Consider the following 59,770-nt stretch of genomic DNA (forward strand, 5'->3'; position numbering starts at 1 on the left):
AGAAGTGGAAGCAAGCATTAAGGTGAGTAAACCTCACGTTTGGTCTAGTTACCTTGGCGGTAACTAGACGTGTGAACTTACATTTAATATATTTTCTTCTTGTTGTGTGATTGAATATAAATGTGTATATATTTGGTGATTTATATATGTATATCTAAATGGTAATATGATATGCATATATTTATCACTAAGTATATAAAACTACTATATTTGTGAAATATATTGTGTATTTTTAGTTGGTTTTCATTGAACTATGGAGGATGGGACCGAGGGGGAATAAAATGTACCTCTCGGTAAATTGGAGGTTTTTGGATGGAATATTTGTATAGTCGAAGTGCTTATATGTTGTGTGACCGGAATGGAAGAAAATGTACATTTTGGTATGATTATTGCGTGTGTAGCTTTGTGGGTTGTGGTGTTGACTTTGTGGCGGCCTTTTTAGGCAAAAGACTTGTGTGAGTTGTTATGCCTTAGTGGCGGCCAGTTTGGCGAAAGAAAATTAATACATATGATTTAGCCTTAGCGGCGGCCCAAGTGGCAAAATGTATTTCAATATTCTTCCTGTGTGGCGGCCTTAGTGGCGTAGGCATATGTCATAACCACTCCTTGGCCGGTTGTGGGGATGATCATCTAGAGCTCTAGTATTACTGTCAATCTTCTGGGTGCGACTTGAGGGTCGCATTAACCCAGAATGTTCTGCATGTGTTGCGATGTGATTGTGAGTTGTGATTATGCTTGTGTGGCAATATGTGGCATTGGTTGCGAGTTGACGTTGTTAGTATGTGATGATAATGTTGTTTTATATATATTTCGGAGTTTAGAAATATGTTACATTGTCCTTTAGTATTTCTTTTAGTTTACTCATACCAGCTTTGTAGCTGCCTAGGTTTGTGTTAACAATCCTGGTGTACCATTATTGGTGTAGGGGTAGTACTGCAGGTACTTCGTAGTAGTAGAGGAGGAAGGAGTGAGCAGTGTTCATTTTCCTATTTTGGTGAGGACTTGTGAGAGTTGACTACTGTACAACTTACAAGTGTATTTACGTTTTGTTACAGTTTGAAAACTAAGTGTTTTGTTAAACTTGGATAAGATATTCAGCTGCTGGAACGTAATTTTCATTTATTGAAGTTATATCAGAGTGCTAGCATCCACAAATTCGAAATTTTACTATTCTGAATTTATGGATGTTACAAAACTAGACTCTTAGAGCTTTCCATCCATAAATGGAAAAAAAATCTCGCTCACCGTGAGCTGTCTTGGGGAGTCCGTAGAAGTTGGATCACATGTACTGACAGAATTCCTGATTCTTTTAGAATTTGACTTCTTGGCGGGCCAATTGATTATCCATCATAATTCATGAGCTTGAACAAGTTCCTAGTGTAGCAAGAATTCCTAGCATCATAAGAAAACAACTCCTCATTCAACTCGAATTCATTACTTTTATTCATTTACCTTCTTTCTCCATCATTGTGCATCCATGACACCTATAACAAAAAACTAAGTAAATACTAATATAATTAAAAGAAAAACATAGCAAAAGTAGGGTAGGTTATTCTCTATTTTCATAGACAAATTTATGTTGATCAGTCACATTTTCCTCTTTTTGGCGTGTAATAGAATCTTCTTGGTTTATACCATTTTATCTAAGGAAGAAAATACCTTTGAGCTGTGACCATCCATGGGAATCGCTAGCAGACTTACAATACTATTTTACCACGAGTCATTAACTAAAAATGGGTTAATTTAGTTTTAGATGTCTATGAAAAGTGTGGTAAATGGTAACAGAAACAGGTTGTCATTGCCATCGTACAATAATACATCTAAATGTAGGGAATCAATTTAAATTTTGTCTTAAAATAGCGATGGGTACATAATGCCAAGATTTATGTCAATTCTTGATTCCGTTTGTTTATGGTAGTTTTTTCACCTCTCCTTCCAGGATTACATGGGACGTCGGGAGGAGGTAAGCGTAATTATCTTCTTCTATTCTAGTTATCGATGTTCAAACGCATATTCCATTGCTTCACGGCCTTTACCTCGTTGTTGTTTTAGATTAATAAGGAGGCATCAGATTTGTCTCTTCATGAATATGCACCATGTTATACCAGACGAGGATTAACGCAATTTATGAGTTTTTGTATTCAGTCTTCTTCGGCGTAGGTCTAGATGTATTTTCTTTTACAGGTTCAAATCAAGCAAGCTTGCTTTCCCCTTAATTATATTTGCGAATAATAAGGGTTGATTATGTTCATATTAATTTTGTAGGGAAATGGAAATGGTTGGAAGTCAGTACCTCAGTTTGGAGGATGGGAACAAAGCGCCACAGTAGAGCCTACCAGCTATACTATGGTGTTTAATAATGCTCGTGCTAATCGGAAGCAGAATAAGACTGACTTGACGGAGTTTAAGCGCAATAGCCTTGGAAATGAACATGAACTGATGGCTACTCAAAGCCATCGTGATCGTCATCATCATTCTGATGATTCTGTTACGGTAACGCTGCTCCATCTATATAGCAAACTTCTTTTTTCACATATAATGAATCTACATTTCTCATTAACCAAATATTAACTCCACTTAATTCTTTCTTTCTTTTTGTCTCTCTTTTCATGCAGAAGAAAAAGTCTTGGAATCCATTTCATTATATTTTGTCTCTCTTTTCATGCAGAGGAAAAGGACAATTCTAACTTATATAAATTGTCGTATCAGGCCTTGATTTCCTGATAAATTTAGACATTTGTAACCTATTATTAACATGTAATCTCATAGATGAGACCTATTACGTACTCATTAATGAAAAAATAATCAAGAGGTTCTGTAAATTGTGTCCACTAGCTATGGTTCTTGACCTAATAAATGGACAAACTAAGTTACAAATGGCTAATTAATTTGATGTGGAAATGCACTATCGTATTTGAAGTTACGGAAAAAAGTTAGCAAAGTGCACGTTTCTTTTGTTACAGGGAAAATTTTGATAATGGTACATGAAATTAGTTAATTAGGTCCAGTTTGAATTTTTGTACACCATGTTACAAAACACATACTTAAGTGCACTACATTCCATTAGCAACCTAACATATATGCACAGGGTTATGACACTGTTAATTTCAATGTAATTATTCATGTTTTAAAGGGTAAATTATTAATAGGAAGTACAACTTCCCTGCACCAATGCATATCTGAATGGAAGCACACTCATGTTCAAACACATCAACAACACACTTACCACAGTCAATATCTCCCCCTCGTCATCCTAATCGTGATCCACATCGAGTCCTCTGGCACCATCGCCACGAATCCACTATCTCAAAGGTGTCGTCCGCGTGCCCTTGCAAAAAATGCCCACCCATCTAGTCAAGTGAGACTGTAGCGTTGGCGACAATATTGTTGTCTAGGCAGATGCCGTTGAGCAGGGGCGGAAGTAAGTGGCGGGCTGGTAGGGCTATAGATCATCCAAAATTTTGGCTAAAATATCCCCAACTATATGTATATCATCTATACCAGCCCTGCAGCCTAGATAAAAAAAAAAGTTATCCCTAACCTCAACTCTTATTCCGTCGACTTCCTCAGTTCCTCTCTTCTAGCTAATCTTCTTCGCTTGTTGATCCAAGGAAGACTAAGTAGCAAGGAGAGTGTCAAAAGACAAGACTGAAGCACTGAGCCCTTATTGATAGCTTCGACACTCTCCATAACTCCAAAGGTGAATTCAAAAGGCTTCAATCTTTTCCATTTCCTTGATTTGAGATTCGGATTTTCGATGTGGGTTTTGAATTTTGTCTGATGTGGGTAGTGGACAGTGGGTGTGTGAGTTTTAGGCTATTATCTAATTATTATCTTGATTCTCGAACAATTTCTCATAGCTCACCTTTGAGGAAGTTTGAAATCGAGTACCACGCCATGCTTGCCATGAGACGACCCGTCCCAAAAATTAACCTAATTATGCGTTAAAACTAAAATTAAAACCAGCAACCGAAATCTAATCTAATTTAATTATAGCTGCACCCAAACCTTGTTTGGGCTGCCTACGTACCCTCTACGAGGGATCAAGCCATTTGTAGTTCAAATTAGTAAGGTAAACACCATTTTGGTCGAGGAAATAAACCGAGAATCTCATTCTCGACCAAGTCAACCACCAACACATCTAGTAAGTCTGATTAAATAATCCTTATATCCTAGGACGAAAACAAGATCAATCCAACGGGTGGATTTTCACGATTTACAAACCCAATAACGTGTATTTTCAACAAATCCTAACGATCCTTAACTTCATCGATCCAATCTCACAATGTAATCACGAATTCCCTACACCAAGAGGGTTATTTTGAACCCTACACTCGGCCGGATTCCGGATTCCGTTACCGGCGACCTCCAATCATCACCAAATTTCATCAACACAATCTATACGACATTTCTAACAACTTTCTAGTTCACAACAAAGTCCAAATCCAAGCCTAAACAGTCCGATTAACGAAGAACACAAAATTGGCACTATTCACAAACCCTAGAATTGAAATTCGTCGATTCGAGTACTTACACTTCGATTCTGCTCAATTTCTTTGGAAAGGTTGTCGACGAGGCTGAGACAAGCAAAACTCCTCAAGAATTTCAGGCCATGGCGGCCGGAGGAGGGAGTTCCGACGAAAAACAGGTTCAGCGGTGGCGGGACTTTCGGGCGGCATTGCTCCTTCACGGCGGTGAGACAGGAACTGCCACAAACCCAGATTGATGGAGGGTTGAACTAGCTTTCGAACGGGACCGTGCGCCACCCTAGATCGGTCGGACGGCGGCGGAAATGATAGAGGTAGGCGACGGGGTCCAGTGGGGTATTACAATATCTTTGTCTTAGAGGAAGTTATGACAGAAACATTACTCGGAGGTCCAGTGGGCTCGGTAGAAATATTTCAGCCATTAATTTGCTTTTGATACAAGGGTGGTGAGTGAAAGTTGGGGCCTTGTTTTTCTATATATAGAGGCACGAATCTACATTAGAATGATCATCAACCTTGCGCCAAGTATAGCCAAAGCTCTGCCCAATCACATCCTCAAAGACCAATAACCCTAGAATCTGATTCAGTCATCCTCTATCATTGTTTTGATTCACTCATCCATCCTTGAAGATTTCGTGTACCTTCTTGTGAAGATTTAGAGGAATAACTTAAAGTGTATACGATGAACTTCATGTTATGATGCCCTGAAGGTAATTAGTTGCTTGTTTCTTTGTTATATTCACTGATCATTCCCTTAGGTTGATATGTATGTCCAGACGCTTAGCATGACTATTCTAAGTTTCGGTTTGGACTTGTGCTATGAACATGTTACTCGGCAATTCTTGTTAAGGTTAGTGTGTTAGATTTCTTGTAAGGGACAGAGCTAAACTTGAATGTGTTAAGTGTCAATGTGAACATGATAACCTTGTTAGAAAGACCTACAGCTTGAATATGATTGAGATTGGAATTCGTTGCTTCTGCTCATATATGATTTGTTTGGTGATTGCTTGTGTGTTGGTTGGTTGATCAGATTTATATAGTAGCTTAGGTTTTTATATTTCTGTTCATATCTGAAATCGAAACTTTCAAACCTTTCGTGAATTCGTGATTAAATGTTTGTGATTCAGTCCCTGGTTGGATTCCTGGTTTGTAACGATACTCTCTTGCTTTATACTACTAACGATGCTTACATGGTTAATATTAATGTCGAGTAATCGAATTGATCAATGTTCTATTTGTTACCGAATAATTTTATGACATACATTCCCCTGGCTAACTTTGACATTTATTATAAATAGTGAAAACAATGGTGAAGACTCCACCCTTATTACAAATATGAAATAATTCAGTTTGATCCCACACGATGAGCGTGAATCTTATTTGAGGGAGTGGAAAGTGAAAATTTATTTTTTGTGGGTTTGCACTACTTCATATGATTAGTGCAACCTCCAAAAATAAAAGATAGATGAGACAGCTTCATACATTTTATGTTGCCTTTAATTTCAGTCACTGATCAACCATTTATCACAGGCATAGATTGGCATATAAGAAAGTCAATTTACAAACCTCATCAATTGTAGCAAGAATAAATGTGGTATCATTGTTAACTGGGGATTGGGGTACTAGTCATATGAAGCTAACAACTAACAAAATTACACATATTTACCAATTTACAATTTTGCAAAGTAGAATGGATTTATATAGAATTGACATCAATAACTCAAACAAACAACGTAACAACTAATGATAAATGAATGGAAGATGTAGAGATATAATTAACTACACATTAACACATAATTAACACTTCGGATATCTAAAATTCAATCATATCATATAAGCAACCAACCAAGAACATAGTTCATCTCATAATCCTAATTGAGAACATAGTAACATATCTCACATATAATCTATTGTTGCCCCTAATTAAAAGGACACCCGTCCATGCAAATCATGACCTCTCAGGTCATACCTGGATCCATAAGAGGTCCCACCACCCTACGATCCAGTGAAAAGGTGTCACCATATACAAATACGGTAATATGTATCGAAATATGTACCACCTCCATTTCCCCACACCATAGATAGGCTAAAACTCGAAATACCTCTCGAGTCAATGCGAACATTTTCTCCTAAGAGTTCTCAGCTCAAAATTCAATTTCAAAAAATTAACGTCGTCCCATCGATCCATTGGTGAAGTATAACATTCAACCAATATGACCACTGTCAAAAACAGATTTACTAAAATAGCCTACATCTATGTCGAGTCGTGCGGGGGCTACTATCAAAAGAGGCATACCGAAATTTCGGCATAGTCTCCCATGAAAATAACGTGCCGCACATGCACAAAACAACACTTCTAATAATCACAAAACCACCCCAACACCTGGAGCCATCTGCTCCTCTAATCAAAACGGCCTCCACAACATTTAAACAAATTCAAACATCAACAATAAAAATTCTCAACCTATAACATTCATAAAGACGTCTGTGACGCCATGCTTGCCATGAGACGACCCGTCCCAAAAATTAACCTAATTATGCGTTAAAACCAAAATTAAAACCAGCAACCGAAATCTAATCTAATTTAATTGTGGCTGCACCCAAACTTTGTTTGGGTTACCTACGTACCCTCTACGAGGAATCAAACCATTCGTAGTTCAACTTAGTAAGGTAAACACCATTTTGGTCGAGGAAATAAACCGAGAATCTCATTCTCGACCAAGTCAACCACCAACACATCAAGTAAGTCTGATTAAATAATCCTTATATCCTAGGACGAAAACAGGATCAATCCAACGGGTGGATTTTCACGATTTACAAACCCAATAACGTATATTTTCAACATATCCTAACGATCCCTAACTTCATCGATCCAATTTCACAATGTAATCACGAATTCCTTACACCAAGAGGGTTATTTTGAACCCTACACTCGGCCGGATTCCGGCGCCACGCGCCGCCGCTACTGGCGACCTCCAATAATCACCAAATTTCATCAACACAATCTATATGACATTTGTAACAACTTTCTAGTTCCCAACAAAGTCGAAATCCAAGCCTAAACAGTCGGATTAACGAAGAACACAAAATCGGCACTATTCACAAACCTTAGAAATGAAATTCGTCGATTCGAGTACTTACACTTCGATTCGGCTCAATTTCTTTGGAGAGGTTGTCGATGAGGCTGAGACAAGCAAAACCCCTCAATAATTTCAGGCCATGGCGGTCGGAGGAGGGAGTTCTGACGAAAAACAGGTTCGGCGGTGGCGGGACTTTCGGGCGGCATCGCTCCTTCACGGCGGCGAGACAAGAGATGCCACCAACCCATATTGATGGAGGGTTGAACTAGCTTTCGAACGGGACCGGTGCGCCACCCTAGATTGGTCGGACAGCGGCGAAAACGACGGAGGTAGGCGACGGGGTCGGGGGGGAGCTCGGGATGAATAGTACCCGCCCGATTTTTCAAATTTTTCAATTTTCTCCCTTTTCTTCAATTTAACCCCCTATTTATACTAAATTCCAAAAATGCTCAAATATATTTTTGATTCATAACTTTCCCGTACGAACTCCGATTTAGGCGTGTCGCGTGTCCAGAAATTTGTATCGACGAGCTCTACGACTTTAGTGAAGGAAAGTTTCCCGAAACATTTACGCATCGAAAAGTCAACTTTTAGAGTCGTCACACGTAGTACGACTCTCGTTCCGAGTAAAAAATAAAACTATACGCAACGAATCGTAAAAGTTTCGGGTGGTAAGATGCCAAGGTTGAAGTTCATCTCTAGTCTGTTGCAATATGTTGCTGTGGAAGCAACCCCATTGGTGGAAGCTGGCTGCTCCACTTTAGTTTTTATCAGAAACAAAAACTCATCCATCCATCCATCTTTGATGTTATTCATAGACACGCACATCAGGCCTGATAGGAGCACTTTGTGCTACGTTCTTAATATGTTTTTACCTCCATTTGTACTTTGCCTAGCCCTTATTGTTGTAATATCGAGTCATTGAGTCACAATAGGAGTCTAGAACGGTTATGGATGTGTATTTGTGCTTAAACGAGTTAAAAACGAAGAATTGGTCTAGAGTCCTAGTTTGAGTAGGAATCCTTATAGGACTAGGAAACCTAGTTGGATTAGGAGTCTTAATTTTTCTACGTTTTGGTCGAATTGGCGATATCTTGAGAGTCCTGTTTGCATTAGGAATCCTTGTTAGACTAGGAAACATACCATTTTGGAAAATCATACTTGAACTCAAACTCTTATTACGAAACTTTCCTAAATGAACTTTCTTGTTCTAGTAACTTACTTATTCTAGTAAGTTTCCTTTTGCAAATTAGAAACTTTCCTAATTAATCTAGTTGAGCTCATCTATTACATGTGTCTTTTTAAGACAACAAATGTCTAGATTAGGACATGATTTTCGAAATACATTATCTCTTACTATTGATTTTCTTTTCTTATTTTCAGATTTAAGAGATAATTGGAATGGAAAAGGAATCCATGCCGTTCAAGAGTAGAATGGATGAGATAATGCACGAATTAGAGAAAAAAAAGGAGTCCGTGCCGTGCTAATTCATTCAGGATTTAAGGGAGATTAATTTCAGAATTTTGGAGATAATATCTAGAGAAAAATAAGGAGTTTCAGTCGTGCTATCCTTCCATCCAATCAAAGAGAGCCGTGCCTTATCTATTCAGCTTGTGAAGGAAGCTTTGCCGTGCCTATGGATCAGCTTAAGGGATAAGTGTCGTGCCTATCATTCAGCAAAATACAAGGAGTCCAACCGTGTAGCCCATGAGAGAAAGAAGGAGATAAGAGCTTGTTTTACAAGGAAAACAAGGAGAACCATTCGATCCAATTAAAGAGGGAAATCCCAGCCGTGCATACATGGATCAGCTCATCAAAAACCCTAGTAGCCTCTCCTCCTCCTTCCTCTATATAAGGCACGGCCACCCTTTACAAATGGCATCTCCATTCTTTCACAAACAAGCCGAAATTCTGCCCAAATACAACCAGAAAATTTAAGCCAAAAACCTCCATCCATCTCCACCAGCCGTGCTCCCCCTCTTGCCTCTCCAAATCCGAATTCATCTTGCTCCATCCTTCAAGGTTTCTAATGTGTGATTCATCCATGGCTTGTAATTTTTATTTAGGTTTTCTGAAATTTTCGAATTTATTGTATGAATTCTTGAATATTATTTTCGGTTTTATATATGAAGAACATAAATTCAGACTTATTTGATTTTATGTTTTGATTGTATAAACTCATTAAAGATGTATGAATCCGTGTATAATAGCTATGGGCAGTAGGGTTTCGAAATTAATTTAGATTTTATTTCAATTAATTCCTTGAATTCGTACATCTAAATCAATGCTTGAGGAAGCCAAGGCCATGGTTCTCCTATGGTTGCGATTTAATTCACCAAAGTGTTCTTTGATTGAATATGCGCTTCGTGTTTCAATTCTTGATACTTGTTTAAGGTTGTGAATATTATTTTCGGTTTTATATATGAAGAACATAAATTCAGACTTATTTGATTTTATGTTTTGATTGTATAAACTCATTAAAGATGTATGAATCCGTGTATAATAGCTATGGGCAGTAGGGTTTCGAAATTAATTTAGATTTTATTTCAATTAATTCCTTGAATTCGTACATCTAAATCAATGCTTGAGGAAGCCAAGGCCATGGTTCTCCTATGGTTGCGATTTAATTCACCAAAGTGTTCTTTGATTGAATATGCGCTTCGTGTTTCAATTCTTGATACTTGTTTAAGGTTGTGATAGTTCTAGGAATTTGCATGCTTAATCAAGATAAGTGACGCCATGCTTGCTTACATGTTTCCAATTTGACTTATTGTGCTTATGTGCTACTTTGTTGTTTAACTAGTACGCTCCGTTATGTTGAAAAATTAGCATATGTTTAGGATTGAGCGCTTCGTTGATTCTAAATAACTAAGAAGTCTTAACGATTAGATGAACCGCTTCGGACTCTAATTAGAATTGGAATTGAAATGGACTTACAAATAATCGAATAATTCGCTGCCTATATGTTGTTCTATACGTGTCATACATGTTTCTTGAGTAGAATTTGTGTTTTGGTTATGTGATGAGTGATAGATCAATTGTATATAAGTAATTTAGGATTTATTTGAAGTTGTAGATTTAGAATCCAAATCAAATCCCCCAATAACATGATAAGTGTTGAGGCCATTTTGATTCCCCGGACGGAACGATCCCTGCTTATTCTATACTAACGATGATGTTTTTCAGGGAATTTTATAGACGTTCTAACAAAACGATCCATCAAGGCCTCAAAGTTCTCCCATCTGCAATTTGCTCATTATTTTATTCACCATTATTATCCCATCTACATTGTCAATCCTAAAGATTCAAACTTTGCCTCAAAGTTATCTTCTTGATTTGCATTTTGTGATCTATATGACTTGTTAGAACCTCCCAGGAAATGACATAACCCTTCCGAGTGTTCTTATTATTAAACAAGAGCCATAGCAAATCAAAACGTAATTGTTAAACTTGTAAAGACCAGAGCTTTGGTAGTTCTATGATGACATGTTGGTCCATATTAGGTTAGTATGCAACTATGTGCTAGTAGCTTAGCTTCACTTGCGTTTTTAGGGGGATAGTTTTTTGAAGTTGATGTCTTTTTATTGAACTCATCTAGAGGGTTTTACTTGTTCAATCTAGAATAATGTCCTAATTGTACACTGTTACGAGCCGAATCTTTTACGATTCGTGGCAAGAATAGTTTAATCTTTTACTCGGAATGAGAGTCGTATTAAGTGTGATGACTCTAAAAGTTGACTTTTTGATGCGTAAGTTTTCCGAGAAAACTTCCTTCACGAAAGTCGTAGAGCTTGTCGATACGAATTCATGGACATGCGGCACGCCTAAATCGGAGTTCGTATGAAGAAGTTACGAATCAAAATGTATTTGGGCCATTTTTTGGAATTTATTATAAATAGGGGTCGAAATTGGGAAAAATCAAAAATCCGAAAAATTCGAATTTCTCCCGCCACTGTTCATCACCAACCCCGAGACTTCACCGGGGCCGTTCTCCACTGTCCGGCCACCGATCGGGGCGCCACCGGTCCCGTTCGAACCGCCTCGCCATTCTCCGTCGATTGGTACCGGCCCCGACGCCTGCCGACCACCGTGCATGGCGCAGCAACGCCCGAAATATCCGGCCGAAGTCAACGCCGCCGTGCGGTCGTTTTCCGGCGACTCCGGAGCTCGGGGTTAGCATCGTTCGACTTGGTTTTCCGTTCTGGGCAGGAATCGACCGGAGTTGGGCGACGAATCGGGCTAGATCGTGATTTTGGAATCGGGGCACTGTTCTGACCTTCATCGGCGTTTTCCGGCCACTTCTCGGCTGATCTGGACTTCGACACCGTGGTGAAAAAGGTATGGTTTCTTGTGATCTACAACTTTGATGTTGGAGTCGAGTCGTTTTGGTGAGGTCGGAGAGGGGTGGCGCGAGGGGCCCACACGCAGCCACTGTGGCGGCGCGTGCGGCGGCGCGTGGTGACATTGTTAAGGCAGTGGGTTGCTCCTTTGTGTAGTATTCGTCGATACAAACTTATCGACATATTAATCGATGAATTTGGTTGTCGTATGTTATTGATAATTTAGATTATCGTATAAAGATTATTCTGATTGTTGTGATTATGGTATACTTGGTGTATGATGATTATGATGATGGTTGTGTTGATATGTGTTGGTTGAGAAAGGTTTACGATATTATTGGTGCAAGGGTGTATGGGCTTAGAAATGCCGGAAGGGGTGATTTCGTAAATTCGGTGTGTTGGGTGTCCATAGTAATTTTAGTTAAATATTAAGGGAACTACAAATGGTTGATCCCTCGAAAAAGGGTACGTAGGCAGCCCAAACGAGGTTTGGGTGCAGCCACAATTATTTTAGATTAGATATCGGGTTACGTTTGCAAGTATCCAATTTTGAGGCTAGGTTCTTGGCTACGAGTGGACGTTAATTTAAATATATGCATGGATGAATATTTATTTATGTGATTTCGGGCGTTATATGATTTAATTGATGTACAATGATAGTTGGTTGACTTGGATATATATATGAGATATATATGTTTTTAACGCCTTATTTGATTTAATCGAAAAGTGTGGATTTTTATCCGGGAACGGGGTTCTCGGGATTTGTGATATTTATATTCATATTGAGATTTATACGTACGGTTGGGAACCGTACTTGTTCTAATTATTCTTATCCGGTATCCTCTCCTCTAACTTGTTAAGTTAAAGGGGGCACGATCAACGTATAAGAATGATTTTCTATCCTATTCTGGTATCCTCTCCTTTAATCTTATTAAGGAGGCACGATCAACGGAATTATATTCCATTCTATCCGGTATCCTCTCCTTAGCAACATCAAAAAGGGGGCATGATCAACAAATATGAATGATACCAATTTGTGTCACTGTGTTGGTAGACTGTATTACTTTTCCGCCTGGAGGGCGATGCCGCCCGAGGGGCGAGTTTATGTGATATCACTATTCCGCCTGGAGGGCGATGCCGCCCTGGGGGCGAGGTTACTTGTTAGTACTTTTCCGCCTGAGGGCGATGCCGCCCGAGGGGCGAGGTTACTTGATAGTACTATTCCGCCTGAGGGCGATGCCGCCCGAGGGGCGAGGTTACGTGATATCACTTTTCCGCCAGGAGGGCGATGCCGCCCAAGGGCGTGGTTACATGATATCGTTTTTCCACCTGGAGGGCGATGCCGCCTGAGAGGCGAGGATATATAGCCGGCTAGGATAGGATGATTCAATACCCTCTCCGTGAACGTGACGTGACGGTATTGTAAACTTGAGATTTGATAGGTATATATATATTTTGGCCGGGGGCCTATGGTACGATATTGCTATATTGTTGCGACTAGCGGGGCTAGTCAGCTTCTAGTTATTTTTAATTATTTAGGTAGACTAGCGGGGCTAGTCGGGTCTCTAGAATGATCAGATAGTATTAGTTTGACTAGCGGGGCTAGTCCAGCTTTATTTATAAGTTATTAGTTTGACTAGCGGGGCTAGTCTATTTTTATAATTGCTGTATGATTATTCGAGATTGGGAAATCCCCAAAATTGATTAGATAGTTCCGGGATTTTAGTAATTATTTCGGGAATTATATATTACGTTAAATAACGACTTTGGTACTCGTAACGTGTGTTGGGAGGTTGTGGTAAGAGGAGCGGAAAGCTCCAGGGATCGATCGAGGTTTGTGTCCTAATGTCTCATAGCGAAATAGACATCTTTATGAATGCTTTAGGTTGAGAATGTTTTTTGTTGATTCTTAAATGTGTTTAAATGTTGTGGAGGCCGTTTTGACCGGAGTAGCAGATGGCTCCGGGAGTTCAGGGTGGTTTTGAGATATTGAAGTGTCATTTTCGTGCAGGTAGGATTGGCTACTTTAAGGGGAGACTACTTTAAGGTAAATCTCCTTTGATAGTGGTCCCCGCATGATCTGCCTCGAAAGTATGGTACATTTTGGGGCTGGTCGTGTCAGTTGGTATCAGAGCATTAGGTCCTCAGACCAGTGTCAAGGTTATGGTCTATTTGACCATGCCTTCGGTACCTTGATTTCGCATCCTGCTTCACGGGTTGTGAAGGTATGTTGTTGCATGCACTTTGTTGATATGTATCGATGGGATGCCATTGATTACTAAAAGTGGAGTTATGAGTTGAGAACTCGAAATCTTTGGTAACGTTTCTTTTATTGCCCAATAAATACTCGGGTTAAGAAATGGAAAGCCAAATCCTTTTGTCGCATCGGTGATGGTGAAATGAGGGAAAGTTGCTTGAAGTTAATGAAGTGGAGATCCTACTTTAAGCAGGATTAAAGGGCTAAGTTTAGGCGTTATGGGGGTCGTTTGCGTTTATTTGAAATTTGGGTGTCGAATGTCGGCTTTCGGTTTGACTCCCGAATTGACGTCTGGACGGAGTGAGTTGCGAATAATCTCCTGGTGAGCTTGTATTCCTAACATTTTAGCGGGGTTGGGCAAGCGGTGTCTATTGACAGAGATGCATTCGGGAGTGTACGTCGAAGGGGGTAGTGTAATTGATGTTAAAGTGGAGTTTAGAACGGACCTGTTGACATTTGTTTAGTTCTGGAGATACTAATTCCATTTCTATGTGTTGTTCTCCTCAGGTGAGGAAGTTGAAGTCGTGTATCATGTTACACGGGTATTGATCTCCCTTGAGAATGTACGTGCGTTCTTCATTTGGAGCTAAGGCGAGATGATTATAGTAGTTTTGACTTCGCAGCGACTTGTGAAGAATGTAATTCGGGATGTAATTGGTTTTCCAAATGTTTGGCAGAGATACTTGGAGATGTCGAAATCGCCCCAAGCTACATTTTTGCGCATTGATCAAGGAATTTCGGTTTGTCTCCTTTGATGGTTGCCCCGCACGACTCGATATAGATATAGGCAAATTTTAGTAAATCTCTTTTGACAATGGTCCTATTGGTTGAATGTTATACTTCACCGATGGATCGACGTGACGCCATTAATTATTTGAAATTGAATTATGAGCTGAGAGCTCTTAGGAGAAAATATTTGCATTGACTCGAGGGGTATTTCGAGTTCTAGCTTGTCATTTGTGTGTGGTAATGGAGGTGGTACATATTTCGATATGTATTATCATATCCATATTTGGTAATCCTTTTCACTGGATCGTAGGGTGGTGGGACCACTTATGGATCCAGGTGTGATTTGAGAGGTTATGGCTCGTATGGACGAGTGTCCTTTTATTTAGGGGTTGAGAGATCTTAAGAAATAGACGATGGGTTAGTTCACATTTGATTATCCCTCGTGAGACGAGATGATTAGGATGACTTTCCTTTTGTATGGTCGTTACAGAAGGTTTACGTAAGGAGAATTATTAAAGGATTTTTGACAAGGTTGAAGCTAAAAGACAGGGAATTCAGGACTTTCAACGCTCTATATACAGAAGGCTATTAATGTGGGATGTTCGAAGGTAGTACAGTAATTGTGGTACTCTGATCCTTGAGTTTCCGAAGACTTGCCCTAGGAGTGACTATGAGTTGTGTCTGCGGTTATGGAAGAACGCAGTTGGGCAAGTAGAGTGAGGGGGAGGATCGAGAATATCAAACATCCACATTTGAATGGAGAGCGAGTGTATATGGAAGCGTTGTCTGCCTTCCAAGAGTGATGAAATGATGCGGTGAGCATAATTTAGAAAGTGGGGTGCAATTTTCCCTAAATCGTATTGCAGAACCAGTAGTAAAAGCAGACAATATAAATGTAAGACGCATTTCCCTGCCTGATACGATTGAAACTTGTGCATACGAGTGTTCGCTCAAGTAGCTATCGTTATGAGTAGCATTTCTAGATTTCTAATAATAATTATTGGTTTTGTCAAACGGTTGGACAAATCCAAGAAAAAGGATTTGCACTTTTCCAGCGGCATTGGCCGAGGGGAGTAGTATCATTAGTACTTTTCCGCCTGAGGGCGATGCCGTCCGAGGGGCGAGGTTACTTGATAGTACTATTCCGCCTGATGGCGATGCCGCCCGAGGGGCGAGGTTACGTGATATCACTTTTCCGCCGGGAGGGCGATGCCGCCCGAGGGGCGAGGTTACATGATATCGTTTTTCCACCTGGAGGGTGATGCCGCCTGAGAGGCGAGGATATATAGCCGGCTAGGATAGGATGATTCAATACCCTCTCCGTGAACGTGACGTGACGGTATTGTAAACTTGAGATTTGATAGGTATATATATATTTTGGCCGGGGGCCTATGGTACGATATTGCTATATTATTGCGACTAGCGGGGCTAGTCAGCTTCTAGTTATTTTTAATTATTTATGTAGACTAGCGGGGCTAGTCGGGTCTCTAGAATGATCGGATAGTATTAGTTTGACTAGCGGGGCTAGTCCAGCTTTATATATAAGTTACTAGTTTGACTAGCGGGGCTAGTCTATTTTTATAATTGCTGTATGATTATTCGAGATTGGGAAATCCCCTAAATTGATTAGATAGTTCCGGGATTTTAGTAATTATTTCGGGAATTATATATTACGTTAAATAACGACTTTGGTAGTCGTAACGTGGGTTGGGAGGTTGTGGTAAGAGGAGCGGAAAGCTCCAGGGATCGATCGAGGTTTGTGTCCTAATGTCTCATAGCGAAATAGACATCTTTATGAATGCTTTAGGTTGAGAATGTTTTTTGTTGATGCTTGAATGTGTTTAAATGTTGTGGAGGCCGTTTTGACTGGATGAGCAGATGGCTCCGGGAGTTCAGGGCGGTTTTGAGATATTGAAGTGTTATTTTCGTGCAGGTAGGGTTGGCTACTTTCAGGAGAGACTATGCCGAAATTTTGGTAAATCTCCTTTGATAGTGGTCCCCACACGATCTGCCTCGCAAGTAGGGTACATTTTGGGGCGGGTCATGTCATACACGGCAAAGCTTCTGCACAATATATGGTTGAAAGTTATATGGCAACAGTTCACACTAGAATTTGTTCTATTAGGCTTCAGTTGATTGCAGTTTAGTACTGGACTACTGGTTTAACGAGTGTACATGCACAAGAGTCTTAAGAGCATTGCTATAGTTTCTTAGTCTCCTTTTACCTAATGATTTTTGTAGTTATATTTTGTGATGCGAATCTATGATGATAAGCATTCGGTAAATTATTAATACTTGATGTGTATAATATATCATTTTCTTTGTTGAGATGATGATTTGAACTTATGATCTCCATTTTCATAAGTCATCACTTCAATTGAGACTCGTGAGTTACTTACTTCACACTAATGTTTTGCAGTCATTTTTGAACATTTTATTTAGAGGTTTACAAGTTTTACTCAGGTCTAATGTCATGTAATCATTATGAACACTTTATTTAACATTACAACTTGGACTCTCAGAAGTTTCCTGCAATAACTCTATTAACTTTATAGTTTGATTGTTGCCATTTTTAATTTTTAAATAGTAAAAACGTGAGGATTGGCCTCCAATTGGGTTTCAAACCTCAAACAAAAATTTGTATGCATGTGAAAAGTAGCCCTACCCATTTTGAATTCCTGGTTACGCCCCTGCCATTGAGTACAATAGTAGGGGTGATTTCCATTTCTTCAACGATTCCGGTGGAGAGGGAGCGGATTGTGTTGTGGGGAAGGGACCAGAGATGGTGAGAGTGTAGGGTTTGGAGAGGGAGGGTTGCAGGTGAATTTGGGTTGGATGTTGGGGGAAATGGTGAAGAAATAGGCTAGGGTTGCTACTATAGGAGCAGAGGAAGTTTTGGGAGTGACTTCCTTCAGTAATATAAGTTTAGAGACTTGGAGTTGTGTATGATCGTGAAACACCCCGACCTAAAATTTACCTAATTACACCTTAAAATCCGATTTATATCAACAAAAATCAATAAAATAACTGTGGCTGCACCCGAATCTTGGTTGGGCTGTCTACGTACCCTTTAAAAAAAGGGGATCAAGCCATTCGTAGTTCAACTCAATAAGGTATAGCACAAATTTGATCGAAGAATTTAGTCAAGAATCATTCTCGGGTAATTAAATAACCAACTCATCTGGTAAATCGGATTAATTAATCCTTGCTCTCTAAGACGAAAACATAAATATTCCAATGGTTGAATTTTCATGATTTACAATCCGAAAGTCTGTATTTTCAATAAATCCTAACGATTCTTAACTTCATCGATTCGATCTCATAATCTACTCTTGAATTCCCTACACCGAGAGGGTTAATTTGAACCCCAAGACTAGCCGGATTCCAGCACCCTCTAATCATCACCAAATTCCATCAACACAATCTACTCGACATTTCTAACAACTTTCCAGTTCACAACAAAGTCTAAATCCAAGTCTAAACAGTCCAATTTATGAAAAACAGGAAACCGGCACTATTCACAAACCCTAGAGTTTGAATTCGTCGATTCTCTTACCTCGATGCGTGTTGGCTCGATTCCTTTAGAGGGTCTGTTGCTGGAGATGAGACATTCAAAATCCCTCAAGAAACTCGAGCTATGGCGGCCAGAGGAGGGAGTCCCGATCAAAAGTGTATATGTCGGTAGTGGAGCTTCTCGGCGTCGATTCTCCCAATCGGCTGAGCTAGGGGCTGCGACACTGGTCCCAAATGAAAGACGACCCTCCAAGCTCCAAGAAGCAACCGGTGCGGCGACCCAATTCGGCCGGGCGGCGGAGATCGGCAACGGAGACCAAATCTGGGCTCATGAGGTGAACAGTGCCTGACAGGTTTCTATTTCTCCTCCCCCCCCCCCCCCGATTTTCCGATTTTTACCCCTATTTATACTATTTTTCAAAAATACCCCATACTCTTTTTGACTCATAACTTCCTGATACGAATTTTGATTTTGGCGTACCGCCTGTCCACGAAATCTACAACTTCCGTGAATGAAGTTTTCCCAAAAAACTTACGTATTGAAAGGTCAATATTTAAAGTCTCTGCACTTAACAACGCTACACGGGTAAAAGGATCGAGGCGTGACAGATCGGGATTAGTAGCTTGAAAGAGAGATTGGGTGGAATGGGTGGGTTCTCATGAGGCCATAAGAGAGAGAAAGATGGGTTCAAAGAGAGAGAAAAAATAGTAAAATATTTGAAGAAACAAAATTAGCCCTCAAGTCAGGTTAGTTGGTATTGAAACTAACGGTGGTGTCATTGACAACGTGTCTAGATATTGGGTTGATTGTCATATTTCATGTACTAAAATGCTGGATTTTGAACTTGATGTATATAAATTATTAGTAACATTTAGTTGATGTACCATTTGTAAAAAACATTCCTTTGTTATAATATAACAATACGTGGGATGAATATAGCACGAAAGTCAGTTGTAGTAATGACATCACATTCCGCACATATATGGCAAAACGTGAATTACCCAAAAAAATTATCATAATTTTGGCAGATTTACACTATTCATCGGAATTTCATTTCTTTAATGCTACAAGAAAACATCAGTTGTTGACCATATTATGATATTCACATCCCAAAATGCAGTTATTTTTTAATAATTGTTTTATGTTCCATGATATTATGATTATGTCCCTATGTGTCAAGTTACAAAGAAGAAAACTTTAGGTACAATGTTAAAGCATTGGCAAATGCTTCTCCTTAGGAAATTCTGAACCTTAATAGTAGTTTAAATCGACCAAATCCTCTTCCACACTCTTTTTCTATGACCCACAACAACTGAATAAAATAGAGGAGACATAGATAAATAAAGTTTGAAGAACTAACGTGGAGGCCGAATGAGGCTGAAGGAATCAAGCCAAAGTTTGAAGAACACAAAATCACACAGAAAAACCACAGGTCAACAACCACTATTCTGGAAGCTGTAACATAATTAAATACAACCTGATTCAAGATTGACCTAAATTCCAAATAAGATGAAAGATTACAACATGAAATCAAATCCAATTCAAATGGAGACCAAACTGAATCCCTAAAATTAAACCAACAAAAGAAAAAACATTAACCTCAAGACCTCAAATTGAAGGGCGATTTCTCATAAACCAAACAGGAGAATATCATATAATGAAATGAAACAGGGGCCCAACTTCAATCTGCTACTCAATTTTCTGTAATTTGAAAAATGACCACAGCTGGAGCACTAAAACAAAAGCAAGCGAAGCTGAATTGAAACCTCCCATTTCCATCTAAACAATCAAAACAGGCAATCTCGTTCACACGGTCAATAGCTGACCATGAAATTCATGTTCAAACATCATTGAATGTAAATCCAATGGTGAAGAGAATCTCTTTAAAATTGAGTTATTTTGTTTTCAATCCTTAGATTTACATCTAATGGTGATTGAGCATAAATTCTAAATGACCGTGTGAACGGAATTGTCAAAACAGGTGTCCAACAAAGAACCCAACCACACATGCAGCCACACAAACACAACCCAGAAACCCAACCAACCCAACCCGACCCGGTGGCATTTTTGAACAATACTACTACATCTTCCGGATGAATAACCTTTAGTAAATAAATCTGAGTTCATTCAATCAGCAGTTCATCCAATAAGCAAGTTTCAGAATTCAAATTTAAAAAACACAATTAATCACTAAGAAATCGATTCGCCTGAGGCCACCCCTAAATTCGTGAATGGTAGTATCAAATATACATGAAAAAGAGCCGCAGCTTGAGCAGGAACTGTTGGTATATAGTGAATGTTTCTCTATTAACTCACAATATTTTTTTCTGAGTGCATCTTATTTATGAAGACATGGAGGATATATATATAAACTGGACTATCATTTACATTTCCGCCTTGAATACAAGATCACAAGGGTATATGACTGGAACATGTAATCTAAGTGGTGGTTGTCAAACGCTTTACAGGAGCCTTGAGAGAAGATAGGTACTTCGCATCGGCCTTATCTATTCCGTTGAAAAGATAACTGAAAGGAGGCATCTCTATGTACTTGCCGGATCCAGGAACAACCTTGAGTTCGTCATTCTGCCAAACAACTCTTCCACCAGATATAGTGACTTCAACTTTTCCCTGATAAAATGTAGCATGAAGTAAATTGAATGCATTTAGAAAGTTATACAGATGTACAACATACACATTAGTTCTAAAACTAATGCTGAGGTATATTTTGACATGTAGATAGACATATGATTGAGGGGACAAAACTGATAGTAGGAAACATATAGTTAAACAGTAGTGATCCGATTACCTTCCCTTTCCATCCCTCATAGACATTGGTATCAGATCTAGAGTGGTGGGACTTTGCACTTATTTCAAAGCTCGAGTTTGGATTTAATATAATTATATCTGCATCTGATCCAGCACGAATTGCTCCTTTCCTCGGATATATATTGAAAATTCTAGCACTGAGAGTATAGTGGACATGAAATCAATTTGCCATACTTTGGGCCGCATGACATTTATATAATCAAGTGCAAGTCCCCGATTTTCTCTTAAGTTTCAGATATAAGCAAAGGAAAGAGAGATACCATTCAGCACTTGTCAACCGCACATAGTCAGTGACAGAAATTTGACCAGATTCCTACAAGTAACACAGCAAAGGAGTGATTTAATTCAAAGAACAAGAAAATCTCATTTCGGACTGCTCATTTTGAAGGATGTGCATGCAGTAACTATTTAGTAGCTTACCACCATTGTATCCCATAGGACATGCATCCTCTCCTCAATACCTAATTATCAGTTTATTTGATTAGCAGGAAAAAAAAGTTGGCATGTATACAAAGCAGACCATATAATATATATATCAATAATATCAAAGATTATTTCTCCACCTACCATTAACACCATTTGGAATTTTTTGGAAATCATCAATTCCAAAAGCTTTCTGTGTAGAATTGAAGGTACAATGATCGGTTCCTACCAGCTGCCGAATACAAAAACTCTTGTAAAGAACAAACATATATTCGTAAAGCAAAAATGTTCAATATTAGACTGCGGCATACGAATTATTGATAGTAAATATTGTAGAGGAAGCTGCATATTACCAAGAGTATGTTTAAAGAATTAGGGCAGAATATCAAGATTCGAGTTTTAGAAAGTCCTATGATTTTTTCCTTATTGGGATTCGCTTTATTACCAAGGAATATTTGCTCCATTATTAGGGAATCTTAAAAAAAAAAAAAAAAAAACTTGATCCTAATAGTTCTAGCGTCTTAACCTCTATATATAGGCCTTTGTAGTCTTTTGCTAGCAGTTTTGAATTAATTACAATTTGAGAACTTTGCTATCCTTCCAGGTTTTTGTGATGCCGCCCACCTTTGTGTTGATGCTTAAAACCTCTGGGTGTTATGCCTAGAAACCCTACTGTTTTTAATTCCCCTTTCTTTAAAAATGCTTAAACAAACCCTAGGGCAGGTGCGTCCTGCATCAAGTATTGATTAGCTGTCTGGTTTGGAGTAATGTTCAGGGAAGTGTACATAATCTGGTCATTTCTTCTTTCTATCATTTTCAAACTTGGGTACACTAACCATAGGGTCTGAAAAAGATAGCTCTCAGATAACTTTATGTATAAGAGAGACACCTGCAAAATTCCCATTGAAAGAGCTTTTTGGAGGGCTTTATCGTGTCCTGCGGCCCTGATTGGGGGACTCATTACATACCTAAAAGCTAAACACAATGAGTTCTTTATGCTTAACATGTGATTCACTGACATAAGTTACACCAAAAATTAAAAAGAAATGCAACTCCTTACTTGGCAGCAGTGATGAAGTCGGGATCCCAAAGCCAAGACTCATTCAGCACTAACCCAGAGACTACTGGCTCGCCAATGACCTTTAGCCCTGTAATTCAAAAGAGTCAATCATTGATATTGATAGATCATAGAAAGGAACATATATGGTGTGGAAAATTTGTTTGGTGTTGAAAACTTTGTTTATACATAGGAGACTGAATGCCACATAATGAGATACTGAGAACAAAAAAACCAAGAAGGCAAGAACTGTAAATAACTGCAATATGCAGTTCATTATTTATTCTCTGTTTTCATGTGTTCCTTTCCAGCTTCCTTCATTTTTAAGCTTCTTGGTCTCTCCAAGTTCCAGAAAGAGGCATAAAAGGATTGACAAATCTCTGTTGATGCAGGATTACCTAGATCAAAACAGTTACTAAATAACCTAAAGACAACCAACTAGATACAAATATCAATATAATCACTAAAACACCCACAAGATCTATGTTGATGCCCTAAATCATTAATCCTGTATTAGGTATCAAGATTCTCTGGCATGATGTTATGTACAGTACCTCTCATCACTCACTAATTTCGACAGGTGAAGAAGAAAAAACAAAGGATAAAGAATGGCGTAAGTTCAAGAAACTGATACCTGTTTGCTGCTAGATTACAAAGATAATCAACTCAATTGGTCAACACACAGTGAAACATTTAGAAAGAAACGAGGCATAGAAATGCCACTGGTTGCATACCATTACCAAGTGAAGAAGCGTTTTCAGGTTAACCAATGCAGCATAGAAGTCAAACATTAAAAATGATATATTAGTTAGGGAACTTTTCCTAAAACCCAATAGGATGAAACTTCTTCTGGTCAATGAAATAATGATCTGAAAAAAGATTTAAAAAAATAATAATAATAATTCAAAGCTTTGACCAATATAGCAAGAATAACACTAAACCTGATTTCCGAGCTTTAGAAATTTCTTCCATGGCATCAATGCTCATCACATGAACTACATAAAGAGGGGTATTCACAAAAGTAGCTAATCGAATAGCTCGAGCAGTGGCCTCACCTTCCAGCTGCATGTTGTTGATATCATACATTGAGTCTATATGATCAAATAGAAAATGGGAAACAAATATTTAAGACTGGCAGAAATCCAAAAATAAAATTTGAAAATAAAATTCCATCAAAAAAATTTAAAAATTGCAATCATTACACAACTCTGAGGAATTGCATGTTTGTTGTCATGTAGGCCTATGATGCATGGATATGGCAGAAATTTTAAAATGCTGTATCGTTTCCATACCCGATACAGATACGCGCTGGATACGTATCCAAACCTATTTTGACATATGTTTGACTTCAGATACGCGTTTGACCAAATGGACACTTCAAGGATACCTTTTTGGATACATTTTAGGGCCATTTTTATCTTTCTTCATCAATTAAAGATAAAACCATATTTTTTTCATTCCTTTTTTGGGTAACTTCTTGCTTATTATAGTAAAGCTTATATCAACAATTTAATCAACCTCTTTTCCATTATTTTTATATATGCAAATTTATTCCAATAGTTTCAATAATGTTTATATTTTTTTATATATATTATAGTATATTAATTTTAATAATTAAAAACGTATCCCGTATCATGTTTTTCTTGAAAATTCACGTATCACGTATCCCCGTATCACATATCACACACCACGTATCCATACCCGTGCATCATAGATATAGGCATTACCAAACGTTTTGGACAAATATCTAAGACCCTACATGCTATAAAAATGACGAAAATTTACCAAAAAGATAATTTTTACAGAATTATTACCCAATAAAGTACTTTTCCTGTACTACATAGAATGTTGTAATTACTGAACTTAACACTAATGCACCAAACAATTATTCTTACAGCTCTTGAGATTGCATTTAAACTAAGGGACAATGTAACAGTTACTGCACTGCAGTAAAACTTTTCTGAAAATAATGGGACTGCAGAAAAGCACAGAAAAAGAAAAAGAACAAGTACTGACCATTCAATTGGATTTCATGGGGGACAACAAAAAATAAATCCTAAAAGTTGGTCTTGCTGGATATAAAAGAGCATACATACATTAATATTTCTTCCAGACAAGGAAATACTTTTTTTCTGGACAAACATTTGACGCATTTAGTTCGCTTTCAGATATAATAAGACAAGGCATTTGCTTCATTAGAAAGCTAGAAAGAACAGCCTCACCGTTGTTTGGAATCTTTGGATTACTACAATGTCTCTCTGCTCTTACTTTACCTATCAATTAAAATTTGCTACTAAAATCTGATGACAGAAGAACATTGATCCATTTACAGAAGAACATTGATACATTAAAATGGTGAGTAACAACATTGTTTGATGAAAATGATGATAATGTGTTTATTAAAGTGATGCAACAGAAAGCAGTAATTAGTACAGCAAAAGTCTCTTCCGGAAGGGAGAGAATGCAAACTTGTAGTGACTAACTGATACTGGAATTTCAAAAATCTGGCCATTTTTGGAGATCAGAAAAATATAATACCCATCTGGAGTAAAGTAGTAAGAAACAAAAACATTTAATGTGACTCAATTACATTTGCAAAAAAAAAAATATATATATATATATAGTCCTTTGCTAAGGAGGTCCTTATTCATTCTTACGGTGCGGATTTCCTTATTAGTCCAACTTTTTGATCGAATGTTAACATCTCCAACTAAATAATAATAATAAACATAATATATATATATACAATCCCCTTCTAAAGTGGAGCCCCATTTTAAAATTAAAGTGCAAATGTCCTTATTTAACTAGTTTTTTTAATCAATTTTTCACATCTCCACCATTCCGAAATTAGATATGTATGTATAGATCATCCATACAAAATTTCACGCAATTTGGTGAACGTTAAGGTATCGAAACACTACTAAATCTATGAACCAACCGAATCTGTCCAACTAGAACCATTCTTGTAAATCATAATTTTGAAAGCTCAAACGGTCAGTAAATTGAATGAAATTTTGTATGGATGATCTACACATACAAATCTAACTTCTGAATGGTGGAGATATGAAAAGTGATTAAAAAAACTAGTCAAATAAGGATCTCCGCACTTTAATTTCAAAGTGGGACTCCACTCTGGAAGGGGATTATATATATATATATATATATATATATATATATATATATTACCTCTGGGGGTCTTGAAAGAGGATGTCCCTCTGGACCAGTAATACCAAGTTCCTTCATTCTTTTCTGTCCTTCATGTACAGCATCTCCATTTTCTGCATGCACCATAGCTAAAGCACCAAGAGACTTGCACTTTTTGAATCCTTGTAGTAGAAGTTCATCGTTGATCATAAGAGACCCCTTATACGCCAGGAAAAATTTGAAAGAGTTTATACCTGAATAATGACTCAAAATATTATATAATAGTCAATAGCTAGGCTGATAGTATAACAACACCTAAAACTGATAAAAATTAAACCTGAAAAGACAGATAACAAACCTTTTTCTTTAACCATCATTTCCATTTCCTGTGAAACAATTTCATCCCATTTAGTGATTGCCATATGGAAACCATAATCCATGCAAGCCTTCGCAGATTTTTTTCCATAAGCTTCCAACCCTGCTGTTAAACTTCCATTAACTGGTATAACAAAGTCAATGTGCATAGTTGTTCCACCTGCTAATGCTGCAGCCTGACCACTAAAGAAATCATCAATAGTTTCAGTCCCCATGAACTCCATGGCTAGGTGAGTATGGGGATCAATTCCTCCTATTAATGTTAAACAGAATTTGCATGTTAGATCCATGTTCTTGCAATTATAAAAGCTTAAGAAACAGAGTTGTCTTTCAGAAATAAACTTGTTTCATTAATGAAGGAATAGATACTGCACAAAAGATATCTCGATCTCAGCAAACAAAATAAGTACTGTGAGCTTTTGATTTTAACCTTTCTATTCCATATGCATATCAGGTTTCTTACTGATTATTAGCCTTACGTTCTTTGAAACTTTTGAGAAGCTGGAATCAGTTTTACATTCGCAGAGCATGAAAACCTAACCTGGCATGACAAACTTTCCATCGGCATCAAGCACAGTAACATCATCACCAACCTGCCAATAGAGTTAAAGACAAACTGAAATAAACGAGGTACGATAATCTTAAAACACCTGAAAACAATAAAAAAACAATGTATACACAATTTGAAGAGTTAACGGAAAGAAATAAAGAAATGGTAAAGTAGAAAAGAGATCTCAATCATATGCATACACATAATTTTACAATTTCTAGATAAGTTATTCAATCTTCAAAACTGCTCATTTCAGTATATGCCCCATAAATGAAAGAACATACAATCTTTACAACTGCTCATTAGTATATACCCGATAAATGAAAGAACATATTAAGAATTTAATTGATTGCATGTGGAAAACTATATATTACATAAAGATTCGAATAAAAGATAAATTTAATGGTTTGGCATTTGGCCAAAACTCCCTCAAATAAATCGGTTGAATAAGAGAAGAGGTTTAGGGAATTTCTTAGTGCGCAGGATACTGCTCCACATGTATTAGGACCAATATGGAACCTTCGAAACTAGTAGAAATTTCCACAAAATTGGAATCTGTAAGTAGGAACGAGATACCCTTGAGAAATGAATGTACATAGGTTTTGTTTTATTAAAAGGAAAAAAAATGTGTATGTGGCAGATCCCTTAGCAAGCATTTGTTTTGGAGAGGTATGCACGGAACAGTTAACTTAACTTAACAAGATCAGCCTTTCCCTTATTATAGTTTCTTCAAACATGCCACTTCACTTACATCCTCTTTGAACCAAATTATTTGGGAACAACATATTAGAGTACCAATTGAGGACTTCTTATCACGTATTGAAAAATCTAACAGTGAAAGAGAAGTCCAAATTCTTCAGGCATTCATATACATCAAAGGACAGTATATCGTTTTCTGCTTTCGTAGTATTATTAGGTTATGTACTAATAAACTCTATCAGCTAATAGGACGAAAGCTGCTAAATCTAAAGGTAAGGAGCACGGTGTACCCACTCCACATATTCAATTTGAGGATCAGACACACATTATTATCTACATAAGAAATTAAAATGGGAAAGCTACAATATTTATTAATGAAGCTAGAGGGGGCAAACAATCAGGTGGCAATTTTCAATAGATATGAAGGTACGACAAAAATACACTATAAAGTTTGAGCGTTTTGGATTGAAATTACTTGACAAGAGCTGCTCTCACAAACAATAAGCATGTAGGTTTTCTTTCATACATGAAACACTCGATGTTTTTATGACAAACCTGAGTAGCTAGTTTTTGTGTGACAAGAGAATGATTAGTTCATTTATGTTTACAATTAGAAAATAACGAGAAGCTAGCTTTACACTTGTAGTTTACATTCTCAGTGTGGGTAAACCTAGCAGCAGCAGCATAGCATGAGTATAAGATGAACAAAAATACAAGGAAACAATGAAGAAAATAGAAAGTCAACGGCATAAGTGGATAGTCGAGAGAGAGAGAGAGAGAGAGAGAGAGTACCCTGATGTTGGGGCTGACAGAAACAATGATTCCATCCTCGACATAAACATCAGCAATCTCCATGTGATGAGCGTTGACTACAGACCCTCCTTTGATCAGCAACTTGGAAGACGGCGAGGAATCACAAGCGAAATCACCATATCCGAGTCCAGAATCGCACAGCTGAAGCTGGTAGGAAATGATCGAAATGAAAATCTGGGACTAAGTGCAGATTTAAAAGGATAGAGCGAGTGAACAGAGGGAGTACCTGGTTCGAAGGAAGAGCGAAGAGAAGGAGGAGGACAGAGAAGATGAAGTAGTCCATGGATGCAAGTTTCATCATCAAACTGACGTTTTGGCTTTGAGCGCCCCCGATGGCATCTATTTATACTTTTCAAACTCGCTGGGGTTTCTCAGGGTGTATCGGCCGCACAGTTAAAGCTCCGTGTGAGTTTGTATCTTCACAAGTCACACCTCGTGTTCCTTCAACTAGGGCTGGATTGGTTGGTATAACAGTCTTAATTTTCCAATACCATATATCAATCAATATATATTTGGTATGAAAAATTCACAATTTATACCAACCAATAACGTTGGTATACCAATTAAGTGGTACGGTTGGTACTCGGTTGGTACGGTTGGTAATGAGCTTGTACCAACATATTTAAGGCCCAAAAATTTTAAGGCCCAACCCAAATAAATAATAATAAATAAGTGAAATAAGTCAAATAACAATAGAATTCCAAAGTCTTATATAACTTCAACCAAATTACCAAATACAAAGTCATAAATAGAAAGTCAAAGTCCAAATAGTCAAACTGTTAAAGTACTTATGAATTCTCAAAACAATTGAAAAAATATATGATAGATTTAAATGCGATATATGTTGACATGTTGTAAGCAGTGATGGTGCTACTGATAGGTCTAAGCATTTGTACCTGGGAATTCGATTGAATCGATTCATTCATAATTAAATAAAGAAATTGAAGACGAGAAAAATAGTGTACTTGAGAAAGAAACTCAGAGAGATTAGATTAAGGTTAGTATCTATGGTTTGAATTTATTTTTCAATAAATCTACAATTGAAATTTAAAGATATATATATATTTTTTAATTAAATAATTTAATATAATATAAGTTGGTAGGTACGATATACCATGGTATATGGAAAATCTATACCACCTACCTACCGTATTTTTAATATTGGTACGGTATACTGTACCATATACCATGTACCAAGTATTTGGTATACCAACATATTTGGTACGGTTGGTATACGAATTGGTTGGAATGGTTTTCTATACCATTGCCACCCCTACCTTCAACCTTCACTCCACTCTTCACCATTGGTTCTTTTTTTCTTTTCTTTTTCTCTCTTTTTATTTTATTGATCGTATTTTTTTAGGAAACATTTTAAATTCACACCATAAATCTCTTAATACACACTCATATTTAATACGCCACATATTTAAATTTGAATTCCAATGTGTTTACTAAATAAACAGCATAAAGTACCTAAAATAACCTTGAATAAAAAAATCACAATGAGGTAATCAAGGCTACTTTTTAGTGTGTATATTAATATACATATTGACATCTTATAAATATTCATGTCATTTCTTATTTATTCTTACGAATCAATATAGATCATTACAATTGTTCTTTTTAAATTCTTTAAACATGAAAATAATAAACAAAATAAAGAATACATGTATAAAAAAACTGAAGAAGTTGAACATAATTTTGTTTTCAAGAAAATAAGAACATGAAATTTAATGAAATGAAAATCATAATTTCTTTTCATTTATTACCTTATTTGGGACTATAAATAGAAATGATCTCTTTTTCCGGTGACTGTTAAGGAATGAATTAATTGCTTGAATTTCTCGCTTAATTTTTCATCAAAATATATGTTAATTTAAATTTCCCTGTACATTTTCGTATTTTAATTCTTTCCAAAAATAAATTCTCTGTTTTTGATAATTTAATTTGTTTTTGATTTTATTAATTATTACACGTACCTATTTTGGTCATTTAACATACATGTAAAATCTAATTTAATTATTGAATAATATGGATGTGTATTAAGTGTTTATGGGTGTGTATTTAAAACTTTTCATTTTTTTGTGAGAAATATTTTTTTTTTAAAGAGAATGACGAAAGCATTAGGATAGATGAAAATGAGAATATACATAGATGTAACCATATTGAAATAAAATAATAAAAAAAATTCACAAATACATTTGAAATAAAAGAAAAAAACACAGAAAGATGTACAGGCGCATCAAGAATGAACCGCAACAATGATGTCACAACACATCGTTGTACTGCATATGTCACAAAAATAATTAAATGTAGTAGGAATCGTAATCATAATTTTAACCATAACCGAGGAGGTGAACAAATTGTTTAGATGAACACGGAATGCCCTCTTGGATGAGAACTATGAGAGAATTGAACGGTGCAAAATTGTTTTAGAAGAAATCTAACCAACCTCAATAATGTAAATGTAATATCCCAAAATTTGGTATTTAATACTTAGTACTCTAAAGTTATATTAACTTAGAAGTAAATCAAATTTTCTTCTAATATTTCTCTTTAGAAACCAATGATCCTAAGATTCATACTTTCAAAGATATAATATTTCTTTTTGTCAGTATTAGACCACGATTTGAGTACGTTAGCTCATATTTCTTGCGTATACTCGATACTTTATAATCGAGTTTAAAACTAATACTAATAGTATTATCTTTAATGCATTATATTAGTGTTAGATAATGCAAATATATTGAAAATCTTATGAAAGTAATATACTAAATTCCTTTACTTTTTTATAATAACACATATAAATGTGTTTGTTATATCTATATATATATAATCCTTATGCTAATACGTTTTGAACCTAGCTGAATTTTATATTTTACCCCATCACACTATTTGTTTTTTTTCTTTGTGAACAACCACCCTAACTAGTTAGGCCATCACTCAATATTAATTATTGGTCTCTTAAGTCAAGAAGGGTATGTGAGAATTGAATTTGTGTGTTCCTTCTTGGCCTATTTATATTTGTGAGCTGCCTCAAGCTTTCTTCACACTTCAAAATCAGAAATCATGCAAGTCTAAAGTTCCATTAGTTGATAGAAAACTCAACCAGCCAATGTTCCTCAACCTAAAATTCTAGCATTCACCATTTCTCTCTTAAACAAGTTCATTCCTTACTAAAGTGATTCAACTTTGAATCCACATCAAAACCTTCCTTTCACCCCTGAAACTTCAAGGTAAGTACATCTTACATCCTTATAATCTTTTGTCTTTTAAGATTTATCAAAGTGCATAGCTAAGGATAAAATAGAAAATACCATGTTTTGGTACGAGCTATATTTTTGTATTTTATAACACCTGAGTTTGTCCAAGGTAACAATAGCATTAAATTCCTCATGAAAATGATTCAATTTAGGCTTTTGTATCACTCAAAAATGTTTAGAAATGGAGAAGTTATGGCTTATCAAAATTAGAGTTAATAAACTCACTGAAAATCTCTTGTAGCACTCCCGACTTTAAAAACTCATATCTCACTCTTTTTTTAACCATTTTCCACAAACTTTATATGTAATTAAAGTTTAAGACCTCTACTATTAATCTAGAAAATTTCAAAAGAAATGATGAAATTGTTGTTACAAGTAGAATGCGTAGACATCTAAGATGATAACTTGATGATTGGTTTCTACACTACTACAGTGTTTGAACTTTTTGGACTCAATGACTTTGAACTGGACTGTATGACTTATCATATTGGATTCCTTATGAAAAATCCTTGAACATAGACTCCTCACTTGCTAAATTTGGTTGTAAATTGAATGAGTTATCGATAGAGAAAGTTGATGGACTTTGACACTAATATTTGAAGGACAATTGGTACTTTGGACAAAGATTTCTCTTATTATAGGAGAAATGACTACTAATCCTTTGACTACTAACTAATATTGTCTAATTATTTTTAGTTTAAAGTACATTTACTTTATTGCACATTTACTTTCAAGTTTATTAACTTGTTTATTTCATGCATACATTGAGCTATTGATAAGTATTTAAATCTTGGTGTAAGGCTATATACTTAATTAGTATTTGAATATTGTCTTAATTACTAAACTTTGTGATATTCTATTGACGTTATTGAGTTGGAGGTGTGAAGCCGGGTTATTAGTACTACCATGTACTTAAGTGAATTAATGGTAAAATTATTTTGTGCTTTGTGAGGGCCCTAGTCCCTACAGATAGTGCACTATTATACTCATATGAGAATTGACCTTGAGTATACATACTTTGGTATTGGCCTCAGTATGTTGAGGCTTATCCATGTTTTGGGTAAACGTGAACCCTAAAATGTGACTTTGTGATTAATTACCAATTTTCTTAAAAATTCATACAATTAATTGAATATATTGATGTTGATTTGTATATCTATATGCATAAGTAAAAATTCGTGTGACCAAATGCACTTGATTCTTCGTACATTTTACTTGGTTGTTCATATTTGAATTTATCATTAGCCAAATTATTATAAGAATGTACTATGTACTTACTAGGTATGTGTTACTCATGATGCTACACAATTTTATTTTCAGGTAATGAGTAGATGCTTAGGGAATGGGATGAATCTACTAAATAAAATGATGGTTTTTTTAATTACTATTTCAAGACAATAAATGCGAGACTCATGTATCTTCGCTAAAATTCAGTATTTCTAAATCTGTTATATTGTAAAATAACTCTGATTTTGTTTCCTAATAAAAGTATTATTCAGACATATTTTCTGTCGTTTTATTGGGAAAATTTTATTGGTTTAAGGTCACACCTCTAATTCGGGAATCATATTTCCATATAATAATAGTCTCGGATTTGGGGACGTGACAGTAAACCCTAAATTAAACCTCGGAAGTACCAAATAAAACTAAACCGTAGATCTAAGCCTCCAATTCCAAAAAGAACAAAAACCCAAATGTGTCCACCTATTCCTCTTGGATTCCAGATCCTAGCCCACCAATGATTAGGTCTCAAATTCAATGGCTTACTCCTCTAAACCAAGTCCACATAAGTCCAAGGCCTTGTTGGAGAACCCAGATCCAATCTGGGCACCCAAAGGAGCACATCTAATGACTGTTGTCTAAATCCTAACGTCAAACCAGACTATCACTGACCACGATCCGCATGGCTTGTGTAGGCTTTCTAACCCACTATAAAAAACAGAAGTATCGGCCACCCCAGTTTGCGTCAGTACACAACTGTAGTTCCTAATTGTCATACATTTGTGACGGCAACTGGTTGGTAGCAAATATTTGCGATAGCAAAATTATGCTGTGGAAAAAATGGAAAAGTGTTTGCGACCACCAAACAACACTGTGGAAAAATTAGAAGTAATTCGACACTGTTTTGCTTCCATCGTTCAACATGATTGCTATGATGCATCCACTTTAGCAATTGCAATCCAAATTATGAAAATATAAGTTCCATGTCCAATTATTTTAGCCACAGTTCCAAAATTTGACTTCAATCACAAAACCCACTTCCCACATTTACTCTTTTCTATATCAAAACAAAAAGTTCTCTCATTTACTCCTCTCTCGTCATTTATTGAAAAAAAAAAAACCAATCATCTCAAACCCATCCCAAACCCTTTTCCACCATCCTCAACCCAAAAGCCTGCCGCACATGTTCTTGTCTAAAAACATAAACCAGTTTTGATTCACATCAATTCACACTTGTTCGTAAAATCTCATCGAAGCGTACAACGTTCATTTGATTATAATCTCCCAAAAACCTTGTGGTCCTCAAATAGGTGATCTATGTATCTCGATGTGTAATTAGCTATGTCAATAACTTACTACTGATTACACAATTGTTGTATCTTGCTACTGGTTTCACAATTGAATTTGCTGAAATCGAATACTAGTATCATTAGATTTTATTCACGTTTTGTATGTTTTTTTTAAATGGAATAGGTAACCATATTTGCATTCTAAATGTTTTTTTATTCATAAATGGTTCATTTGTCACAGCATTGCTATAGTCCCTAATGTTAATAGCAAGGGTGATTGTAGTGTAGCACCGTCTTGTGACACATAAATTTGTTGTCGCAAATGCTCTTTGCAATTGCCAAGGCCAAATTGTTAGTAGCAAAGAGTATTGGCGATAACAATATTTGCAACATATGTGTTGCCGTAGCTGCACCATTGCAATACTCTTTTGTGACAAAAAAAACCAAATAAGAAATCTTTTGTCACGCCCCGAATTTTGGATAATAAAATTTCAAATTCAGAAACATGATTACTCGAATTAAATCAAACAATTACATTTACATCTTGTACAAACTTGATCTACTACAAAGTAAATGCAACAATTACAAGGAAATTCTCTAAAATACAAACGTTCTACCCGTCACTATTTTCCTGAACTCTCTCACCGCGAACACAACGATAAACACCTGCACAAATAACACTACATCATGGATTGGTGCACCAGATTGTCACCAACGAACCCGGTAAACTTATAAAGCTCGTATGAATAAACCTGACTCAAGAAACTCATGCTGATAATTTTTGAATTAACCAACAATCACTTAATCAATTAATCCCCATAAAACACACTCCCACAAATTCATAATAAAAATAGTGATTCCTACATATCAGCAAAGATCAAGAATTCACAAATAAGAGTAAATAAAATAAGTATAATCCCTGTATAAAGTTTAGTTCAAGAGATCACGCGCATACAAAAGGAGAGCATGAAAAAAAAATTGTGATTCCTGCATAAAAACATAGTTCAGGAATTCAAAAATAAAAGTAAATAAGATAAGTGTAATCCCTATATAAAGTTTAGTTTATGATATCACATATAACAAAAAGAAAGTACGAAAGAAAAAATTTAAGTACTCAATATGAATCGAAGAAAATATCACAACCAATGGTCCTAGTCCCTCATGAACCCTTGACCTAACAACAACAACAAGATAAAAAATAATAATCATTCAACTCACAAAACTATATTCCTGATGTTACAGCAACCCTCACATCGGCCACACGAATAGATTTGTAAAAAGACTAGAGCTCTATCTAATCATCCCCATACCCGACTAAGGTGTAGTTCCGACGCATGTCTATTGCCAATTTGACAAAATAAATCGCTTTGGCAAAACAAATAGAAATTCACAATATGCCACTTTGGCAATATCAATAGAATTTCACAATAAAAACAATACTTCTACCACAAGGTACATTTTATTCCCTTCCGGCCCAACACCACAACAATTCACAACAAATAATCCAATTTACCAGAAGATATATTTTCCTCCCTTCCGATCCCTTCCGCCAACAATAAACCACACTCCACAAATCAATTTACCGGAAGGTACATTTTCTTGCCTTCCGGTACCAGCCGCCAACATTAACAATTACACCATATAACTCAATTATAACATCTCAAATTCACACTATCAATACATATATTCCACGTAAATATATATATATATATATGTAGACATTCACTCATGAATCACCCACTAATACCAACTATAGTTCACGATTGCTAAACCATTCAAAAACCATTTCTATATTCATACCATTTTACTTACCTATGAACCGTAGTCGATCAACTTCATATGAGTCAAAACAAAACTTATTTGTAAAACAATTTCACATTTAGCGATTCAATAATTATAAACTAACTTTGATCATGATGATCGTTGTGAGGTTTACTCACCTTAGCTTCTGTTGTGTCTTCTACTCAAAATATAGATAGTAATACCACATTCACTCCAAAAAGCATCACGTCCTAATTATAACAATGTCACAACTCAATAAAACTTAGGGTTATAAAACAATGATTATGAATCTACTCATTCCACTTAAACCAAAACCGAAGGTACGCCACATACACAACGTCATTAGAGATTAATAAGTTTCCAACTACGCCCTCCCCCAAATGAGTCGGTCATGACGACTAGCTTATCTAAAATGTGGAATCTAGATACTTTAACCATGCATTGATTATAATCGATGAAATAATAATACTAGTAATCTCCAAAAATACAATTCATATATCAATTACTTGTATCCACAAGAATATGATAATGAAATCAAGCTACTCCAATCATCATAATTAAGTCACTTCACCACCAACTCCCACAACGCCGCCTTAGGCCTCATGCTCTAATCCTTCAACCTCCTAACTAGACCACTCCAAACATAACCTCAACTTACAACAACATATAACAAAACTTAAAATTAGATAATTAGATACTTGCTACCGTGCTAACTCGGCAAAGAAACCGGTCAAAACATTGTAGCTAGTTCAACCTTCACCAAATCGAAAAACGATGCTCAAAGCTTGACCCCTGATCTGCTGCAAATCGAGATTTTAATCCAAACTGATGGAAATGATTATCATGGGTCAAATGGGGAGGCAACAACAATCATACCAGTCTCGTTGAAGTACACTCACCGTTGACAAAGGTGGAGGACTCACTGCTCCGCACCATTGATTAGTTACTTCGAATTACCTCTGTGACTTCAAATTGGGTTGATCCAATACTACAAGGAGTTGCGTGAGGAGGATGGAGAACACTTTTAGGTTGACTGCATTTCTAGAAAAGGTTAGAAACAAAAGTCGAGTTGCAGTCGAGTCGCAGTCATCAACTGCCAAAATCGATTTGCTACAATGAACTCAAAGTGGTACAAACGACCACCAGTAGAACACTTAGAAGGAGGAGAACTACTTACTAAGGGTAACATAATGTTGAGCCGCTGCCAAAATTACCGGAAACGACATCGGATCAGAACCGGGTCGTCGGGTGGTCTTTCGACTCTCGATTCGCACAACACGAGGTGAACTTATCCAAGTCACCACCACAAGGAGGCTTACGATGGAGGGACGAATCGATCTGGGCTGGTGGTGACGTCAGGCAACATCAGACGGTGCCAAATATCACGAGTCGGGTCAGCCGGGTCTGGGTCGGGTTAGAGGAAAACTTTGATGGAGAAAGAGGCACGCGGGAGAGAAAAGGAGAGAGATAAATGTGTTGGGTAAAAAAATGAAACCCTAAAAGGAATAATCTCTATTTATACTTCAATAATTTTGAAACTCGAAACTCGATTGATCATAACCTCTTCAAACAATCTCTAAATTATGTGTGGCCCATGTCTAAGAACTTGTATCGATGAGCTCTACGACTTTCATGAAGGTGATCGGTTCGATTACTCGACATCAATATTAACAATATAAGCATCGTTAGTAGTATAAAGCAAGAGGGTATCGTTCACAAACAGGGGATCAATCAGGGCAAAGAATCACAAATATTTAACAAAGAATTCATAAGATTTTGGGATATAGGATCAGTATCAAAACAGAAAATAAAACCTAAACTAATATATACATGTGATCAACCAACCAACACATAAGCAATCACCAAACAAATCACATAAGAACAAAGCCATCAAAATCTATTCTCAATCATGTTCATGCCGTAGGTATCATAGTTCATCTTAAGTTCGATCATGCATCAAGTTCCTACTTGGTTCCTAATACATGGATACTATCGAGCTCAGCTACTTGTCTTGCAACGAAATCTAACATACCAATTTATCATGCAATTACGTATTACATAGAGAAATCAATATGTTTAAGCACATATCCAATGTCGAACTTAAGATCATAATCGGTGGAAGAACAAAGGACAAACAATTAATCAACTACTTATATCAAAATCATTTTTAACTTTGAATGATTAACGTATGCGACATCAACTACTTGTCTTAATCACACATGCAATATAAGAACACACCGAAAATGAATTAAGAACATAAATAAACAGAATCTCATGGCATAAAACCTAAGATCATTGAATTAAAATCGAAAAACCTTAATTCATCATGTCATTCAAAAGTTACAAATATCTCATAGACAAGAATACAAATAACTTTAAAACAACCTAAACATAAATCATCCAAGAACAAGAACATAAAAACCTGAAAACTAAACATGAAGATCATAGAGTTACACTTTATAATTCTCCTCCCAAGGTTCCTTACAAAGGTAGCACGAAATCTTCAAGAATATGGTATCATAGGCTCCCATGCCTTGGACATAAAATATGGTGAAGGGTGGTGAATTCGAATTCTATGGTTCTTGGTGAATGAAAGTGTTTGGGAAAAGTTTTGGCTATACCTGTGTACAATGTTGATGATGTTTTTCTATGGATATGAGGTGCTATATATAGTGGAAGAAACCCAAGGGAGGCTGGCCACAAAGTCCACAAAGTTGAAACCAAATTGGTTGAGGTTTCCTAAATTTTCTCAATTCGGTAGATCTGACCTTTGTGCCTGATAGAGCGTTTTGTTAGAACGTCTATAAAATACCCTGAAAAACATCATCGTTAGTATAGAATAAGCATGGATCGTTCAGTCCGGGGAATCAAAAGGGTCTCCAAACTTATCATGTTATTGGGGGTTTTGAAATTGATTATAAAACTAATACTGAAAATAAATCCTAAATTACTTATATACAGTTGATCAACCACTCATCACATAACCAAAACACGAATTCTACTCAAGAGACATATGACACGCATAGAACAACATATAGGCAGCGAATTATTTCGATTCTTTCTAAGTCCATTTCAATTCCAATTCTAATTAGAGTCCGAAGCGGTTCATCTAATCGTTAAGACTTTTTTATTTATTTAGAATCAACGAAGCGTTCAATCCTAAACATATGCTAAAAAGAGTTCAACATAACGAAGCGTTCTAGTTAAACAACAAAGTAGCACATAAGCACATTAAGTCGAATTGGAGACATGTAAGCAAGCATGGCGTCACTCATCTTGATTAAGCATGCAATTTCCTAGAACTATCACAACCCTAAACAAGTATTAATAATTGAAACATGAAGCGCATATTCAATCAATGAACACTTTGGTGAATTAAATCGCAACCCTAGGAGAACCATGGCCTTGGCTTCCTCAAGCATTGATTTAGATGTACGAATTCAAGGAATTAATTGAAATAAAACCTAAATTAATTTCGAAAATCCTACTGCCCATAGCTATTACACATGACATACACACATATTTCATGAGTTCATACAATCAAAACATAAAACCAAAGAAGTCTGAATTTATATTCTTCATATATGAAACAGAAAATAACATCCAATAATTCATTCATAGAATTCAAAAATTGCAGAAAATAAAAAGAAAGATTACAAGCCATGGATGAATCACACATTAGAAACCTTGAAGGATGAAGCAAGGATGAATTCGGATTTGGAGAGGCAAGAAGATGAGCACGGCTTGGTGGAGATGGATGAAGTTTTTGGCTTGAATTTTCTGGATATTTTTGGGCAGCAATTCGGCTGTGATTGTGAGAGAATGGTGATGCATTTTATGAAGAGAGGCCGTGCCTTATATAGAGAAAGGAGGAGGAGAGGGGCTGCTAGGGTTTTTGATGGGCTGATCCTCTATTTTTTTTTCTTTTTTTTCCTTCTTTTCTTCTTCTTTCCTTTTAATTGCCGGATGAACCTTCCCTCCTTTGAGGCTGCATATTTCTTCTTTTTCATCCCATTCAGAAACTAAATTACTTCTTTCATTTTTCTCCTTTTGTTTCCTTCTTCTCCTCTTTCTTTCCTTAATTTCCAAGCCATTATCTCTCATTTAATTCTGAAATAAATAAATAAAATTATAAATATAAATCACAAATGTTACATAAATGTCGAATAATAAAAATCCTAACCCAACTAGGTTTCCTAGTTTGATAAGGAATACTACTCTATGTACTCTCGATAATTTCTGTATTTTACACCCGTTTTAGCACCAAAAGCGACTAACGCCACCAAAGACTCCTAACTCGACTCAATGACTCAACACTACAATAATAAGGGCTAAGCAAAGTACAAATGGAGGTAAAAACATGTTAAGAACGTCGCACAAAGTGCTCCTATCAGTGCCTTATTGTGGCCATAACTTTCTCTAGAAAATAGATATTGAGCTGATTTAACGACATTTGAAAATAGACTTCCATAGTTTTCCATCCATATATCATGCATTGTCTGAATCATTGTGAGCTGTCCAGGAGAGCCCGTCAAAGTTGGATGACATGCACTGCCAGAATTCTCATTTCTATAAGGATTGGACATTAATTTCATATCTTCTTCCTCCTTTAAGGCTAATTATTTTTGCACAAATTTCTTCCTTTGAATTAGGGAGGTAGCAAGAGTCTTAATTGTTGCAGCCTTATTTGATATTTCTTACCTCTTCTTATTTATTTGCTGCATCTTTGGTGCATGAATTTATGGTGATTCTGATATAGATTTGTGCTCTATATGTAGGAGAAACAATGTCCCAACTTTCCCTCACAGCCCATCGATCAAAAGCAAATCAATGGATGAGATAATTCTGCCGAGCTCACTGGACATTTGAGTAATGATTCGGTCATATCTCCATGTAGGAATAAGATATTGATTTGATTCCAAATCCTACAGAAACTAGACTCACACAGCTTTCTATCCATATATAATACATCTTCTAATTCGATCTGAGCCATCCAGAGGAGCCCGTCGAAGTTGGACTATGAATCTTGACAGCTTTCTGATTCTTGCATGGATTGGGTTTTAAAGTGTTTATCTTTTTCTCTTTAACATTTCTGATTTATATGCACGAAAATATCTTCATATGCACTTTGAAAAATCCATCTCCAACTTGGTTTTAGAATCCAACTGCCAATAGGAAACCATCAATGCCACACGGCCTCTCCTTATTCCTTGCGCAACTAGGATTGCTTTTCTTCTCCAACATGGATTTATATTTCCTAATAAGAATAAATACGTTAGAAACAAAGCAATAGGAAATGATGAATCCTACTGAAACAAGGAATCATATCTCAACAAGGAGTCTTAACACTTAGCATGATTTCATCATCAATTCACTCATAATCGATATAAGCTCTACCTAGACACTTATTCATACAAAAGAAACTAAAACATACTAAATAAGAGGTAACAAAGAGTAAGAATAGGGCATAAACGCATTAAGAACGTCACACTTTGTGCTCCTATCAGAAGGAACTTTTTTGAGATTCTCGACAAATAGAAAGTCAACTCTTGACCTCTCACAAAAACGTTCTCGAGTAATTAATCGCTCGATCACTTTCGTTTCACCTTCGTACTACAAAATCGGACCACCACCAAATTAATAATCTCCGAAAAATACTTCAAAATTAATTACCAATTTCCGATATATTACATCTTTTGTTGTGACCGTGGATCTTGAGGCAGACACTGCCATGATCAATCGGATCTGCCAATATCTCTTTCAACCTGCACGACAAGACTCAAGCTATGAGCCTCTGGAATTTTTTAACATATTTGGACACATGGAACAAGCTAGCCCACATTTTTTTTGAGATGTCATAGTGTCACATCCCAAACCAAATCCTGCTTGCCAATTAACTTTTACCTAAGTGACAAGTGTTATCATTGTTTGAATTCATTTTACGATTTAGATGACTAGTAAATTGAACTTTTAGTAAGCTCAAAAGTGGACTTTTTATTTTATATCTTGGATGAGAAAACTTTCTTCATGAAAGTCGTAGAGGACGTTAAAACGAGTCCGTAGACACTTAACGCGCTCAATTCAGAATTCGTATGCAAAGGTTATAAGCAAAATACGGAAGTTTCCGATTTTAGTTGAAGCTATAAATAGTGGAATTGCCCAAATTGGTTACAAAAATCACAAAATCAGAAATTTTCCCTTTTCTCTCTCCTATCCCCAACCCTCTCTCTCCTCCCAACCTCTTTTCATTTTCCGGCCATAACTCCGTCGTTCGACCTCTGATTTAGGCGCATAATATGTCGTTGGAAAACTCACTTCTTCCTCTACAAATCTATGCGGTTTGGTGACTCAATTCGAATTGTGGAGAGAGGAATAACGCCGGGAAGTGGACATCATCACTGCCTCTTTTTCCATTGGTCGGAGCTTGTGTTTCAGGCCATCTCCAACAACAATTCTTGTGGGGTTTCTGAAGGCATTGGGTTGTAGATCAAATCCTCCAAAGGATTCGAGCTATTTCAGAACACATAGGAAGAATCGACGAACCCAAATTCTAGGGTTTCAAATTGGGATTTTTCCTTCTAAGGTAAATTCGACACTTTAGACTTGAAAATGGACTTTGATGTAGTTATAAAAGTTGTTGGGTTTGTTGAAATGAAGTGATTGGTATATGCCATGTGCTGCACTTCGGAGTCGGAGACCAGTGGCGCGTGGGCCCCGCAAAGCTACTTACGGCGACACGTCTGGTGGTTTCTGTGTTCAAAGATGAGCTTGTTGAGTAGTGTTCATCGATACGGTCATGTCAATATATATTATTTGTGTAATTTGGTGAAGTTTGGGGATTATTGGCTAATTTTTAAGTAATGGGTAATTTCTAAATTGCAATTGTTGGAAATCCGCATGTTGAATTTCCTTCGTTTCAATTCTATAATGCTAGAATTGTTGAAACGATAATATTCTGGATATGAGTTTGATTTCGGGAAGCATTGATCGGATTAGAGTTTAGTGGAGGTTACAAAATTTATTAGATTAATTATTCAAGCGTGGAACTTATCTTAAAGTTAACGTTATGGGTTTACAAGATACGTACATTGTGATTCGAGGAATATTTCGGGTATCATCATGTTTAGGCTTAGTACAGTGAGTGGACATTTATTTCAAAGCAAATGGATGCATAATTAATTTTAATGTCTCTATTTTCTTGAAAAACAGTTGTTGATTTATGAATATTAAATTGGAAATGAGATTTCTAGGGATTTATGCGCTATTTAAATTACACTTACTAATTTCTGATTAATTACCCGAAATGTGATTTATGAGAAATAATATAAATCTAATTTCTGTATTTCCTTATTTGGACACATGTGAGACATGTCAAGTTATATTTTGCTTTCTATTATTTTTATATACGGTCGGGAACCGTACTTGTTATTACTTTGAATTATTTTCTTAGGCATGTGGAACATGCCCTTGATTATTTTGATATCATACATTTTGAGATCATTGATTATGCTAGCAGGATGTGTGTTCCCTTTCTGCTTAGAAAGTGATGAAATATAACTAGTAATATCACGCCAACCCAATACCCTGTCTGTTAACGTGATGTGATGGTATTGGGAGTATGAGAGTATTTATTTTGCTGGGGGGGGGGGGGGCATATGGTATCACTTTGATATTTTCTTTGACTAGCCAGGCTAGTCCAGTTTCTAATATTATTCGATATTTTCTTTAACTAGCGGGAATAGTCACTTTCTAATATTATTCGATATTTTCTTTTACTAGCGGGGCTAGTTCACTTTCAAATATTATTTGATATTTTCTTTGGCTAGCGGGGTTTGACACAACCCACCCCATATATTACCCTAATAACTGGTATAAGTCATGCATGGACCACCTCCAAAAGAACCATGCCAAAATTTTGGCATATAATCCTTTAAAAGTAGCCAAAAGTAGCCAATTTTACTTGCACAAAACAACACTTCTAAAATTACAAGTCCATCCTCAAACCTAGAGCCTTCATGCTCCCAATTCATCAACCAACTCCACAACAATTCAATCTAAATCAGTTGACATATTTCTAACGACCTATCTTATACCAAAAATATCATAGTAGAAAATAACAAGTTACGACTTAGCTAGTGGAAGCGGACTTGATAACTATGCCTCAATAACTAGCACCATTGACCTCATCTGGTTTTTTCCTGCAAACTGGGCGGTTTTAAACCGAATGACCCAGGGAAAAGTATTTAAAACATAATATGTTAGAGTGAGTCAACAAAATCGAATATTGAATAAAATAAACGATTTATAATAAACTTCCCCATTTTTCTTCAATATATAAACCTAATGCATACAAGTGTTAATAACAAGCTTCAATAACAATAAATGGTCTCAAAAAAAGCAGACTAGTCCTCACTAGTCAAAATAATATTGAGAATATTACTCAACGATAATTAGGAAGTGAACTAGCCCCGCTAGTACAAAAGAAATACCGAATAATATTAAATGGACTAGCCCCGCTGCCAAAAGAGGATAAACATAAAAGAGTGGAAAAAAAGTGGACTAGCCCCGCTAGTCAAAATGAAATATCAAGTAATCGAAAATGGACTAGCCTCACTAGTCAAATATGATAAATAAGATTAACAAAAAATAGTAGACTAGCCCTGCTAGCCAAAATATTGTAAATATGGCATACAGTATCCCCCCCCCCCCCCCCCCCCCCCCCGGCAAAATAAATATATGACATTGCTAGCTATATCTCATTGCCTCCCAGGCGGAAAAAGGGTCTCATAATTGTCTCATCCGCCTCTCAGGCGGAAAATAAAAGTCACCATAAAGTGATATAGTATGTTAGCATAATCATCTCAAAGTGTATGACTTCGAAAGATAATGAGTGAACTAGCCCCACTAGTCACAATAAGATAGATGAGAATAATCATAGAAAATAAACAACATTCTTATCTGTTGATCATGTCTCATTTTATATAGCTAAAAGAGAGAATACCGGAAAGAATGAGATATAATTCCGTTAATTATGCCCTCTTTATATGATTAAAGGGGAAGATACCAGAATAGAATGAAATTATTCTTATCCCTTGATCGTGCTTCCTTTATTTAGTTAAAGGAGAGAATACCGGAATAAGAATAAATAGAGCGAGTACGGTTCCCAACTGTATAAAATAAATAAAGAAGATATATCTCGACATGTCACAAAATAAAGGAATAAGAATAAAATCAAATAAACAAAATAATTTGAATTAAATATTTTTTTCTTCTGAAATTCCATTTTCAGTATTTCCTCAATAAAACGTAAATCCCTAGAAATCTCATTTCCGAAAGAACTACCAAAATAAAATAGCAATTTCCTAGAAATCCCATTTCCAAATAAATATTCGTAATTCATAATATAATTCCAAGAGAATAAATAACTCAATAATAATGCATTCATATATTAAAAATAAATGTCCACTCACAATTTAAGACCTAAGCCTGACAGTACCCAAATATATTCCTCATGCGTTCTAAGGGTGACAGACCTTCCACTCTCAGTAATTGAAGTTCCTAGCTCGACATAATAATCATTATTAAATCATAGATACGTTAATATACTCACGACGATTAATAAACTATCTAATAGACAATTCTTCACATTGACTACATATTTGCCCAATCGTGAATATGTCACAACCATACTAAATATCCATTGATTTATTATACGATTAGTTCCAACTACGGGATACTACCAAAAATGCAACATTGACCAATATGCATATGCTTCCATTTTTACTTTCAATTCTTGTCGCACTGTAATTTTGTAAATTACTATTCACACCCATGAATTTACTATGGGCACCCAACAGCTGCATCAAAATCACCATATAGCCAGTACACCCTATGTGCAAAACAACATTCATTTTATAATCAAGTTTAAGATCATGGTGTCTTACAACAACAATGTAAACTTCCTGAACCATAACAACAGTTCACTACCCCTCTACCATTATTCTTATCTTACAAGTCTGCAATAATTAGTCACCAATTTAGTAAACTCATCTCCTTAAACAAATCCCAAGTCAAACTTATAGAATTCCATCATATACCATAGGATATATATATATATATATATATATATATTCCCTATCCAGAGTGAACGTTCACTCTGAAGTTTCAGAGTGAAGTTCTAATTTTGACACACTTTTCGGTCAAATTTTTTCACCATAAGCGATTCAATATTTAGGTATGTTATTCAAGATCATCTCTACAAAATTTCATCTAATTCGGACATCGTTAAGGTATTGAAATTAGATTAAATCAATCAATGAATTAAAACTGTTCAACGTGAACCGTTCGTGTAAATCTCAATTTTGAAAGCTCAAATCATTGTCAAATTGGATGAAATTTTATAGAGATGATCTTGAATAGCATACCTAAATATTGAATCGCTTATGGTGAAAAAATTTGACCGAAAAGTGTGCCAAAATTGGAACTTCACTCTGAAACTTCAGAGTGAACCTTCACTCTGGATAGAGACTATATATATATATATATATATATACGAAACCCAGAACTTCCAGCAAAACCAAAACAATAGCTCAGTTCCTTTTCTTCATTTCTTAAACCAACCAATTTGAATCAAACACCAGAAGAAATTCCAAATTTAACAAGGGACTGCAATTAGTCCCACATCTCTTAGCTTCAGTATGATTAAGCTGACTTCACGATTCAAATGATACACATGCGTGAAACTATAGTAGCATTACACTGAAACTAAACTTTGAATTCAAACTGAAATGCTACCTTGGTAATAGAAAAAGATGAACTTTATCATGCCGAACTCCTTCCAGCCCTTTCTTGGCATTCCTGCAACCCACCAGCACAAACACCCTCTCAATTACTCACACACCCAATTACTGAATTGGAATCAAACTCCAGGATCCCGACTTTACCTTAAGATACTCTCAGCCCTTCAACCTGTATAAACAGCAGCAGCTATGCCTCACCGAAGTCGTCAAGTCGCTACAGGGTTGAGAATTGCAGAGCTCACGACGGAGCGAATATGCAGAAGAGAATGATTTTCCAATTTAGTTTCAATCCATGAAGTTAAAGCTAAAAACGTCAAATAGAAGGTCAGCTTACTTGTAGACATCAGAGTCGTACACTGGAACCTCTGGCTTCGTCGAAATAACATGACGTCAGGGAGGAGGAATTTGCAGAAATTGGGATTTCGTTAAAACACGATCAACACCAAAAGTTCAATGGAAATAGATGAAGGAGGAGGTTACGAAGACTTAGAATTTACCTCTTGTGATCGGAGGTGTCACCGAAGATTGAGAAATTGATCAAGGTTTGCAGAACAGGGGCTTCCCAGATAATCTTTTGATCTACCTGATCTGTGGTTGCATGGTGGATTAAGAACTATGAACAGAGAGAGAACGACAGAGAGATGGCGTGGTGGTAGTTCGCCGTCAGGAGGAGGCCGGACGCCGTTGCAGTGTGAGGAGGATGGCGGAGCAGTGAGAGCTTTGCTCTCTGTTCTGTTTCTATCCAAAGATAGAAGAAAAGAAGAGGAAGGGAAAGAAAAGAAAATGAAGTGGCCTCCATGATGTTGATGAAGATCCAAATGTGTGAGGATTGCATAAAAAAAGGAGAAATCGGATTTGAATAAAGGTTGATTAATGAAGTTTCTTTTTTTAACTAGGGAACATTTCCAACTTGATTTGTCTACCATTTTCGACTTGACTTTCTCTACCATGTCGATCTGATTTTATGGGTAGATTAATATATTTGGAAATATATTTTCAAATATATTTAGTCAATTAGTGATTAAAGATTGTTATGGAAAAGAGTTTTAGAGTAAAAGATGTTTTCCATATTAAGATGAGTTTTTTTCCTATCCTAGATAAAGTTGTATTAGAAAAGGGTTTGGTGTTGATTACCTATTGTACTAGGGTTATGGGTGTTAGCCGCATGGTATATAAGGGACATATATGCAGTAGGTTTTCTACCTTGATGTAGAGAGACACAGACAAAGAAGAAAGAAGGTGAAACCAAAGAGAAGAAAATTCACAAAAATGAGAGCTTAGTGCTAGGAGATCTGTGTGACTCCATTGAAGACCTTAGTGGCAACATCAACGTTCTTAGTGAGGTTGATCATCCGTGTGACTACAACAATCTTAGTGAGGTTGTATCGACACTTGAAGCAATGATCTTAGTGAGGTTGTTTCATACTTGATTGTGACTATCAAGTAAGAAGTATTTTTACTTTTGAGAATAACATTATTATTGATTAAGGTGTAATCATTGTAATATCGTTTATTCAATAGAAAAGTAAAATTCTTCTACACATTCCGCTACTATTATTCGTTATTGTTCTATCTTGTATTTTCAATTGGTACCAGAGCAGGTCACTAGACGTACTTAGTGAGATATGTGGGATTAAAGATGGAACATCAAGGATTGAATCAACCACCCATGCTCTACAGTATGGATTTCGCTCAATGGAAGCTTCAAATGAGATCCTTTATATATGGTATTGATTTTCATGCATGGAGAAGCGTTGGACATGGATGGAAACCTCCATTGAAAGATGTTGATTCAAAAGCTACTGAGGGGACATCCACTGGTGAATTAAAAGACGAAGATGACTGGACTGAAAAAGAGATTAAGGCTAGTGAAGGAAATCACAAGGCTCTTAATGCTCTATATGCGTCAATGAGCAGAGAAGAAAGGAAAAGAGTTCAAAATTGTGTTACAGCCAAACAGGTTTGGGATAAACTTTGTGGTTTAAATGAAGATAATGATACTGTAAAAGAACAAAGATTACAGCAATATTATTCTAAAATGAATGCTTTAAAAATGAGAGATGATGAAACTATTGATGATTTTTACAGTCGTTTTACTGATCTCTCTAGTTTGTGTGAAAGCCTTGGAAAACCTTTACATGAATCTGATATTGTAAGAAAAAAATATTACGGTATCTTCCAAAGTCATACAGGATGAAAAATGCAACGATCCAAGAACAATATAATTTCAATGACTATTATGTGGACTTGTTGATTGGAAATCTGAAGACTTGGGAGATGGAGCTTGAAGAGGATGAAAGATTAAAAGGTAAGAAATCTAAAAATATTGCAAAAGTGTTACAAAAAATCCTAAATCAAGCTCTGAGGAGGCTGAAAATAATGAACTGTTGATTTTAGAATTTGAGAAATTTTTGAGTCAGATAAAGTCAAATTCAAATGAACAAAATAATCAAAATTCTAGGAGGAATTTTAATGGAAATAATAGGCGTTTTGAGAAACGTAATGATAAGTACTCACAAAATAAGTATGTGTAATAACCCGAATTTTTAGAAACTAAATGTCGAGTATTTTTTTTAAGTGTTAAACTTGTAAAATTAATTCAAGACGACAATTGGAGGTTTGCGACATTTCAAAACAAAAACGGAAACGTTCTCGGATCGTTTAATTAGAAAACGTAACGTTACCGCAACGTATAGATCGACTTTTATTCCGTCGCTCGGTTGCAAAAACTTCCTTCACAAAAGTCGTAGAGCTCATCGATAAGAATTCGTGGACACGTCATGCGTTCGAATCGGACATCGGATGCAAAAGTTATTAACGTCGGAAGTTCATTTCCGATTTTGGAAATAGTATAAAAGGAAGGAGAGGAGATTAAAAATCAGAAAATCAGATTTTTTCTAAAAATCAGATCGGGGTACTGTTCACCCGACCCAAAAACCTTCTCCGACCGATTTCTCCACCATCCGACGTCGCCTCGTGTCGTGCCACCTATCAAACTGACGGGCTCGACGAGCTCCATCTTTTGGGCTACGCCTTGCACTCCGGAGACAACCACACATGGTGTAGCAACCGCCGGAAGTTACTGCTGTGGCGGCGCCGCCTCCTCCGGCCACCATGGCTCAAGATTCTTGGGGGGTTTTGCTTGTCTCAGTCCCAGCAACATTCCCATAAAAGGAATCGAGCCAAATCGAAGTGTAAGTACCCGAATCAAAATTTCAATTTCTAGGGTTTGTAAATAGTGCCGATTTCATGTTCTTCGTTGTTTGGACTGTTTAGACTCGGATTTAGACCTTGGTGTCAACTAGGAAGTTGTTGGAAATGTTGTTTAGGTTGTGGTGGTGAAATTTGGTGATGATTGGTGGCGGTCGGTGAACAGTAACGCCGAATGAATAGTAATTGTGAATAGTAACTCCGCATGAATAGTGATCTGTACCAGTAACTGTGAATAGTGATCTGTAACAGTAAATGTGAACAGTGTCATTGTAAAACAGTAACCTTGAACATTGTTTTGGTAAAATAGTAACTGTGAACAGTGGTTTAGTAAAAACAGTGATTAGTAAACATGAACAGTGTTCCGTGAACAATGTTTTATGAACAACATTTAGCTGTGCTGAACTCGTCACCTGATATTTTAAGTATCATTTTCTAAGCATTTATCGTGCTATTAGGTGACTGACGAAACGAGTGAGGAAATTACTTTCAGGGTCGTGGAAGTTGCACGCAGGAAAGAAGGTGAGTAAAATCTCACTTATTACGAATCTACCGTTGCGGTGATTCCAAGATTTTTGCAAGAGTTTTTAATATTGAATTACGACACGTATACAATATAGTGGATTACGTATATATCGTATAAATGGTAATAAGTACATATATATATAGTTTGCTATATTATATACTGTTATGAATTCATTGGAATTGGTCATTTCGAATGACGAGAATTAAATGTTGAGCATGTGATGTGATTTTTGTACAATATGAGGTGTGATTATTGTACGTGGTTTTAACATGAGTTTGTTAAAATGTTTTGTCTTCAGACGAGTATTGTCTTCGGACGAGTTTTTGTCTTCGGACGTGTTTATGAAATATGACATGTATACGATATAATGGATTATATATATATATATATTGTATAAATGGTAAATATGTACATATATATATAGTTTGCTATCTAATATACTGTTATGATTTTATCGTGATTTATGTCATTTCGATGACGAGATTTAAATATCGAGCATGTGATTTTGATTTGTACAATATGATGTGAGATTATTGTACGTGATTTTAACATTGAGTTTGTTAAAATGTTGATTTGTCTTCGGACATGATTTTTGGTACAATATGATGTGAGATTATTGTACGTGATTTTAACATTGAGATTGTTAAAATGTTGATTTGTCTTCGGACATGATTTTTGGTACAATATGATGTGAGATTATTGTACGTGATTTTTAACATTGAGATTGTTAAAATGTTGATTTGTCTTCGGACGTGATTGGTACATATGATGTGAGATTATTGTACGTGTTTGGCAAGTCGGAACCTAGCCTTTGGCCGGGCGAAAGTTACGATACAGTTAGAGCTCTAGTCTGTCTGCTTAGTACTGCATGTGAGGTAACGGGTGGTTATCTGCTCATGGGTACTCAGATTGTTTTGGATGTTGGGTAGCGGGTGGCTATCCAACGTCGGCGGTGTATTACGAGAGGGGTAACAAATGTGTACCAGCGTTCTTGGTACCCGTAATATAAATGCATTTGGGTAACCAGAAGGGTTACTTAATTTCTCATGAGCGTTTTATTTCATATTTCTTTGGGACAACCAGATGGGCCGTCCACTGACTCATGAGTGCATTTATATTTGTTTGATTTGTGAATTTTCGTATATATTGATATGCGAGTTATATATTTTCATTTTACTCATACGAGCTGTAAAGCTTACCGGGTTTGTGTTTACAATCCCGGTGCACCAATTCGATGGTGTAGTGGATAACTCCGCAGGTGTGGATTAGCGGGAATTGACGGACCACTCAGAGGACTTGAAGTTATTTATCTCCAGCTTATGTGAGGATTTTGTGTGACTATCTTGTGAGGTTGTTGTGAGGATTATACATTTCCATTTGTTATAATGTTGAATTATAATTTGGTTGTAATAATCGGTTTGACTGAGTTGTATTTTGAACTCAGAGATGATCCGCTGTGGCATTTTAAATAATTTCGATTTCATCGAGATTGTTTGGTGTTTAACGACTTTAAAATTTTGAGTTTTTATACTCGAAATTTTTTTGGTCGTTACAGTATGAGTATGGAAGTAGTAGTAATAATAATAAGAAGTGTTATACTTGTGGTGGCATTGGCCACGTTGCTACTAACTGTGGGAATAAAAAAATTGATTCAGGTAATAAGGCTTACAAGTCCTCTTGGAGTGATGATGATGATAGTTCCCCAAAAAAGGACAAAATTTTTGCTCTTGTGTCTTCTTTCTCTTTAGATTATGCAGGTTCATTAACTGAGGATGAAGAGGATCAAGAAGAAAATGGAGAAAACAACTATGAGGATAATGAGATGTTTGAATATCAAGCAAAAGTTATCAAGGCTGCTGAGAAAAATTTCAGAAAAGAATGTTCTATTAAAGCAACAAGTGGAGAAGCTGGAAGTTGAACAATTGGAATGGGAAGTGGAGAAACTGAACCTGAGAAAGAACAGTAACAATGGTGATCATGTGCTTGAAAGAAAACGGCTTCTAGCAAAGATTCAAATGCTCCAGGATGAGGTAATCGAAAAAGACAATATAATTGATTTATTAAACTCTAAACTTGGCAAGTTGCAGATTTTCCTTGATGGAACAAATAACAAGGTTGGAAATTTTCAAAATAGTTCGAAATCGTTATCTGACATTTTGAGTTCAGGGAAGAGCTACAATGATAGAACCGGACTTAGATATACTTGTAAGTCTAGCTCAAATAGAAATTCTAATTTCTCTACTAACTTTGTTCGTGAACAAACAGGTTCAAAGGCAAGTGAAACATATGTTGGAGAACATGAAAAAACTGAGAATATTCAGACTTCCTTAAATTCAAAAGTGATAAACTCGAATGACAGATATGAGAAAGATATTGAAGATATTCGAAGTAATTTGGAACAATATGGTCAGTTTTTATTTGATATTTCTCACTTTGTCGGTTTATCTAATCTTATAAAGAAACTGAGCAGGATGTGAAAAAGACTCAGAGATATCCAAGTAAGAAAGTCTGGAGGAAAAAGGAAGACCAGAGTCACATAGAAGCTTATTGTCATATGTGTTGTATTGATATAGATTATGAATCTGATGATAAAAAAACTAGAACTGTAATTGACTCTATAAATGTAACTGCTGATCATTATGTGGATTTGTCTGAATTATCTGATGATGGGTTACCAAGAACTAATAATACAAATGTGCAGTCACAGGGAGAATCAAGAGAAGTTGATAAAAGTTTACAACCTGCAACAAAATTTCGTACAGTTTTTAAACAGGTTCAAAAAGATCATTCAACTAGAGATGTCATTGGAGAATGCGTTCGGACCAGAGGAAGGACAATGGAAATTGCGTCACACAAAGGAGAAAATGCAGAAAGCTCTAACACTGAAAATGTTGAAATTAACAAAGCTCTAGTAAGTTTTATTAAAGAGAAAGTTAAAGGAATTAACGCTGAAATTGCAGGTTATTCTAATACAGATTGGAGCGGTAATCTGCAAGATCGGAAAAGTACTAGTGGTGGTTGTTTCTTCGTTGGTAAGAATTTAGTTGCATGGCATAGGTAGAAATAAATTTGCACTCATTGTCTACAGCAGAAGCTGAATATGTTGCTGCATGTAGTTGTTGTACACAAATGTTTTGGATGAAAAATATGCTTAAGGATTATGGTATTCCACAAGGAAAGCTTGTTATATTATGTAATAAGACAAGTGCTATTAGTATTTCCAAGAATCTTGTTCAATATACTAGAACTAACCATATTGATATATGTTATCATTCATTTGTGAACTTATTGATAAGAATATTCTATCATTAGAATTTTTTTCTACAAACTATCAATGGGCAGACTTGTTTACCAAACCACTGGATACATAACGCTTTCTGACCTTACGTAATGTCATTAGCATTTGCTCTCAATATTGACAAATAACAGCTTTGGTAGGTGCATATGTCAAGGTAACCTTCCTTTGTCCTCGATCTTATCTTACTATGGATGAGTTAGTGCACTTTACCTGTTTGTTCTTTAGTGTTTTTGACATTGTTGCTTTGGATCACACCTCATGTGTTCTCTAACGTCATTCATGGTTATTAGCCTTTATGTTTAGTTGTCACATATACATACTTCATAGTGGTGGACAAATCTCAGTTGAGTCACCTAATCAGAAGCCGTTGTAGTTGAATACATGTTATGGATATTGACTGCATGCAAGAGAAAAAAAAAAGAATTTTTGCATACAGTCTTAGGCCAAGCTAGTTCTACATCTCCAGGAGTTGACTAACTACTCGACTCCTAGAGGAATGGACTGGTTTGGTCTCCCCAGAGGATATGATATTTTTAGGCCAGGCTAGCTCTCCTCTCTAGGGATTGACTAACTACTCGATACCTGTTGGAATGAGCTGGTTTGGTCTCCACGGTGGTTGTAGAATTATCTTAGCAATGTACCGAGCTTATGTTATCAAAATACGAATTATGATGTTATAATGTGATTATATGGAGAGATAGGGGGGATTGTCGTTTAAGTTGGCTTGCGTATTTAATCACTCCTCTTTTTCATTCCCATTATGAAGTATATTCAAATGCACATCACATCTTACTATTGGCTAATGATCATGCATATTACTCGAGGATGCTTATTTGTGTGGTTGATAAAGTGTATTGTTTTGCTCAACAAGAATATTCAGGTCATTGTATTAACTCTTACTATGGTTGTATGATATGCTTGGACCCGTTTGTGTTACTGTGATATTATGGTCTCTGTCATGCCCCTACAAGTATTGTTGAGAGTTAAGTGCATGTAAGGTCTTAAAATGGTTTCTATCCTTGGAGTGGTCTGCATGTTTTTTATTTATAGATTCAAAATTCCCTCATGTCTTGAATAGTATCTATGTTGGGTGGTTCAAACTAACGTGCTCTAGTTCTATTTTTAATTACATGAAATCTTCTTCAAAAATGAACCGTATGTGTGTGACTAGTATTGCAAATTTTCTCTAGGTTCTTATTTATTAGTGGTCATGTACTAATATATGTGTGTTTTGCATGCTCCCAAGTTCGATTATCTTGCTGTCATCCAAAAAATGGACTTGTTCTTGTGCGGCTAGTAGCAATTATCTTCCAAGGTCCTTAATTTTGAAGTGTCGTATGCTTATTCTCTATGGTTTGCATGCATCTTGTGTACTCTTTCATTATGGAAGGTGGTTGCTTGATTTTTACCTTGGTCATTGGTGTCCTAATTGCATGCACGATTTCATGCAAGATTCGATTTTCAGATTTCTTGTTTCTTATTGGTTCTCTTCACTTTGAAAGAAAATTTATATTGACGATTATAATATCTGTTTTCTTTCTTGCTCTCTTTTGTTCTCCTCATAGTGTGTTCAGAGTACAGTCATTTATCATGAGTGGAGCAAGGAGAACTCGACATGAGATGGAAGAGGTTCAACTTGTTGCTGCTCAACGACGACAAAAAATGGATGATGTTTAGACTGCTTTCCCCTCCTTTGGCTTCATCAACTTAGGGGGAGAATCAAGTCCCTATGGCAATAGTGTTTATGTTTGAAGTTCATTAGTGTTTATGATTGAAGTTTATTTATTGAAACATTGTTCATCGTGGTCTTGTAGGTACTTAATGATGAAAGTTGCATGGAAGGCCAAAGGGGGAGATTGAAGGTACATGTATTGGCCTCCATGATGTTGATGAAGATCCAAATGTCTGGAGGATTGCATCAAGAAAAGAGAAATCGGATTTGAATAAAGGTTGATTAATGAAGTTTTCTATTTTGACTAGAGAACATTTCCAACTTGATTTCTCTACCATTTTCGACTTGATTTTCTCTACCATGTCAATCTAATTTTATGGGTAGATTTATATATTTGGAAATATGTTTTCAAATATATTTAGTCAATTGGTGATTAGAGATTGTTATTTTAGAGTAAAAGATGTTTTCCATATTAAGATGGGTTTTTTTCCTTTCCTAGATAAAGTTGTATTAGGAAAGGGTTTGGTGTTGATTACCTATTGTACTAGGGTTATGGGTGTTGGCCGCATGGTATATAAAGGACATATATGCAGTAGGTTTGCTGCCTTGATGTAGAGAGACACAGATATAGAAGAAAGAAGGTGAAACCAAATAGAAGAAAATTCACAAAAAAAAGAGCTTAGTGCTAGGAGATTGATCGGCTCGATTACTCGAGATCAATATTAACCATGTAAGCATCGTTAGTAGTATAAAGCAAGAGGGTATCGTTCACAAACCGGGGATCCAACCAGGGTAAAGAATCACAAACATTTAACAACGAATTCATAAGTGTTTAAAAGATTTGAGATATATTTCGGATCAAACATAAAATAAACCTAAACTAATATATACATGTGATCAACCAACCAACACATAAGCAATTACCAAACAAATAACATAAGAACAAAGGTAACGAAATCTACTCTCAATCATGTTCATGCTGTAAGTATCATAGTTCATCTTAAATTCGATCATACATCAAGTTCCTACTTGGTTCCTAATACATGGATATTATCGAGCTCAACTACTTGTCTTGCTAAGAAATCTAACATACCAATTCTTCATGCAATTACGTATCACAAAGAGAAATCAACATGTTTAAAGCACCTATCCAATGTTGAACTTAAGATTATAATCGGTGGAGGAACAAAGGGGACAAACAATTAATCAACTACTTGTATCAAAATCGTTTTTAACTTTGAATGATTAACATATGCGACATCAACTACTTGTCTTAATCACACATGCAATATAAGAACACACCGAAAATGAATTAAGAACATAAATAAACAGAAACTCATGGCATAAAACCTAAAATCATTGAATTAAAATCGAAAACCTTAATTCAACATGTCATTCAAAAGTTACAAATATCTCATAGACAAGAATAAAAATAACTTTAACAAAACCTAAACATAAATCATCCAAGAACAAGAACATAAAAACCCGAAAACTAAATATGAAGATCATAGAGTTACACTTTATAATTCTCCTCCCACGGTTCCTTACAAAGGTAGCACAAGATCTTCAAGAGTATGATATCCTAGGCTCCCTAGCTTTGGACAGAAAATATGGTGAAGGGTGGTGAATTCGGATTTTATGGTTCTTGGTGAATGAAAGTGTTTGGGCAAAGCTTTGGCTAAACTTGTGTGCAAGGTTGATGATGATTTTATGTATAAATGAGGTGCTATATATAGAGGAAGAAACCCAAGGGAGAATGGCCACAAAGTCCACAAAGTTGAAACCAAATTGGTTGATGTTTCCTAGATTCGGCAGATCTGACCTTTGTCCCTTGTTGTGGCCATAACTTTCTCTAGAAAATAGATATTGAGATGATTTCAACTGGAAATTCCAACTAGACTTCCGTGGCTTGTCATCCATATATCATGTATTTTCTCAATTAGTTTGAGCTGTCTAGGGGAACTCGTCAAAGTTGGATGATCTGCACTGCCAGAATTCTGATTTCTATAAGGATTGCATATCTTTTGTATTAATTGCATATCTTATTCCTCATTTAATGCTGATTTCTTTTGCAGAAATTTCTTCTTTTGAATTAGGGAGGCAGAAAAAGTCTTAATTGTTGCAGCCATGTATGATTTTTCTTACCTCTCCTCATTAAATGTGCTGCATGCCTTCTTTAACTTTCTTGCATCTTCTCATTTAATTTGTTGCATGCCTTCTTTGACATTCTTTGGTGCAGGAAGTTATGAAGATTCTGATACATATTTGTGCTCTATATGCAGGAGAAACAAGGTCCTAAGTTTCCCTCATAGCCCTTGGATCAAAAGCAAATCAATGGCTGAGATAATTCCACCGAGCTCACTGGACCTCCGAGCAATGATTCGGTCATATCTCCCTGTAGGAATAAGATATTGATTTGATTCCAAATCCTACATAAACTAGACTCACATAGCTTTCTATCCATATAAGGTACGTCATCTAACTTAATCGGAGCTATCCAGGGGACCCCGTCGAAGTTGGACTACGAATCTTGACAACATTTTCATTCTTGCATGGATTGGGCTTTTAAGTGCATATCTTCTTCTCTTTCCTTGTGGAACTAGGATTGTTTTCCTTCTCCAACATGGATTTGTATTTCTTAATAAGAAAAAGTATGTTAGAAACAAAGAAATACGAAAGGATGAATCCTACTCGAACAAGGAATCATATCTCAACAAGGATTATTAACACTTAGCACGATTTCATCATCAATTCATTCATAATTGATATAAGCTCTACCTAGACACTTATTCATACAAAAGAAACTAAAATATACTATATAAGAGGTAACAAAGAGTAAGAATAGGGCATAAACGCATTAAGAACGTCATACTTTGTGCTCCTATCAGAGATTTGTGTGACTCCATTGAAGACCTTGGTGGCAACATCAACGTTCTTAGTGAGGTTGATCATCCATGTGACTACAACGATCTTAGTGAGGTTGTATCGACACTTGAAGTAATGATCTTAGTGAGGTTGTTTCATACTTGATTGTAACTATCAAGTAAGAAGTATTTTTACTTTTGAGAATAACATTATTATTGATTAATGTGTAATCATTGTAATATCGTTTATTCAATAAAACAGTAAAAAATTTCTACACATTTCGCTGTTATTACTCGTTATTGTTCTATTTTATATTTTCAGAAAAGGTGTGATCGGGAGAGAGAAGAGGAGAGTTTAAGAAATTAGGGTGTTTTTGAGAAACTTACGGAAACTTTATATCCAAATTTGACGCTTAACTTTAGTTTCTAACAATTCAACGCTTAACTTTAGAGGCTGGTTGTGTTACTGTTCTTTTGGTTCTGATACCTGCGGCGATAGGTGGAAAGCCGCGACTTTTTGGAAATTTGCCAAATCTGTTTTCAACATAGTTTGTGTGGGAAGATGATCGATGGGGAAACGTTATGTTCTCTAATGGTGCTCATGGCTTCAATAACAGCGCGGCTCTTGGTCCGTCAAGGGAGATCTATATGAAGTAATCAAAATTTTCACGTAAACAGTAACCAAAAAATTATTAAAGTCGCCCATAACTAGATTTTAGAGAGATATTGCAGGTTGTCACATTTTCATCGATTGGCCACCTATAGAAGCCGTCACTTGATGATTTTGCAAGGAATGTAAAGTTGTCGATCACATAAACCAATACCAACAAGCTATAGAAATCATTGCTTAAATATATACCAACAAGTTGTCGATCATTAAACGAAAACTGTTCGAAGTTGTCGCCCATCTAATTTCAGCGATGTCACATAAAGACTTTTAAACAATTTACCATTAGAATATGTTGCTAAAATTGACTTCAGTGAAAAAATTAAATTGTCGCATAAACAAAAACAAAAACCCCTCGAATTGCTTACTAATTAATTTTTTGGAGGAATATAAAGTTGTCAAATAAAGATGCAATACCCCCGATAATTGGATTAAGTTTTCGTATATATATATATATATATAATTGACGTTTTGCGAGGAATTTAGTTGTTGTAAAATGTCATATATGCAACAACACTGTTATTTGTCACAGTTGCATATGTGTGCAGTATGCTACAAACTAGTTGTCACTGATGAAGTTATGTGCCTGGTGAATTGAGAAAAGAAGAAAAAGTGCGATCACTGTACGTAGGGTACTAGAGAACAGTATACAGTACGTACGTACAGATTTGTTATAAACGTAAACGTACGGAGAAATTGATCCCTAAGTCATAACCATTAGTTAGTATTTATGGTGAGAAAGAAATTAACAAACGGGAGGACCTAAGTTAATATATTTTGACCACACCAGCAGACGCCATACATACGTACGTACTTTAACCCCCGGCCTCTCCAGCTCCCCCTCAAAACTCTTCCCGCCCCGATCGACTAGCTTAAAACGT

At 36.2% G+C, this 59,770-nt stretch overlaps 1 protein-coding gene and 2 long non-coding RNA genes across 3 annotated transcripts; 1 reads left to right on the forward strand and 2 right to left on the reverse strand.

Moving 5' to 3' along the window:
- Positions 1–20,696: 20,696 nt before the first annotated feature.
- Positions 20,697–28,678, reverse strand: LOC126787823 (dihydropyrimidinase). Its single transcript, XM_050513735.1, has 13 exons — positions 28,525–28,678; positions 28,278–28,445; positions 26,778–26,829; positions 26,220–26,489; positions 25,904–26,115; positions 23,659–23,779; positions 22,721–22,808; positions 22,550–22,628; positions 21,805–21,892; positions 21,658–21,698; positions 21,498–21,550; positions 21,218–21,374; positions 20,697–21,039 (listed from the first exon to the last, which is right to left on the reverse strand). The coding sequence occupies exons 1-13, from the start codon at positions 28,597–28,599 to the stop codon at positions 20,848–20,850; spliced, it is 1,596 nt and encodes a 531-aa protein (XP_050369692.1). The 5' UTR covers positions 28,600–28,678; the 3' UTR covers positions 20,697–20,847.
- A 15,078-nt stretch (positions 28,679–43,756) lies between these two features.
- On the reverse strand, positions 43,757–47,408 carry LOC126787844 (uncharacterized). The gene is made up of 5 exons (XR_007671280.1): positions 47,150–47,408; positions 46,987–47,017; positions 46,797–46,866; positions 46,648–46,710; positions 43,757–44,058 (listed from the first exon to the last, which is right to left on the reverse strand). It is a non-coding gene; the product is annotated as an uncharacterized LOC126787844 (long non-coding RNA).
- A 2,292-nt stretch (positions 47,409–49,700) lies between these two features.
- Positions 49,701–51,836, forward strand: LOC126787847 (uncharacterized). Its single transcript, XR_007671284.1, has 3 exons — positions 49,701–49,846; positions 50,321–50,384; positions 51,632–51,836. It is a non-coding gene; the product is annotated as an uncharacterized LOC126787847 (long non-coding RNA).
- The last annotated feature ends 7,934 nt before the right edge of the window (positions 51,837–59,770 follow it).

This window comes from Argentina anserina, chromosome 3 (genome assembly GCF_933775445.1).
Source record: "Argentina anserina chromosome 3, drPotAnse1.1, whole genome shotgun sequence".
In the NCBI taxonomy this organism is placed as follows: Eukaryota; Viridiplantae; Streptophyta; class Magnoliopsida; order Rosales; family Rosaceae; genus Argentina; species Argentina anserina.

What these genes read in the sequence shown, in the direction of transcription:
- LOC126787823 (XM_050513735.1), bottom strand. Translation starts at nt 28,599, where the DNA reads ATGATGAAACTTGCATCCATGGACTACTTCATCTTCTCTGTCCTCCTC. An exon ending in GACTTCATCACTGCTGCCAA is followed by an intron (nt 22,629 to 22,720) that starts GTAAGGAGTTGC and finishes TTTAGCTTTTAG; the next exon opens with GTATGTAATGAGTCCCCCAA. An exon ending in TCCTATGGGATACAATGGTG is followed by an intron (nt 21,551 to 21,657) that starts GTAAGCTACTAA and finishes TGTTACTTGTAG; the next exon opens with GAATCTGGTCAAATTTCTGT.